This window comes from Melampsora larici-populina (assembly GCF_000204055.1).
Source record: "Melampsora larici-populina 98AG31 unplaced genomic scaffold MELLAscaffold_9, whole genome shotgun sequence".
In the NCBI taxonomy this organism is placed as follows: Eukaryota; Fungi; Basidiomycota; class Pucciniomycetes; order Pucciniales; family Melampsoraceae; genus Melampsora; species Melampsora laricis-populina.
In genome coordinates this window covers 752328-821979 of record NW_006768773.1, presented here as the reverse complement: position 1 = coordinate 821979, position 69652 = coordinate 752328, and the positions used below count along the sequence as shown (strand labels likewise).

At 41.6% G+C, this 69652-nt stretch overlaps 11 protein-coding genes across 11 annotated transcripts in view; 7 read left to right on the top strand and 4 right to left on the bottom strand.

Annotated features, from left to right (window-relative positions):
* Window positions 1–19530: 19530 nt before the first annotated feature.
* Window positions 19531–21916, top strand: MELLADRAFT_96340 (uncharacterized protein; the record flags this gene model as incomplete). The annotated part of the gene is made up of 4 exons (XM_007407578.1): window positions 19531–19822; window positions 19887–20891; window positions 20961–21376; window positions 21446–21916. The coding sequence occupies 4 exons, from the start codon at window positions 19531–19533 to the stop codon at window positions 21914–21916; spliced, it is 2184 nt and encodes a 727-aa protein (XP_007407640.1).
* Window positions 21917–25367: 3451 nt separating this feature from the next.
* Window positions 25368–28267, top strand: MELLADRAFT_104355 (uncharacterized protein; the record flags this gene model as incomplete). Its single annotated transcript, XM_007407579.1, has 6 exons — window positions 25368–25847; window positions 25908–26471; window positions 26542–27220; window positions 27241–27257; window positions 27584–27597; window positions 28030–28267. 6 exons carry the CDS (start codon window positions 25368–25370, stop codon window positions 28265–28267), a joined length of 1992 nt encoding a protein of 663 aa, XP_007407641.1.
* Window positions 28268–28578: 311 nt separating this feature from the next.
* On the bottom strand, window positions 28579–29446 carry MELLADRAFT_104354 (uncharacterized protein; the record flags this gene model as incomplete). The annotated part of the gene is made up of 3 exons (XM_007407377.1): window positions 28579–29121; window positions 29158–29234; window positions 29356–29446. The coding sequence occupies 3 exons, from the start codon at window positions 29444–29446 to the stop codon at window positions 28579–28581; spliced, it is 711 nt and encodes a 236-aa protein (XP_007407439.1).
* A 2036-nt stretch (window positions 29447–31482) lies between these two features.
* Window positions 31483–31842, top strand: MELLADRAFT_104353 (uncharacterized protein; the record flags this gene model as incomplete). Its single annotated transcript, XM_007407580.1, has 2 exons — window positions 31483–31604; window positions 31659–31842. The coding sequence occupies 2 exons, from the start codon at window positions 31483–31485 to the stop codon at window positions 31840–31842; spliced, it is 306 nt and encodes a 101-aa protein (XP_007407642.1).
* Window positions 31843–35112: 3270 nt separating this feature from the next.
* Window positions 35113–35798, top strand: MELLADRAFT_55431 (uncharacterized protein; the record flags this gene model as incomplete). Its single annotated transcript, XM_007407581.1, has 1 exon — window positions 35113–35798. A coding segment is annotated over one exon (248 nt), but the record flags the coding sequence as incomplete, so codon positions are not given.
* Window positions 35799–39838: 4040 nt separating this feature from the next.
* MELLADRAFT_71290 (uncharacterized protein) lies at window positions 39839–42007 on the bottom strand (the record flags this gene model as incomplete). The annotated part of the gene is made up of 11 exons (XM_007407376.1): window positions 39839–40057; window positions 40149–40332; window positions 40432–40526; window positions 40649–40686; window positions 40766–40799; window positions 40892–40957; window positions 41061–41315; window positions 41408–41591; window positions 41659–41729; window positions 41794–41807; window positions 41877–42007. 10 exons carry the CDS (start codon window positions 41935–41937, stop codon window positions 40173–40175), a joined length of 978 nt encoding a protein of 325 aa, XP_007407438.1.
* Window positions 42008–42494: 487 nt separating this feature from the next.
* Window positions 42495–44199, top strand: MELLADRAFT_47555 (uncharacterized protein; the record flags this gene model as incomplete). The annotated part of the gene is made up of 4 exons (XM_007407582.1): window positions 42495–42596; window positions 42666–43157; window positions 43249–43759; window positions 43866–44199. 4 exons carry the CDS (start codon window positions 42537–42539, stop codon window positions 44009–44011), a joined length of 1209 nt encoding a protein of 402 aa, XP_007407644.1.
* A 4157-nt stretch (window positions 44200–48356) lies between these two features.
* On the bottom strand, window positions 48357–48860 carry MELLADRAFT_104350 (uncharacterized protein; the record flags this gene model as incomplete). The annotated part of the gene is made up of 1 exon (XM_007407375.1): window positions 48357–48860. One exon carries the CDS (start codon window positions 48858–48860, stop codon window positions 48357–48359), a length of 504 nt encoding a protein of 167 aa, XP_007407437.1.
* Window positions 48861–56798: 7938 nt separating this feature from the next.
* Window positions 56799–59863, top strand: MELLADRAFT_47554 (uncharacterized protein; the record flags this gene model as incomplete). The annotated part of the gene is made up of 12 exons (XM_007407583.1): window positions 56799–57319; window positions 57428–57468; window positions 57573–57652; window positions 57723–57780; window positions 57864–57919; window positions 57987–58174; window positions 58264–58528; window positions 58603–59066; window positions 59172–59184; window positions 59249–59311; window positions 59400–59548; window positions 59636–59863. The coding sequence occupies 12 exons, from the start codon at window positions 57273–57275 to the stop codon at window positions 59754–59756; spliced, it is 1545 nt and encodes a 514-aa protein (XP_007407645.1).
* A 2971-nt stretch (window positions 59864–62834) lies between these two features.
* Window positions 62835–65511, top strand: MELLADRAFT_96335 (uncharacterized protein; the record flags this gene model as incomplete). Its single annotated transcript, XM_007407584.1, has 5 exons — window positions 62835–63857; window positions 63994–64174; window positions 64246–64702; window positions 64855–65110; window positions 65200–65511. 5 exons carry the CDS (start codon window positions 62835–62837, stop codon window positions 65509–65511), a joined length of 2229 nt encoding a protein of 742 aa, XP_007407646.1.
* A 3326-nt stretch (window positions 65512–68837) lies between these two features.
* MELLADRAFT_123928 (uncharacterized protein) overlaps window positions 68838–69652 on the bottom strand; it is a gene marked incomplete at both ends in the record, with an annotated part of 1336 nt that continues 521 nt past the window's right edge. Inside the window, 7 exons of the mRNA XM_007407374.1 lie at window positions 68838–68865; window positions 68946–69016; window positions 69091–69208; window positions 69283–69312; window positions 69388–69477; window positions 69550–69557; window positions 69633–69652. The exon at window positions 69633–69652 is cut by the window's right edge and continues 7 nt beyond it. Coding sequence (XP_007407436.1) covers window positions 68838–68865; window positions 68946–69016; window positions 69091–69208; window positions 69283–69312; window positions 69388–69477; window positions 69550–69557; window positions 69633–69652 — 365 coding nt within the window. The remainder of the gene's footprint in view (window positions 68866–68945; window positions 69017–69090; window positions 69209–69282; window positions 69313–69387; window positions 69478–69549; window positions 69558–69632) is intronic.

The window sequence follows — 69652 nt, the reverse complement described above, 5'->3', positions numbered from 1 at the left end:
AAGCACATCTTACTGGCTCGTATCCTTACTCTCAACCTCATCCTACTGTCACCTACTCTCAAGCTCCAAACTTGCATTCTCACACTGCTCCAAACTTGCACTCTCACGCTCAAGGCTCGTATCATCCAACCATTTGTGGAAGTGGCACAATGTGCCTACCAAACTTCCCCCCCAGCGCGTTTTCGCATTCCGGAAATCCTTTTGGAAACGACCACATTCACAATAACAATCATCACTCAGCCCAAAGTCATATCGAAAATCAGCAATCATTTACTTCTCTAAGTAATAAATCTCAATCTCGTTCGGACCTACCACCTCCTTCTTCTTCGCATTCAGAAGCAATCACTCCAAGTGCTAATCACCATCCGCCTATGAACATGAACTTCTTGGACACTCATCAAGATATATCTCCGAATGTAACTCTAGTCACTGCCGGTGCACCAGCTTCCGGTATTTCAATAACCTCCAATGAAGCCAACAACGTGAATACTCCACCTTTGGTACCAAACGAAGTTGCGGTAGATGAAGTTGTAGATGTAGATGACGTCCTGGCGCTCAATGAAAGAGACAGTGATTGGCCTCCAATTGGTATGTACTTATTGTTTCTTTGTTTTCTACCTTCTTTAATTGTTTTATTTGTTTGTTCATTTATGTTGTCTGATCCGGTTTGTGTATAATCTATCCCAACAGGTGCCTCTCCTGTTTGCTTACTAGCAGGACCCAAAACCGGCAAACAATTCATCGAGAGGGAGAACGGTGAAATGTACCTCCACGCGGTAGCTCGGCACCAAGGTTACGCTGTGGCAATCAAGAGTCATAAGAAACTTAAGGAACACACCATTCGACTGTATCTGCGATGCTCCCTCGGTCATAAAGTCCCTTCCGTAGCTCGCAAGCGAGCGTCTTCGTCAAAGAAGACTGGCTGTCTATTCGAAGTCTCTCTCAATTACCGAAGCAATGTCGACCGATGGGTTGTATGTCAAGACGAGAAGAACCCCGACAAACTTACCCACAACCATGAACCTTTTGATAATCCTCACAACATGTCCATCTACCAAAGATTCAATACCGCGGCTAATCAACAAATTGATATACTATCTTCAGCAGGAGTTCGAGCGGCAAATATCAGGGCTCTCATTGATGTCGAATCAGGCTCTCAGCCGTTGTTGCGGGACATTCACAACGTTTGCACCCGTCTGAGGGATCAATGGCTCAACGGACGCACACCAATTCAAGGCTTGTTTGATCTGATCGTGGCTAGTCATTGGGCCCATCGGACATTAACTTCGTCCAACGGTACTCTTTTAAATCTTTTCTTCGCTAGTCCCTCCGGAATCCGATGTGCTCAAAGATTTTCAACGGTTTTAAGTATGGACTGTACATACAAAACCAATAGATTCAATCTTCCACTCTTACACATCGTGGGCACGACCAACACTCATTGTTCTTTTACCGTTGCCATGTGTTTCCTGACAAATGAGAAAGAAGATCAGTATGAATGGGCTTTGAATCAACTCAAAGAAATCATTTACCAAGATGAGGACGAAAAAGCCACTGTCAAGATGCCCAAAACTTTCGTCACGGATGCTGAAACTGCGCTCATCAACGCTATCACCACGGTCTTCCCTGAATCTGTGCACATACTTTGTGTATGGCACATCAATCACAACATCGCTAAAAACTGCAAGAGCAAATTTTCAGAAGCGGAATGGACCGAATTTATGAACTTATGGAATTTATTTGTGTCTTCAACTTCAATTGCTGATTACGACGCTAACCTCAAGGCGGTCACCAAAGTGGCAAGAGCTCACGATGTGTTTGCCTACTTAGAATCGACTTGGCTTGGTAGGACTGAGAAATTTGTTACCTTATACACCTCGAAAACGCCCCATTTCGGAAATTCATCCACCTCGCGTACCAAAGGCAGTCATTATCGAGCAAAACGCTTCCTCGATGGGCGTCACAATGATTTCATTACATGCTTCAATGCATTCAAACGCTTCGAAGACCATCAAACAAGTGGGATCATGATTTTGGTGGGTATTGAACAAACTAAGACGCTTCAAGGCCTACCTCTGTTCTTCAAAGAACTACACGGTGTTCTCTCTCATTTTGCCCTCAAGAAACTCAAGGTTCAGTTTGAATTATTACCCGATTCCCTTCAAAGACCTTGCACTCAAACCTTTCGAGGTGCCTGGGGACTTCCCTGTTCTCACGAAATTGCCTCACAAAGAGACAATGTGGACTATCTCTCTCCTGACCTGATTCATCCTCAATGGCGACTTACTATGGACGTTGCCCCAGATAATCATGAAGGCCTAATTGCTGCAGCACATGTCAAGTTCAATCAACTACTGGAGCTACCCGAACATACCCTTCGCAAGGTTTTTGGCAAAATCGGACTGATTCAAACTGGCCAATATTCTCTAATCCCGATTATGAACGCCGAAGTGAAAATCAATACTCGAGGCCGACCTCGAGCTGTAACTGCCAAATCGAAACGGCCAATCTCCCAAGATGGGCGATGGAAATCTGATATGGAGTTAGCCGATGCCGCCAAGCGTCCTCGAGTTAGCAGATGCAGCCTGTGCTCAACAGCTGGTCACAAGATCACGACCTGTCCACTTCGTCGCACTCAAAACTCAGGCGCTTCGACTTCGACCAGCACCAGCTCAACCTCAATCCCCGTCCCCACTGCGTTGAATGTTTTACTTGTCATTGCCGAAGAACAAGATCTTCTGGATGATTATTATGACATGATTGAACACAATGACGCAAGTGAAACCAAGTCAGCAGCAAGTGAAACCAAGTCAGCAGAGTCTTTCGAATTTTTGGAAGATTCAGATTTCGAAGACGAAGAGGAAGACCTACCAGACGAAGACCAATGTCCTTTCTGTGATGAACCTCTCCCTGCGATTCCTTCAAAAAAGCTCACCGATCTCAAAGGTCTTCTCTTGGGAATGCCAAACAGCCACCAATTGTTGGTAAGTAATTTATATTTTATATTTGTTCAGATACCATTCTGACCTTTATTTTGCACAGTGGACGCAAACGGCCGAGTTTTGTTATTTACATCAAGCTGAATGTGAGACTATTCCTCTGGGGGTGAGCAAAGGATGGCCCACCGTGATAGATTTCAAAGGTTTACCAGAGTAAGACGCATTCCACGCATACCAACCATATGTACTTGACTGACTTTGATGGTTTTTGGTTGGAACACAAAGACATATCAAGAAATATACAGGATTTTTGAGCGATATCATCAACAAAACTGTAACATCGCCTTACCTCGTTTACGCCGAATCCAAATCACAAAACGGTGCTCGTAATGACTGCATGACGCTAGGGGGAAACTTTGAGGTCGAGCAGCCCGGATAGTGAGTACTATCCAGTCTGTTTAATGACTCTTTGCTTAAGCTCTAACTTTTATGTTTTCAACAGTTACGGTTATGAAGGTTATGAGGTGTTTGTAAGAACACTCGAGGCCATCTTCATTAACGTTAAAACATCGCCACATCACCTAGATGCACATAAAGCCGCGCCTCTCTCCCCAGATTCATTTCTTCGAAAAGTCCTCATCCCCGAACTTGCTACTTGTTTAATAGCTGAAGATTTGAACTTAGATCGAAGGGACCCACAAGTGAAGGTGACATTGGAATCTAGCCGAGATTTTGGGGTGGCTGTATTTCCAATGCCTCAAGATATTACAACATTCGCTGATCCGCGCAACGTCAAGAAGAAAGTCAAACATCCTACCATCACCTCGGTAGTCGCCAGTAATCCATCTTCTGCTCTTGTTCGCGCTTTGGAAAAAAGCTCCCTGGTGAAACCGGCGGAACAACGAATCTTGAAGCAATTGCCTTGTATTGTCATTCCTCACATCAAATCTGTATACAACCCACCACCCTTTGGAAACTGCGGATTCTACGCCATTGCAAATGCCCTGCGCTGTCACAAAGAAGACTCTTATGTATTAGTGCGTCGCCATTTACGTGAAGAACTTATCGCCCATCGCGACATTCATGAACAGCTTATATCGACTGGGCCCGGAATGCAATCTTGGCGTATGGTAACTCGGCGTACGGCACCAGCGGCAACCGAGATAGTGGATGATCTTATTCATCGGCTTGAACCTCAGGAAGTCAAATGTGGACAAGAGTACTGGATGTGTATGCCCTACTTGGGCTACGTCATTGCCAGTGTTTACGAGTGCCCGGTCATTCTCTTCAACCCGATCAAATCGAATTGTTACACCTTTTTCCCTTATTGCACGGCACCCAACAGGAATAATCCTATCATTTTGGCCTTTGTAAACGGTGATCACTTCGCCAATTTGAGTGGTGTGGCGGGGGCACTTCCATTTCCTGAAATCTACGGTGACTCCCTCTCACCTACAATCACAGCGACCAATGTACCTGCTTGGATTGGCAAGTATCAAGCGCAATTGGATCATTGGGCTCAGAGTCAATGATTTAGTACCTGTTATTGATGCTTTGAACCAATTTGTCCAGTTGGTTTTCTTCCTCCTTTCTTGTTTTCTCTACGTTCTTCCTTGTTTGTGACCTATGCCCCTACCTTGTGTTTTATGACTGTTATTGTATGCTCTCCTCTTATGACGAGCCACTGGCGCTGCCTGGTGTTTCTATGAGTCAACCAGGATGCACAAGCACGTCTAAGTTAGCTTGTGTATCAGATGATGAAGCTTCGAACAGATAATGTATTTCTTTAACACACAAAAGACAACAAACAGAAAAGAAATCATGACTAGAGAAGAACACAAAAATAGAAACTAACCTATGAGTCAACCAGGATGCACAAGCACGTCTAAGTTAGCTTGTGTATCAGATGATGAAGCTTCAAACAGATAATGTACGAAGCATCTGGTGACTCAGGGAGGCTTATATAGTCTAGAGAAACATAACCGTGAGAGTTAACAAACGCACAAAGACAAAGAAATCAAATAAGAAACAAACAAGACATCTCGCAGGATGATCACATAGAAATCAAATGAAACAGAGAACAGACAAGAGATGAAATAACACTAATTTGATTTAGATCATATTTGAGCAACATTCCCCCCTAACTCGAGCACTCCACATTAGCAACTTGCTTGCAACAGCGTTCAAAAGCATCAATAGACAAAGGTTTAGTAAGAATATCCGCTGGCATTTCGGTGGTAGGCACGTGATTAGTAACAATACTTTTAAGCTTCACATGATCCCTAATGAAATGATATCTAACGTCTATATGCTTAGACCTATCATTAATAACAGGTTCCTTTGATAATAAAACAGTGCCTCTATTGTTGTTAAAAAGTTGAATCGCATCCCCAACAGACAAAATAGGAACAGCAGAAACAGGTAAGTTTAATTCTCTAACTAACGTCTTAAACCAAATAGCATGCCTGGCACAATCTGATAAAGCCATATACTCTGCCTCGGTTGTTGAGAGAGCAGTGGACTTTTGACGACGACTTCTCCAAGAAATAACAGCACCCCCAAAAGTAAATAAATAACCTGTCACCAAACGTCTATCCAGCAAATCATTTGCATAGTCTGCATCACCAAACCCCTTCAAATCAGCCGGAAAAGAACCTTTAAACAAAATACCCTTATTTAAAGTACCCCTGATGTAACGCACAACGTGTTTCGCCGCATTCCAATGTTCAAATGTATAACATGAATTAAAACGCGAAAGTTGGCTAACTGCATATGCGATGTCGGGTCTAGTGCTGACTGCTGCCCAATTTAAAGAACCGATCAAAGATTGAAAAGGGAGGTATGATGCAGAGGCAACTTCTTCTGCCGAACCTAATTTGAGCTTGAGACCAATAGGAAATGGGATTTTGACGGGATTCAAATTATCCATACCGAATTTGTCGATCATTTCTTGTAAGTAATGAGATTGATCTAATGACATAGCACCATCATCGAGGTATTGAATTCGCATTCCAAGGTGAAGAGTTGGTTTGGGCTTCCATTTTAATTCATAAGATTTTAAAAGATGAGTACGAAATTCTTCAACTAGGTGATCAGAGTTTGAAATGATAAATCCATCATCAACGTGCATGTGTAAATGAATAAAATGCTTGCCGCGTCGAAAAATGAAAAGACAACTATCTGCTTTGGATGTTTTGAAACCGAAAGATAAGAGTTTGCCGCGTAAGTCATCGCTGAAATCTCGAGCTCCTTGAAACGTTCCATAGAGAGATTTTCCAAGTTGCCAAACCATTCCTTCACAACCAGGCTCCACAAACCCTTTAACTTGTTGGATGTAAACTTGTTCTTTCATTATCCCATGTAAGAAAGCAGTCATAATGTCAAATTGAACAACTGATAAGCGCATATAGGCAGCAAGAGCAACCATCAGACGTAAAGTATCAGTCTTACCGACGGCCGAGTAAGTATCATGATAATCAACTCCTTCGATTTGACGATTTCCAAAGCAAACCCAACAAGCTTTGTACTTTAAGACCACACCTTTTTCATCTCTTTTCTTCTTTAATACCCACATACCACCAATCACCCTAGCGCCTTCAGGACGAGCAACTAATTTGCCAACACGATGTCGAGTAAGAGAGTCGAATTCCACTTTCATGGCTTTCTTCCATTCATCAGCGTCAGGAGCTTCCATGGCCTGTTTGTAAGTAGGTTCATCGTTGGCATCTATTCCCACATGACCAATGAAATTCCCTAATCTTTGAGGCTTACTTGTGTTTCTGACAGGACGATCGTTTCGATTAATGGACTCCGATGTTGTACTGGTAGTTGATCTTCGAGTAGGAGATTGATGCGATGTAGAAGAATGAATTGAAGGTAAGACAAGTGTTTTAAGAACTGCAGGACTAATAGGACTATTTGATAAATCATCTTGAACATTTTTAAACAAAGATACTCTATCAGGTGTAGATAAAATAGGAGGATTGGAAACAGAAGCAGATAAAGGAATAGAAGAGGGTGAAGAAGATGATTGAGAATTCGAGGGAGGAATGGAAGCTGAAGTTAAGGGAATATCCATACCCGTGTCTTGAATGATGATGAATGATGGCGATTCAGATTGGGAAGGCAAAGACGCGAACGGAAACGAATCTTCATTAAAGATAACCGATCTGGTGATGATGATTTTTCTATCCGTCAAATCCAACACTCTGTAGGCCTTAGCTCCACTCTCATATCCGATCAATACACCATCTCTACCTTTTAACCCGAGCTTTCCGGAAGTTCGCGGAGCTAGATAAATTGCCAAGCACCCCAACGTTCTTAAAAATGCTGGGTCAGGCCCATGTGAGCCTTGACCTGGGATAAACGAATTCCATTTTCGTAATGGAGTATCATAATTTAGAAAAGAATGGGGTGAGTGGTTGAGGGTGTAAGTCGTTGCCAAAGCTATTTCAGCCCATAAGTTGGTTGGTAATTTAGCGTGATGGAGATTGCATCAAACACGTTCAATAAGACTTCTATTGTATCTTTCCGAAACTGAATTTTGTTCCGGAGTTTCAGCTGGACCTTGTTCTAAAGCAATTCCATTTGCTGAGAGATAGTTGAGAAACGTGTTTGACTGATATTCACCTCCTCTATCGCTGTGTAGAATTTTGATCTTGCACCCAAACAACACTTCTACATATGTTTTATACTTCACAAAACAGTTGAAAACATCAGATTTGGCTTTAATGGGAAAAATAGTAGCAAATCTAGAACAATCATCTATGAAACTAAGTAAATATTTTGCTCCTCCTAAGGATGTAGGAAAGGGACCCATAACGTCGGAGTGAATTCTATTCAAAACAATAGTTGAGACGGGAAAATGAGATTTGAATGGAAGACGGGATATTTTGGCCCGCTGACAAGTAAAACAAGGAGATTTGGAAGAAATAGTAATATCTCCTTTTGCAGCTAAACGTTGAATGGCGTCGTAATGAAGGTGACCTAGACGATGATGCCAACGCTCAGTTGAAGCAGAGTAGGCATAAACTGTTGGTGAAATACGAACCTTACTCTCCCATAACTTATCATCATTGGTTTTCATACAAACAAAATAAGCTCCACCAGATAAACCAGTCACAGTCAGACTATCCTCAGAACCAGTAAAAGATGCTCCATTCGCACATAATTGGCTTAAAGATAGCAGATTCACAGTCATAGTAGGTACATAAAGAACCTCAGGAATCAAAATGTCCAACTCTCGATGATTCACTTCCGAGAATCCAGGGATGACGATAGTACCAAGGTGGGTCGCATATTGAGGAGTGTTTGAAATGCCGGTGACCTTGACTGGAGCAATTGGTTTCAACTGACTGAATAATCGTCGATCTGAGACTATGTTTCGAGATGCAGCAGTGTCGGCAAGGATCGTTCCAAAGGACGAAATCGTGTCAGCCGCCATGTAAGCATGAGCTGCAAAACCTTCATCCGGGAAATCATCAGCGAGCTCAAGAGCGCTGAACTGATTGCTAGTGGTGACGTTGAAAGCGGCAGCCGCAGAAGCGTTCTTCTTTGCTGAATGAGCAGCCTCAATGGCCAAGTATCTCTTTGCCATCTCAGAATCAGATAAGCCAGACGATACTCCTGATTTAGCACGTTTTTGTCCATTTTGAGCATGACAATTCCGGTTCGTGTGAGGCAGACCTCGATGGTTTTCGAGGTTACACAAATCATTCGGTCCAGGACCAATTTTTCGACCACCACGGGTGTTGGCGCTGGCAGATGATGGAGTAGCAACTTTGACATTGAAAGCAGATACCGATGAAGAAATGGTTCCCAAAGAAGACTGTTTCGCGGTTTCCAACACGAGTCGATCCATTACTGACTGAACCGTAAGTTTGGAGAGATCCGCGAAGAAAGGGGCAGTGATAAAGTCGAAATCCTTTCCTAAGCCATTGAGAAGAAAAATAGCCAAGAGTTTCGAAGAAAGAGCTATGTCCTTATCCTCAGCAGCGTACTGAGCTAACTGATTGTGCAACTTTCTGATTCTAGTAATGAAATCAGCAAGAGATTGACCCGGCTCGAGGCGTGCAGTAGCTATTTCGCATATAGCAGCAGCTGCCAAAACTCCGCCACTACTACCGTGTGCTTTAGACAAAGTTTCATAAGCCTTCTTAGGAGTGTCGGTGATTTGAACAAGCGCATCGTTAGCGGCGTCCAGAGAGTTGACAATGAGTTCCATAACACGTCCTTGTTGACGTCGGTAAAGTAACAATTCAGCTGGTTCAGTCGGAGGAGTATCATTGGTGAGAAAGCTCAATAAACCCCGTGTCTGAAGCGCAAAGTGCAAGCGCTTGTTCCAATGAGGAAATTGGCCATCGGTGAGTTGAGGGATTTTGATTTTGTCATCAGCGAAATTAGTCTAGGTTGCCATGATTGGAGATGACTCGTCGATAATGGAGTCTTGAGTAGAAGCAGAAGGTGGATGAACAGTCCTAGAACTGGAATTAGACGATAGAGATGAGGCCGGGGATGAAACGTTTGAAACGTTGTTCGAGTCGTTGGTTAATGACGAGTCGGAAGGAGATCCAGCGTCGATAGGAGAAGAAGACATCTGATAATTCGTAAGATACGAGATACAAGCTTTTGATGAAGATAGTTTTCACAAAAAAGAGAGGAAAGGTAAGGTAGTTCCCAGAGGATATACCCGTGACGCGTTTGTAGAATCCTGTGTGTTACTCGGTAACAAGGCTCATAACCTATGAGTCAACCAGGATGCACAAGCACGTCTAAGTTAGCTTGTGTATCAGATGATGAAGCTTCGAACAGATAATGTATTTCTTTAACACACAAAAGACAACAAACAGAAAAGAAATCATGACTAGAGAAGAACACAAAAATAGAAACTAACCTATGAGTCAACCAGGATGCACAAGCACGTCTAAGTTAGCTTGTGTATCAGATGATGAAGCTTCGAACAGATAATGTACGAAGCATCTGGTGACTCAGGGAGGTTTATATAGTCTAGAGAAACATAACCGTGAGAGTTAACAAACGCACAAAGACAAAGAAATCAAATAAGAAACAAACAAGACATCTCGCAGGATGATCACATAGAAATCAAATGAAACAGAGAACAGACAAGAGATGAAATAACACTAATTTGATTTAGATCATATTTGAGCAATGTTCCCCCCTAACTCAAGCACTCCACATTAGCAACTTGCTTGCAACAGCGTTCAAAAGCATCAATAGACAAAGGTTTAGTAAGAATATCTGCTGGCATTTCGGTGGTAGGCACGTGATTAGTAACAATACTTTTAAGCTTCACATGATCCCTAATGAAATGATATCTAACGTCTATATGCTTAGACCTATCATTAATAACAGGTTCCTTTGATAATAAAACAGTGCCTCTATTGTCGTTAAAAAGTTGAATCGCATCCCCAACAGACAAAATAGGAACAGCAGAAACAGGTAAGTTTAATTCTCTAAATAACGTCTTAAACCAAATAGCATGCCTGGCACAATCTGATAAAGCCATATACTCTGCCTCGGTTGTTGAGAGAGCAGTGGACTTTTGACGACGACTTCTCCAAGAAATAACAGCACCCCCAAAAGTAAATAAATAACCTGTCACCGAACGTCTATCCAGCAAATCATTTGCATAGTCTGCATCACCAAACCCCTTCAAATCAGCCGGAAAAGAACCTTTAAACAAAATACCCTTATTTAAAGTACCCCTGATGTAACGCACAACGTGTTTCGCCGCATTCCAATGTTCAAACGTATAACATGAATTAAAACGCAAAAGTTGGCTAACTGCATATGCGATGTCGGGTCTAGTGCTGACTGCTGCCCAATTTAAAGAACCGATCAAAGATTGAAAAGGGAGGTATGATGCAGAGGCAACTTCTTCTGCCGAACCTAATTTGAGCTTGAGACCAATAGGAAATGGGATTTTGACGGGATTCAAATTATCCATACCGAATTTGTCGATCATTTCTTGTAAGTAATGAGATTGATCTAATGACATAGCACCATCATCGAGGTATTGAATTCGCATTCCAAGGTGAAGAGTTGGTTTGGGCTTCCATTTTAATTCATAAGATTTTAAAAGATGAGTACGAAATTCTTCAACTAGGTGATCAGAGTTTGAAATGATAAATCCATCATCAACGTGCATGTGTAAATAAATAAAATGCTTGCCGCGTCGAAAAATGAAAAGACAACTATCTGCTTTGGATGTTTTGAAACCAAAAGATAAGAGTTTGCCGCGTAAGTCATTGCTGAAATCTCGAGCTCCTTGACACGTTCCATAGAGAGATTTTCCAAGTTGCCAAACCATTCCTTCACAACCAGGCTCCACAAACCCTTTAACTTGTTGGATGTAAACTTGTTCTTTCATTATCCCATGTAAGAAAGCAGTCATAATGTCAAATTGAACAACTGATAAGCGCATATAGGCAGCAAGAGCAACCATCAGACGTAAAGTATCAGTCTTACCGACGGCCAAGTAAGTATCATGATAATCAACTCCTTCGATTTGACAATTTCCAAAGCAAACCCAACGAGCTTTGTACTTTAAGACCACACCTTTTTCATCTCTTTTCTTCTTTAATACCCACATACCACCAATCACCCTAGCGCCTTCAGGACGAGCAACTAATTTGCCAACACGATGTCGAGTAAGAGAGTCGAATTCCACTTTCATGGCTTTCTTCCATTCATCAGCGTCAGGAGCTTCCATGGCCTGTTTGTAAGTAGGTTCATCGTTGGCATCTATTCCCACATGACCAATGAAATTCCCTAATCTTTGAGGCTTACTTGTGTTTCTGACAGGACGATCGTTTCGATTAATGGACTCCGATGTTGTACTGGTAGTTAATCTTTGAGTAGGAGATTGATGCGATGTAGAAGAATGAATTGAAGGTAAGACAAGTGTTTTAAGAACTGCAGGACTAATAGGACTATTTGATAAATCATCTTGAACATTTTTAAACGAAGATACTCTATCAGGTGTAGATAAAATAGGAGGATTGGAAACAGAAGCAGATAAAGGAATAGAAGAGGGTGAAGAAGATGATTGAGAATTCGAGGGAGGAATGGAAGCTGAAGTTAAGGGAATATCCATACCCGTGTCTTGAACGATGACGAATGATGGCGATTCAGATTGGGAAGGCAAAGACGCGAACGGAAACGAATCTTCATTAAAGATAACCGATCTGGTGATGATGATTTTTCTATCCGTCAAATCCAACACTCTGTAGGCCTTAGCTCCACTCTCATATCCGATCAATACACCATCTCTACCTTTTAACCCGAGCTTTCCGGAAGTTCGCGGAGCTAGATAAATTGCCAAGCACCCCAACGTTCTTAAAAATGCTGGGTCAGGCCCATGTGAGCCTTGACCTGGGATAAACGAATTCCATTTTCGTAATGGAGTATCATAATTTAGAAAAGAATGGGGTGAGTGGTTGAGGGTGTAAGTCGTTGCCAAAGCTATTTCAGCCCATAAGTTGGTTGGTAATTTAGCGTGATGGAGATTGCATCGAACACGTTCAATAAGACTTCTATTGTATCTTTCCAAAACTGAATTTTGTTCCGGAGTTTCAGCTGGACCTTGTTCTAAAGCAATTCCATTTGCTGAGAGATAGTTGAGAAACGTGTTTGACTGATATTCACCTCCTCTATCGCTGTGTAGAATTTTGATCTTGCACCCAAACAACACTTCTACATATGTTTTATACTTCACAAAACAGTTGAAAACATCAGATTTGGCTTTAATGGGAAAAATAGTAGCAAATCTAGAACAATCATCTATGAAACTAAGTAAATATTTTGCTCCTCCTAAGGATGTAGGAAAGGGACCCATAACGTCGGAGTGAATTCTATTCAAAACAATAGTTGAGACGGGAAAATGAGATTTGAATGGAAGACGGGATATTTTGGCCCGCTGACAAGTAAAACAAGGAGATTTGGAAGAAATAGTAATATCTCCTTTTGCAGCTAAACGTTGAATGGCGTCGTAATGAAGGTGACCTAGACGATGATGCCAACGCTCAGTTGAAGCAGAGTAGGCATAAACTGTTGGTGAAATACGAACCTTACTCTCCCATAACTTATCATCATTGGTTTTCATACAAACAAAATAAGCTCCACCAGATAAACCAGTCACAGTCAGACTATCCTCAGAACCAGTAAAAGATGCTCCATTCGCACATAATTGGCTTAAAGATAGCAGATTCACAGTCATAGTAGGTACATAAAGAACCTCAGGAATCAAAATGTCCAACTCTCGATGATTCACTTCCGAGAATCCAGGGATGACGATAGTACCAAGGTGGGTCGCATATTGAGGAGTGTTTGAAATGCCGGTGACCTTGACTGGAGCAATTGGTTTCAACTGACTGAATAATCGTCGATCTGAGACTATGTTTCGAGATGCAGCAGTGTCGGCAAGGATCGTTCCAAAGGACGAAATCGTGTCAGCCGCCATGTAAGCATGAGCTGCAAAACCTTCATCCGGGAAATCATCAGCGAGCTCAAGAGCGCTGAACTGATTGCTAGTGGTGACGTTGAAAGCGGCAGCCGCAGAAGCGTTCTTCTTTGCTGAATGAGCAGCCTCAATGGCCAAGTATCTCTTTGCCATCTCAGAATCAGATAAGCCAGACGATACTCCTGATTTAGCACGTTTTTGTCCATTTTGAGCATGACAATTCCGGTTCGTGTGAGGCAGACCTCGATGGTTTTCGAGGTTACACAAATCATTCGGTCCAGGACCAATTTTTCAACCACCACGGGTGTTGGCGCTGGCAGATGATGGAGTAGCAACTTTGACATTGAAAGCAGATACCGATGAAGAAATGGTTCCCGAAGAAGACTGTTTCGCGGTTTCCAACACGAGTCGATCCATTACTGACTGAACCGTAAGTTTGGAGAGATCCGCGAAGAAAGGGGCAGTGATAAAGTCGAAATCCTTTCCTAAGCCGTTGAGAAGAAAAATAGCCAAGAGTTTCGAAGAAAGAGCTATGTCCTTATCCTCAGCAGCGTACTGAGCTAACTGATTGTGCAACTTTCTGATTCTAGTAATGAAATCAGCAAGAGATTGACCCGGCTCGAGGCGTGCAGTAGCTATTTTGCATATAGCAGCAGCTGCCAAAACTCCGCCACTACTACCGTGTGCTTTAGACAAAGTTTCATAAGCCTTCTTAGGAGTGTCGGTGATTTGAACAAGCGCATTGTTAGCGGCGTCCAGAGAGTTGACAATGAGTTCCATAACACGTCCTTGTTGACGTCGGTAAAGTAACAATTCAGCTGGTTCAGTCGGAGGAGTATCATTGGTGAGAAAGCTCAATAAACCCCGTGTCTGAAGCGCAAAGTGCAAGCGCTTGTTCCAATGAGGAAATTGGCCATCGGTGAGTTGAGGGATTTTGATTTTGTCATCAGCGAAATTAGTTGAGGTTGCCATGATTGGAGATGACTCGTCGATAATGGAGTCTTGAGTAGAAGCAGAAGGTGGATGAACAGTCCTAGAACTGGAATTAGACGATAGAGATGAGGCCGGGGATGAAACGTTTGAAACATTGTTCGAGTCGTTGGTTAATGACGAGTCAGAAGGAGATCCAGCGTCGATAGGAGAAGAAGACATCTGATAATTCGTAAGATACGAGATACAAGCTTTTGATGAAGATAGTTTTCACAAATTCGAACAGATAATGTATTTCTTTAACACACAAAAGACAACAAACAGAAAAGAAATCATGACTAGAGAAGAACACAAAAATAGAAACTAACCTATGAGTCAACCAGGATGCACAAGCACGTCTAAGTTAGCTTGTGTATCAGATGATGAAGCTTCGAACAGATAATGTACGAAGCATCTGGTGACTCAGGGAGGTTTATATAGTCTAGAGAAACATAACCGTGAGAGTTAACAAACGCACAAAGACAAAGAAATCAAATAAGAAACAAACAAGACATCTCGCAGGATGATCACATAGAAATCAAATGAAACAGAGAACAGACAAGAGATGAAATAACACTAATTTGATTTAGATCATATTTGAGCAACAGTAGTATCAATCCCGGATGCTGGGACTGACAATGTTGCACCGTTTGTAGCTGGTGAGTTGGATGAAGTTCCATTACCGGCTCCGGGAACTGTTAAGGTGACAACTGGGGTGACACCCCGAGCTGGAGATGCTCTTCCTCTGGACAACGCTTGTCCATTCCCTCGACCATGACCACAACCTCTTCCGCCAATGCTAGCAACTTGCATAGTAGGTACAATGCTCTCTGAATCTGGTGGAGGTACTGATCCGCCTCTCAATCTATCACTAGATCTCCTCAACATTGTGTGGAAATTCTCCGTGTTCATAGCTTTCTCGCCATTGGTAGGCATTTTCTTTATTTTGGGATTTAAGGATGAGAAATAAAGAGGAATAGTTGTGTGTGGATGAAATTTGATTGTTGGTGAATATCAAGATCTAACTTCAAAAAGAGAGAGTAGTAAAGCTGAGAGGCTTATACTACAAGAGAGAGACCGTGAGAGAAATTTCCAGATGAGAGCGTGGGAAATTCGGGAATGGGAAATTGATGTGTGAAAAGATTTTCAAGGTGAAAGATATTTTCAACCTTGTATCTTTTACTAGTGTCAATGAAAATATCCTCAATATAAGGATATCTTCTAACTACCCATTACCCGACCACAGTCTGTGTCGTGGAAATAGACGGTACCGTTGTGCCTTTGGGTACCGTCTGTCATTAAAGCATGTCATGGGTTGTATTTCACCAAAAGGAGGTTCTTCAATCTTTCCAGAAATGGATATCCAAAGAATCAGTTGATCATCACCTCTCTCCATATCCCTAAGGGTAGTGCTCTTTTTTTATTGTGTCCAACTTTGATCTGATATCACTCAGCAGCACAGAAACAATCAAGCACCTCCAGATATTGAAATCACAAGTGCAGTATGGCAGTCAGTGGAGCAGACAAATCCTGAAGAGCAAAAATAAGAACAGGATGATCAGATTTGATTGGAAACATTGCTGGGTAGGGGGTAAGTGAGTGCCTTTGCCAGAGACTGTCACACAGCTAAACAAAACAGAATTCCATGCTTTCAATTATCCAGACAGTACACCTCTGTTAGAGGATAGGATTCCATCTACCACTTGATGTTGTTTATCCACTCATTAGTGCTTCCTTGTCCATGATTTGAAGCTAACACATATTGAGTAGAATTCAGGGTCTCCTGGCATTTATGTGATCTACGTTGCAATCTTTGTTTTTGGTGATTGTTCTATTGGAATCCTAGGTTGATCCCTGCTGGAACAAAATTCACAACACATACAATAATATATATTAAAAGATGGAAGGGGAGATATTTTGGGTAACACACACACATGGCCATATTAATAAACAACATGGAGATTGTTGGGCCCAGGGGATTGGAGAAGGAAAGAACAAGCAATTGATGTGCATTTTTGTCAATGTGATCCCCACTTACACAATCTGTTCAGAAAAATCCTCAGATATCTCACAATACATTTTCGAATTGTCATGACTCAATGTGAAACGGCACAACTAAACAAAACCTGAGTCTTCTTGATTCTTGCTTCCGAACATTAGACATGGTCTCCATAGCTCAGTGGTTTAGAGCGGCCGCCTGCAGTACAATGACTCATAGCGGCAGGTCACGTGTTCAAATCACGTTGGGGACTGGGTCTTTGTTCACTCTTCTGCAATGAGCCTGGCCAAGAGGCAACATTTTTGTGGATGCCAAAGTCTCATTCGCGGTACTCAAAGCTAAATATGTACGCGTACATAGTTGCCGTATATAGATTTTTTTGGCGGGGAAAAAAACAAAAGAAGTATATTCAAAGTATTTTGCCTGCCAAAAAAACCTATATACAACAACTATGTACATAAACGTAGTTGCTTTGAGTACCGTAATTGTTGATGCAGTTGTCTGTTTATATCTGACATGCACATTTGGGTTCCAAATGTGCTTGTTTTTGGCTTCAATTGTGGTGGCCTCCACAAACTCCAACACATACATATGTCAAAGTTATGTATGATATGTGAATTGCTGAGCAGACAGACCTGCACTCTGATCCATAGATGGGTTTCCTGGTTTCTTTTGGCCCAACCAATTTGTACCATAGTTGAGTACACCACCTCCCACAATGCCAAGAAGAGCTTTGCCTTTAACATTGGGTATCTTCTTTGACAGGTCACAATGTCCTGCAGCAAAGTTTTTGGAGCCTTTGACCAGGCTATTTGGAAGTGTGAAATATTTAGAATAGCAATCAGAACATTGGTTTAGTGTGCCAAGATCCAAGTTTATGTGAAAGGATATGCGTGGAGTAAATGATGAATGGAGGGCCTGGGAGCTTACCAGGTGCTACCTATTTCCAACAACTGCAAGTTTTGGTAGGATTGAGAAAATTCTTAAAATGGATGAGACAGATGAGAGAGAGAGCTAGGTTCAGAATGGCAGATGTTTGACTGTGAATTTGTGAGAGCGTAAGAGCATTGCCACTGGTGGTAGGTAAAACCGCCTCAATTGGGAGGCTATCTCAGCCTGTCAGTGGCTGCCTGTGGGAGACCAAGCCTACGGCCGCCACCAGTGGCATGCATATTGGTTTCTCATGCACACAATTGGTTTAGACCCTGCATATCATGTCCCAATGCAGTTCTGGACTTATGACAGCACTGCACTTCAAAACTTTGTTAATGCTGGATTGGTCAAAAAATGTCAAATGTGGTCTTTCATATTGGATTTTTGGTTGGCTAAATGTAGCCAACCAAAAGTCCAATATGCATCCTGTGTGTGGGAATCATCTGTTTACAAGTCCCGGCGGCTTGTGTCAACACTGGACCAATTACGCTAAAAAAGCGTTAAGGAAGCTGTTAGTGTAACGTTTTCACGCAGCTACACCAACACTTTCCGTTAGATGTGGAGATCTACACTACCAGATTCTGCCATGTGTGATAACTTTCCCCCGCTACGTTTGTAGCGTTAGCTGGCTTTTTCAATCTACGTTAACAGAGAACAAGATTTGGTCATTAGCTGTTAGCTTGTTAGCATACCCCTCCACTGATTTAAGGACTTCACCTCCTGAAGGTGAAGATCGCTGATGTAATACACAAGGATCAAGCTCACAATCCTCATAGCATTCTTACTTGATGGAAAGTAAGTAACTATTTCAACAACTTAATCTGTCTTTCTCCTCCGCTGTACTTATGTGAATACATGATTTCAAACAGAACAAGGCATCAAGATATCCTGTTCTAGCCTCACTTGCTTGCGGCTATCTTGCTTGCTGCGGATCCTTGGCTCCCGCAGAGCGTGCCTTTTTGGCTGCAGCAGATGTCTGTGCAAGCAATCAAGGGTCGCTTTCAGCGTGGAATATCGAACACCTTGTAGGGAGTTGAATGTGGCTGTGCAGCGGGGTCAAATTGAGCGGACAGGAATGGGCTGAACTTCAAGCCCTTGCCGGGAAACATGATTGACAGTTATGTTAGTTGTTAGCGAGTTTTTGTAATGCACAACAACTGCGTTATTGCAATTCAAAAAAAATTGTTAGCTTGTTCAAGGCACGCTAATGCAGAAGCGGGTGATTACATTTCTAATACCAATCAACCTTTGGTTGACCCGTGATTATTTGTGGATGTACTTGATGATGTTGGAGTTGACATGTTTTTGTAAGATGAGGAGTTGAATGGACCCAAAATAATGCCCCGAGTTGACCCGGGGTTTCCGGATATTCAAGGTTGAATCTGAGTTGGGTTGATCGAGTGCAAGGCCACTCCAGCTGCAGAATTGCAGGTGTAACTGAAGCTGTGAAATGTACAGAGAGATGTCGCTTCCTCGACATTCTGAGCTCCAGCTCCGCATTTCCCGAAATCAGAATCCTCTGACAGCCTCTGACCCTGTTCACTTGCTCAACCTTTAGACATTTCGATTCCCAGTTTTGATTTCCTTTCCGACTTCATATTCAATCAAGGGTAGGTGTTTTCTTGTTTTCTTTCTTCCCTTTTCGTTTTTTTTTTTGAGCTAAACTACGAACCTTCCTACCGAACCTTCCTACTGAACTCCTACCGAACTCCTACGAACCTACGAACCTACGAACTCCTACGAACTCCTACGAACTCCTACCAAACTCCTACCGAACTCCTACGAACCTACAAACCTACGAACCTACGAACCTACCTACGAACTCCTACCGAACTCCTACGAACCTACCTACGAACTCCTACCGAACTCCTACCTACCTACCTACCTACCTACCTACCTACCTACCTACCTACCTACCTACGAACTCCTACCGAACCTACCTACGAACTCCTACCTACCTACCTACCGAACTCCTACCTACCTACCTACCTACCAAACTCCTACCTACCTACCGAACTCCTACCTACCTACCTACCTACCTACGAACCTACCAAACTCCTACGAACTCCTACCGAACTCCTACGAACCTACCTACCTACCTACCTACAAACTCCTACGAACTCCTACGAACTCCTACGAACCTACCGAACCTACCGAACTCCTACCTACCTGCTCCTCAATGACTATCTTATATCATAGATAGTCTGAAAATGAATCTAAATACTCAATCTGACTCAGTGAAATCGACTCACAAGCAAGTCTCCTCTCCGGGCATTTTCCCTGACACCCGGAATGTGAAATTCCAAGGTAACTGCAATGAAGGCCCAACCCTTGGACAGGAGTCTGGAATTGAAAAAAAACTAGTGACTGCTTCAGTCGCCTTGGGGGTTTACTCCAAACTCATTGCTGCCTTAGAAGAGGCTAGAGTTTCAGGATGTCTGACTGCTCCAATGGAAGCTGAGCTAAGAAGCTTGACATTGAGATGCATAAAAACCGGATTAGGTATGTCTTCTTTCAATTCTTTCAACCGCACATTGGATTGCAGCTGATTTTCTTTTTCTAATAGCAATTTTGCAACATAAATTGTTACCAGCTGAAGATCATGTGATCATCACACCTGATGACAAGGACAAAGATTTGAGTGCTACATACGGCCATTCTTTTCTTGTCTTTGATTCGGACAACCAAGATCCCACGGCCGATGATCGTCAATCTCCGTCTCCTTCACCTCCTGAACTCGAATCTATGTTGCCTTTACGTCCTGAACTCAAACATTTACCTGATGATCAAATTTCTGTTCAAATGAATCAATCTATGTCTTCTTTACGTCCTGAACTCGAACATTTACCTGATGATCATCAAATTTCTGTTCAAATGAATCAATCTATGTCTTCTTTACGTCCTGAACTCGAACGTTTACCAGATGATCAAATTTCTGTTCAAATGAATCAATCTATGTTGCCTTTACGTCCTGAACTCAAATCTATGTCTTCTTTACGTCCTGAACTCGAACGTTTACCTGATGATCAAATTTCTGTTCAAATGAATCAATCTATGTCTTCTTTACGTCCTGAACTCGAACGTTTACCAGATGATCAATGCAGCATTCATTCTACTTCGACCACTCATTCTGTTTCTGTGTTGTCTAATCTCCCTCAAGAACAGATTGAAGATCCCATTACTGAAGAGTGTAATCAACAGTCAAACAAGAAAAGATTTACTGCTGTTTTGATTCCGCATGTCCGGTATTCCAATATAACGTCTGAAGTTTGCCAGGCTTCCAACTCAAATAATTCCAACGGCGAACCTCTCAAATCAGTTCACTTTTTCCTAGGATCCAAGGAAATGGAGATGGAGCTTCACACAATGTTATCACCTTACAGCGGTACACAAACCAGTCATATAGCCAAACTAGCTGCTTGGGATGCGTTAAGGTCTTTATTACAACGTCAAAAGTTAGGAGAACCGTTGGATCAAGTCTTCTTGGATTCAATTGAGGGTGGACCAACTAAAGTGGTGATCAAGACTAAATACAACATACAACACTGGATTAACACTGTCAAGGCAATGAGTAGGTTTCTTTCTCTTTGTTTTTGGAGCGCACTTCATTCTCCACCATGATTTTGATTGATTTACTTAGTGCCAAATCTCTTCAACTCACACGAAGGGGAGCCATCTTATGCCGGAGGTTTCTTCAACACTGTCCATCTGAGAGACGTAGCAATGGGCAACAAACCTCCGACATCCCTGCCACCTCTTTGGCATCAAACTTGGCTTTCCATGCGTCTTTCTGTTTGGCCATCGTCAACACGGGTAACTTGTTTCCTCAAGATTCTACTCGACTCAGTTGTTCTCACTGGAAAAAAATTCCTCCAAGAACCTCCTCAATCCGAAGAAGAGAAGGCTCAAACTGGTGTCGCCGCAGTTTGTCAGGCACTTGAATGGTTAGATTCTCAGAAAGATACCAATAACAATATGCATCTTCTCAATTCAAAAGAATCTGTCTCCTCAGTTGAATTCGGCTTAATCCATGAATGGCGACATGTCTTTATCAAGGTTCTTGATTCATACGTAACTCAATATTTTGAGGCTAATTATATTCTGAACAAAAGCACTACTGACGAGGAAAAAGCAGCGGCCATCAAGTTCAAGGAAAAATCAAAGAAAAAATCAAAGGGTGGCTCTGTCAGAGCTCCAACTCTCAGTTACCTTACAATGTTTGCATGCTGTGGTATTCGGGGGCTTATCTGCTGCTCAGACAATGTCAACTTGACTCCAGCTGGGCAAATGCTCAGTTTTATGGTACTGTCAGAGTGGCTTAGTCAACAAAGGCCCAATTTTGAAGTCAAGGAACCGGTTTTCAAACAAAGTAATCAGATGATTATGAGACTCATTGACGGTCTGTTTGATGCGGAGGGGCATTTTATTAAACCGCAAATCATGTGGTATGATATTCCCCAAAACCTGTGTTATGATTATCTCTCGTATTGGTTTGTAGAAGCTGAGGCATTCCATGAAGAGGGAGACTTGGTTTTTCCAGAGTCTAAAGTTTTTATAGAGAAGTCACAGACCGTCACATTATCTGAAGATTATTGATACTTTATGTTCTCTTGGATAACATTTTTTTCAATACTCTTTCTCTTTGTCTTTTCAAAAATATGAAATCTAATCCTATTGTAATTTTGCAGTGCTTTTTCTTGCCCTGAATTGGGTTTGTTTGGATTGAGAGAAAAAAGCTTTCAAATTTGGATTGCACCCATTATAACTTTACTGGATCAGTCTTTGACGGATTACCAATCTTTGATAGGGTAAGGCTTTTCTTGAGCTTCCATACTCTTGAGAGGGTCTTTCTGCAATCTAATCAGAATGCAAGTTAGGAGATGTTTGAAATGAATTGAGAGCGCATGAACATGAAAACTTATAGAAGCTCATCACAATCTGTAACTTGAGTCTGTACATCAGTTTGACTTTTGCCCCTATGGATTTCACCAAAACTTCATTTATGGAGCTAAAAGTCTCAAGAGTAAAAATGTAAGTGCATACTTGAAAATGGTATTAATACAGTAAATTTCAAAAGTCTTGAAATTTGGGATTTTGAAGAATCACCCAGGTGGTCCGTGCGAGGCGCAGCACCGGCCAAAAGCAAACTGGCCGGCCTGTCTTGTAGGCACTCGCACGCAATACGATCTGCAGAAGATCTTCCATCTTCTGTGTTTCTTTTTTTTTCTTTGTACTTTTTTTTCTCATCTTATTGTTTTGTTTGTCCGATCCTTTGGGGTTGGGGGAACCCTATGTTCACTTTCTCCCATCCCCCCTGGTCTTGCCAATTCTGCTTTATTCTTCATCCATATCCCTTATCCTGATACGTCGACCCTATTTGACATTTCCTTTGTACGGACCTCCAGGATGGGTTACGTCGTTTACTCCGAAGCTATCAAGCTCCTAGCTACCCAGTTGGAAGTGAAGAATGTCTCTCTTGACGATATCAACATCCACTTGCAAACGTCCATTTTGGCGGTTTCAATTTACCAATGGAAACAGTGTTTTCTGCTCACCAACCAAGTCATCAAGGACCCGGCCAAATACAAGAACATGGGCCGACCACATACTTTGTCTGACAAAAACCTCGCAATCCTCTACGACCTGCTCACGGATCGCCCTTCTATCTATCTGGACGAGTTGCAATCCGAGCTCCGAGAATTGACCGGGTTAGATGTATCATGTGCCACCATAACACGCGAAATCCACGAACATTTAGGAATGTCTCTATTGGTCACTCGGGGTGTTCACCCAAATCAGTCCCTCGAGGAAAGTACGGACTTCATGCTTCAGGTAGCTGGACTTACAGCTCATGTTCAACTGCTTGATGCGGGAATCATCCACGCTTTCAAGTGTCATTATTGCAAGTGTTTTCTCAACCACGCCTTCCGACTTCTGAATTCCAACGATAAAGCCACCCACGTCTACAATATTGATGTTCTTAATTACTGCTATGCGCGTTGCCAAATTGGCTTGGGAGAGTGTCAGTTCCGAATCAATCAAGAACTGTTGGAGACATGCTGGTATAATTGATTTTAAAGATGGTGTTGTGTAAGTTTGGCTGCTTTCATATTTACAATCAAGACTGAGACTGACCTTTCTTATCACTTGCAGGCTGCCTGAACTTGATCAAGCTAACCTTCCAATTCCAGATGGTTTGGACCTCGAGGGAAGGTTGCAACGCCTTCCAGATGCTGGCGTTCTGACTTCCAGAAATCAAATGTCGATCTCTGAACTCTTGAATCCAGACGATGAAACACCCTCTCATTTAGCTCAGCAGCCATCTGCTGAAGAAATACTTGAACATTTTAATGAACCTGATGAACCTGATATCGACAAACCCCAACCCGACCCAGTTCCAACTGCCGCTGAGACCTATGCAGCTATCTCAGTAGTCATAGCTCATTATGAGGGTACTGGAGCACCTACCGGTATCAAGTTGGACTCTGCCTTACAGAAATATAGTGACATGCTTGAGTCGGAAATTTATTTTGGTAACAAAAAGCAATCATCGATTACTGATTTCTTCACTAGTTTCTTCAAGTAACTCCCCAATTCTTAAATAAACAAACAATGTTTCCTTTTTTTACTCTCTCAAATGAAGTACTTATCTACACATGAAATATGAAATACAAGCTGTGAGTTTTTTTCAAGCGTGAGCATTGCCTGCTCATAATGCATAACTTCATTCATTATGAAGTTTTTTAACAAGCGTTGTTATCTTGTGCTCAAAATGCATAATTCTATGCATTATGCCCATAATGCATACACTTATGCATTTTGACAAAACCCTTCAAAATGAATAATAGGTCAAAATGCATAGAAAAAAGTGTCGTCCCCACTTATGCATTTGCGCGGGTTTGACTGTAGGCCTTTCTTCTCTTTGATACACAGAATCAGTTCACCTGTTACTCTTCCTTCGACACCTTGACTGAATTCCAACAATATCTCATGGTCACTCATGGCCATCACGTGAGTTATTCTTGTTCTGCCTCTTTTCTATCTATGAGTCCTTCATAAGTCAAGTTTTACAGAATTTTCATTTGATTTGAATTAACAAGATCAATCACAACAGACCTAAGCAAAAACATAAAAACACTAGTCTCATGATCTGGAAAATATTTCTTTGGGAAATCTTCCAAAGAAACATTTTTTTTAGCAAACATCTCCAAAATCCTTTGATCAAAGTACACATTAAAGTAAAGACCAGCCTTTTATAAGGCAAGAGTTCATGATGTATTGTTGTGGATCAATTAAGCTATCACATATAGACTTTTGGATCTGTTGGAGGCTATAGAGAACCTCAACCAAGATCATATCACCCGATGATGCTCCAGGATTCACGATTGGTACTGCGCAAATAGAAAATTGTCATCGGTCGATTACACCGTGGGCAAAGAGCTGTCGCTGCCAAAGTTGCGACAGTATGACGTTTCACACGGTGTGAAACGTCACCTGTACAGTACAAAACGAAATTTGGCGTGCGACAGGTCTGCTCCGGCTGCGACATCTGGCCTGCGGCGTGCGACAGCTGCCTTTTGCGCTGTGACCTCTTTTTCGGCAGCGACAGCTGAGCTGGGCATGCGACACTTACCTTCGACACCCGAATCAGACTTTCGGATTCATTTGGATCACAGAGGCTCACGGCTATTTCCAATGCACATGGACTCTCGAGCTTGGTAGGTAATGATCATTACCTAACAGTTGACCTGAACATAGATTTGGCAATCACTCAACTCCTCTGGGCTAACCAACTGTTGTTGAATCATAGAGGCTCGATATGCACATGGACTCCCAATTTTTGTAGGTAATAGTCCTGGACCATGTCGTAATATTGGCAATCACTGATCCCTAACCGACTGTTGTAGGGAGGGGACCAATTGTATTTTTTTCCCTGGGCGTGTATAAAAAGGCTCCGGTTTGGCGCAAGAAACGTGAGCGCCATCACATCATCGCTTCTTCATCTCAACTCCATCCCATATTCAAAGTCTAACTTAGCTTCTCCGTTATGCAATCCCAAGCAAATCTCACCAACACCCAGGCCGATGACCTAATGGACGGCTTAGACCAGCCTCCTAACCCCCAGTTTTCCAACCACCAGGCTTCCGCCCCAGCCCTTGACACCAACGCGATCAATGCGATCATTGCTGACAGCTTGAAGCAACAAGCTGCGCAGTTTGAAACCATCATCAACGGCTTGAAGGAACAAGTTGAAGGCTTCAAAGACCTCGGTGGCTCGTCTAAGAGTAAGAAGAATTCGACTTCCAAGTCGACTCCCAACCCGACTCCAAACACATCATCAACTCGAGATCGCTTGAGGTCTCAAGCATCAGCAGATGCCTATTCAACTCCTACCCCAGCCAGCAAAGTCCCACGCAAATCTAAACGTTCTAGTCAGCCCCCACCACCAAAGCCCTCTACTCCACGCCGACGTCACCCATTACAAGTATTCTCAGACGAGCTCCCGGCAAATTTCAAAACTACCAAGGTCAGTCCCTCATCTTTCTTCCGTTCGGATATCTCAACTGACTCATTCGTCTTTCTACAGGACGCTCTGTTTGTCCACATCAAGACGTTGTGGGGTTTATTCAAAGCCAACGATATCCCCTCCCTCCCTGATCCAAGCTTATTAAAGGAGTTCGTTTCTAAGTTTAACACCGTAGACCAAGTTCAAGCGGCGGTCGATGACCCTTCCAGTGGCGATCTTGTGGCCAAAAACGATATTCAAACCTTGAAGGCTCTCCGTAGCGGTGGAAAGATAGGCCGTGGTATGAATAATCTGGATCACATTTATATCTTGTATATCCATGGTATTTTAGCTAAAGTTGGTATCAGAGTGTGGGCTCCGGATTTGACCGACTCGGCCGACTCGCTTTACAACTCAGCCTGCCGCATCACTGCCCTCAACACGTTTCACCAATTGATGGGTTCTGGCGCTTACAATCATATGAATGTCAACCCCTTACACGCGGAATCATTGTCTCTTTGGATTAAGGCTTATAATCACTATGTTCACTACTGGATGGCTGACAAGTATAAGGTAGAGGCTAGGCAAGCTGGTAAGACTGCAGCTTTAAGCGCAAGGAAGGTCATTCAAAAAAACAGGGAAAGGGTACGTTGTTTTCCTTGTTTCATCTGCTCCTTCACACCAGGTGACTGATGTGATATCGGCTTTCATGCAGACCATGCAAGTTCGTCTTGCTTACCTGGATGCGAACAAGAACAAGAAAGGATTTCCGATGCGCTATTTGCTTCTCTGCGCCAACGTCCTAGCTCACAGTGATGACGAGGACGTTCCTGGCAAACCCTATCGTGTCATCAAAACGCTCTTGTATCGATCCAAGAACGCGAGCAAGTTCTTTCGACGCGTGGATATCGAAATCAAGAAGGCTGCGTTGATTGCAGGTGAGACTGTTCGCAGAAAAGAGCGACGTTTGCCCGTGGTTCCAAGCCCTTCAGTCTTTCATAAAGCTCCAGTCAACCTACCAATCGACTTTTACAACCCAACTTGGTTTAAACGTCTGAATCCTGGTCAACGTAGGATCATTCCCAACGCAACCAAGGTCGCGTTTCTACCCGATGCGGCCCAATCTTTGCTTCCAGAACGCCATCCGGACGAACTCATCAGTGATAAAGCCTTCAATGCTAAGTACCTTGACATCCTATCCGAGCCCTACAAAGTCCCGGAAGACGAGGAAGATGCGGATGATGAGAGCGACTCAAGCAAGGACAGTCAGGACTCGGAGACCGCTGACATTGTGACTGACGATGACGAGTCGGATTTCTACTCTGATGGTGATTACGGTGATTTGTATGATGATGAGGCGGAGGTGGATGAGGATGATAATGACATTGATGATGGTGATTCTATGGAAATCTAGTTAGCTTCGTGTTATGTGTATGTTTTGTTATCAACTTGCTTTTTTGTCTTTCATTCATTTGCTTTGCTTTTTGTCTCGCATCCAAAAAAACCAAAAAAAAAGTTTTTCATATTATGTGTATATGTTTTGTTATCTGTCCTCAACTTATGCTCCATGAAAATCGTGATCGTATTGTTTGTATGTTCCTATCATTTGTATGTCTTGTCATCTGTCCTTCAACTTATGCCCTATACGTCAAAATATGATGTTCAACTTATGCCCTAGCAATACGTCAAAATATGATGAAAGGCGTTGGAATTTGCCTCAGCCCCTTGACCAACTTTTGTGTTCCCGGGCTCGGTAGGTTTCTCCGGCTCGGTGGGTGAGATGTTCTATTGCTTTGAACATGTTTTCGAAGGATAGGAGGTCTACGTCAAATGTGCTGGGCAGAGCAAACTCACCTTTGCCTTCATGTTCGGAGTATAAATTGAAGCCTTTGTTTTCATTCACCCTTCATCAAAATAAATAAAATCACCTCTGAATAAACCTCACTCTACATTATAATCAATAAAAAAACTCTTCATCATTAAATTTACAAAATGCAACTCTCTCGTCACCTCTCATGGGCTACCCTTCCCTATGAAATCTTGTCAAAAATATTCGAATTTCTTCCTAATTGGTACAAAGGAATCAATCGTGTGTGTCTCACAAGGGTCTGTAGGCACTGGTATGACGTCGGAATCTATGTGTGAGTTATCATTGTCCCCATTATTGAAACATCGTTATTTAAACTTACCATTCAAACATTAGGTGCTGGAAAAACATTGAGATCTCTGTACTGAAGGTTATTAAGCTTCAAAATGTCGCGTCCGCTCGCCCAGTACTGGCTGCAATGACCAGGGAGCTTAAGATATACAATAGGCGATGGTTGGACTATCCTGAAGGTGTTTGGATGACAATGACTCCTGAGGAAAAAGGTTCTGCTGCTGATTTTGAAGTGTTCCCGAATCGCTGGCTGCCCAATGCGGAGATTTCCTACATTGAGTAGTTTGCTACGTTGGATCGGTTCATTGTTCCTTTACGTTGAATAGTCACATGTACTTTTCGATCTTGAGCTCTACCATGTCTTTCTTGTTCTGCTTGTAACGCTCCTCACATGTCCAGAGTCAATTAAAGTCAAATATTCATTACATATTCTCATTCCGTGACTTGTGTTCTCGCGGAAGCAATGTGGTCCAACTTCGGCATCAGAACGCAAATGAACAAGATCAAAAAAGACAATGAAAAAAGAACCGAAGTTAAAAAGCAACAAGTTTATGAACAAAGAAAACAATTTTGAAAAAGCAAGAAGAAAGAAGTTTACATATCCTCATTCTGTGATTTGTAATCATACGGAAGCAACATAATTCCGCCTTCGGCAACAGAAAGAGTGTTATCGGGTAAGAGTCGGTATGCAGCCACCGCCACAACTTTCGCAGGGGAAACAAAAATACAGTGGTCTTCGACTTTGCCTAGGACACATTTCATCAAGTGTAGAAGGTAACGAAAGTTTTTCGATGGCGAATCAAGATCCTTAGAAAAAAGGTTCTCGATTGGATTGACCCAAAGTTCGGTCCGTACGGACCCTACAGGGTCAGTGAACTGATAAATTTGCCGAACCATCGCATAACGGGATTTTCCAGCCTCTTTGTACTTGATGCAATTGTTTGGTTTCAGAACTGAAACCGAGATAAACTTTGAAACCTTATAGGAAGGTTTTGGGACAGCATCCGTATGTAGTACCTTTGATTTTGCCGGATGAGGAATGTGTCGATGATCTCGTGTGTCTGGTATGGTCTTTCTAACATGGACAAGCAAGGCTTCATACTGTTCATCTCGTAGTTGAATCCTGTTCTTCTCCCTCTTTTTTTTCCCAAAGTGTATTCCTTCCAAACTGACATGGTCGTCAATCGCATGATCTCCGAGAAGCCTTTGTAGTTGACAAAACCGACGCAACATTGTCCTGTCCATTTCAGCTGAAAACATTCGACATGTACATGAGACTTGATGCATGCAAAGTGATGAGATACATGAAGAATAACTTACCTAGGTGTGTGTTTGTCTGTATACTCTGCAAGACCCCAATTAGCCGCTCACCAGCAAATTCAGCGACCTGACTGAGTGGCCCCCAGCGCCTCATCTGATCTGGGATGTGAAGCGCATAATGGTGGTTCGGTCTGATTGTCATCTTTCGAAAGATACGATTTGAATTCTTGTGATATCGTTGATAGAAGAAAGAAAACTTCTGCGCATCCGTTTCGGTCACTGACTTTGCACCAACAATATTAGTGCACTGTACCAAATCTGCAATGTTATACAATATTCGGCCTCTATTGGAATCCACCTCTATTTCATCCACCTCCACCACAAAAATTTCCATAATGATCAAAGGTATAATATAACTGAATAAGCTATGCCACTGCGCTGCTTTCAGCTTCCCGTGTTTTGATTCCCCAAGGTTCATTGGAAGTCGAGTAATGCCAGTTGGTAACACAACGTCTCGCATTCGTTTTCGGAATAGTTTGATGTTGTCCTCAGAAAACAAGCCACCATCCCAACCCGCTTCAAGCTCTTCATCTTCATCATCTTCAGATTCTTCACTCATCAACTCGTCATCAAAACCATCATCGACTGCGTTACCACCGCCTTCTTCGTAAAGAGTTCGTTTTAAAGCTCGCTGAGAAGCGCCCGCGCCCGATCTTCTACGTTTTCCTTTTGCTTTGTCATCTTTTGAGGGAGTTACGAATCCCCATCGCCATCGAAAATGAACGTGTAGGACACCCTCATACCAATTGTGCATGATACCAATTGGAAGGTCCAGCACAGGGTCCCAATAGTTGAGGCGGTTAAGCTCAGACCAACGAATTCCGGTTTCCGTAAGTAGCTTGTCTTTAGCTGCCAGAGTTTTCGCGGCTTTGGAAGTTGCAGATAATTTCATGACTTCGCCTTTTGTCCTCAATCTTGCAATCATCATGTCGCTTATATCGTGAGATTCGGTCCAGCACCATGAACAATAGAAATTTGCAGAATGGGAAGCATAACCAGCGACCTTATGCATTCCGACTATATCACCAAGGAGCGAAAGTAATTTTATGCGAACAAGCCGACCATTGGGATAAAGGAATGTTGGAATATTGATTCCCTTTTCTAGTAGAAGGAGTTCGTCGACAGTACTTTCAAGGATGTTTGAGATGTTGAACATGTCAGGAGAGCTCGGACCGGGGGTGATTCCAGCAACACATGTATTACTCGTTAAATTACGCAGACTGGGACTGAGGTTCAGACAGTTGTAGGCAAGGACACCGAGCGACTGCTGTTTGCCCGACTGACGGTTTCCACGCGGGTTGAACCAATCGATGAAGAGTGAGAATACTAAATTCAGGGGAGGTGCATCTACTGTACTTCCATCGTGGGTTCCAACATCGGCCCAGTGAACACCCTTGAAAGCAGCAGACTGCTGTATATCAAGCGTCTCAGTTGATTCGGCGAGTTCCTCCTTCCAGGTGTTGATGTCATTTTCGATGTAATCTTTGCTAAGTAACCATTGAAGCCATGAAGATAATGATTGGGTGGCGTATACACTTCGCGGGACTCCAACTTGACAAGGGGTGAATTGCAGTGAATCCGAAGGTCTGTATCGAGCTTTGCCTTTGTCACTGATACCTTTAAATGTTGTCTTTGAGGTGAATAATTCTTCGCCGCAGATTCGAGCCTTAGCAGTTTTTTTGAAGGTGCAAGTCCATGGAGCCTCAGATATGTGATACAAGCTGAAGCAGACTGGACAACAGACTCGTTCTTTGATATCCGGTGAGATCATCAAGTGCTTCATGATTGTTCGGACATCTTTAGGTATGTAGTCGCGAGTATCCTCCGCGGTAGAACCGAAAATGTCGCGCCCACACCTTTCCTCTTCGCGAGTAAGTGCGAGGATTCTCATAGTTAAATTTCGAGCCTTGTGACAATTTATACGGCTGAGTCCACAGGCGATATGGAGCCATCCAATAAAGATCGCTACAAGAGCAAGTACTGATGAAAGGCCAATCAATCAATTCTTCTGTTGATTTGGACTAGGCAATGGTTGGTCTTACCAGAAGTGGAAGCTGATGGAGTCCATTCATCAGCTGGATCGACATCGTCCTTGTCCAATTCATCTGATATTGAAACATTCTTCAGGTCATTTGACAAGATTTCATTGATCGTTGATGATTGAAGATCAGCTTTGTGATGGCTGAGCTGGGTTTGACGGGATTTCCACTGGCCACGATGACGCTGACCCTTCTGGTCGGTACACGTTTCGGTTATGCATCGAGAGCAGGTGCAGATGATCATGATCAGAATGAGGGCTTGTGCGTGATAAGAAAAGGCGAAGTGAAGTGATGCGATATGCTTATTTGGGAAAGGCTGGAAAGTGAAATCCGAAAGTCTGATTCGGGTGTCGAAGGTAAGTGTCGCATGCCCAGCTCAGCTGTCGCTGCCGAAAAAGAGGTCACAGCGCAAAAGGCAGCTGTCGCACGCCGCAGGCCAGATGTCGCAGCCGGAGCAGACCTGTCGCACGCCAAATTTCGTTTTGTACTGTACAGGTGACGTTTCACACCGTGTGAAACGTCATACTGTCGCAACTTTGGCAGCGACAGCTCTTTGCCCACGGTGTTAGCTTAGTTGGTAGAGCGTGGTACTAATACTCGTTATACATGCCAAGGTCATGGGTTCGAGCCCCATATGGACCAACCTTTTTGTGACTCAATGTGAAGATTTGTTTCCTACAGGAGTTTTTCTGTTGTTTGAAAGTACTCTTGATCTCACATACCACATTACCTATCTATATGTGTCAACTGTAACCAAAGTACATTAACATATGATGCCTTCTACCAATGCCCCACATCAATCTTGTAGACAATTCTCCCTGAAGTTGTTAGTGCTACTGACATATATAAACTAAAGACGTACTTGATGAGACATGCAAAGGCTTGATTTCTCGGATCTTGTGAAGAATTTCTTTCAGTAAGCCAGGGAAGCCTTAGCTACATGGCATTGAGTGATCAACATAATGGAAAGTTATGCCAACCAAGAGCAGAATTTGCTACAGTCAATGTCATTTTGATTGGATCAAATTCTGAAACTTTTCAAACATTGGTGGTCCAGTAAACTAGTCAACATCTACATGATTGACTTGATTAATATGCCAGAGGGTGTTTGGCATCTGCCAATTCAACACCAGATGAAGGACAAGGCTTGTAGGTGGGAAGGAGTGAGTTACAAGTTTAGACCTGTCTTTCTTGATGGGGTCCATGTGGTCTGGAGGCCTCAATCTACATGATATTGCCGGGAAAGTCACAAGTAATGAGTGTGGGGTCAAGGGCCGGAATGCAGAGACTGAGTGTTTTATCAGGCACTGCTACGTTTTGCATTTGTGGTCTCTTGAAATGAAAAGCCTTATCGAATTTTAGAAAAAAAAGGCAAAAAAATAGAGGTTTTGATGAACCCTTGTCAAGGCTCTGTTTACTTAGGGCCCGTTCGGACACCGCGAGCAGATACGATGTGGCCGAAATTTACACCAAAAAAATTACATGTGGCCACATCGTATCTCGGTCCAATCTTGACCAGATAGCCGAAATCCAATCGGCGTTCGGTTCAACAATCTGACGTCAGTATGTGATGGTCCATATTGAGATACAGCCTTTTTGCTGTATCTCGACCCAATATCTCGATGTGCCCCATCCCCAAATCCCAACCTCCCATTTGTTCATCCATCGTATCCTCCTCTTCTCGTTACCCACACACCACCACTCAGCTATTATACGTATGGTAGTCGTTCCACCGAGGCTTCCTTTTGTCTCTTTCCACTCTCTCCAAGTTCTATTTGATTTCAATACATCCCATTACTCAATTTCACTGTTCCATCTATCATCTCTTTGTATTGAAACTATCTGTTTCAGCTCTTTATTGCTCCTCTTATTTCCTCAAGTCTGTGAGTTTTTTACTCGGTCAAGTCTCAAGTAATTTTACTCGTTCAAGTCTGCTATCTTTCTATTTTCACTCGGTCTGCTAGTTTTTTCTCAAGTCTCAAGCTATTTTACTCCTTCAAGTCTGCTATTTTACTCGGTCTGCTAGTTTTTTTACTCGTTCAAGCCATTTTACTCCTTCAAGTCTGCTATTTTACTTGGTCTGCTATTTATTTTAATTGATCAGGTCTCAATTTCTTTTACTTGGTCAATCATCAAGTTCCTTTTATATGTGTCTTATTTTTATCTGCCCAAGACTCTGCTAGTGATTTTACTCAGTCAATTCTCAAGTAGCTTTACATCGGTCAATCATCAAGTTCTTTTTATAATTGCTTTATTTTTATTTGCTCAAGACTCAAAATTTATAGTGGGTTTTATTTTCTTTTTCTTGTCATCATAACCACTAGCACTCCAGCTGGGGAGCTCAGAGGCGGCACTGACAGGTTCAGGCTGCTACCTCCCCAGCTCACGGTTAATATGGATGGGGATTGACAGGTTCAAGTCCATTCCACCGTGTCTATCTCACTCAATTCATTGATTGATCTATCTATCTATCCATTTACCCATGAACTAAAACTTCTTTCTAGTTCTTTCAATTCTTTTTTATTAGATCAAGCCTTGAGTTCGTTTTACATAGTATTTGACTATTGTCTGCGGTCAGTGTTTTTTTTCTTTCAATGTAATCATGGTTGTCATCACAAGCTGATTATCATCAATGATTTCAGTTCAGGTTTTTTCTCGATGGCTACCAACAAAAAGCCAGCTAGACCTCGGGCAAAACAAGCCATCAGAACAGTTCCCTCTATGACTGATCCTACCACCAATCCTACCACCCAACCTGCCATCAATCCTACCACCCAACCTGCCATCGATCCTACCACCCAACCTGCCATCGATCCGGACAAGAAGTGGGATTCTGCTAAATGGGATGACAAAGACAGTCAAACTCTGATTGATGTCCTACTTGCTGAACGACGGCCTGGCAACGGCAAACCCATTGGACCCGAGAATGCTACCAGCGCCCATGGATTCAAAATTCCAGTTTGGAATGCTGCTGTTGAAAAGCTCAAAGGTAGTGAAGAGAAGATCATCAATGGTAAAACTAGCTTACCCAAAACAGCTGATAACTGCAAGTCAAGATGGTACACTGTAAGTACTACTTGCTTCAACTTTTTTTGCTTGATGTTTCCTTTATTGATGCTGATTGATCCATCCAACTTGTAGTTACGATATCGTTACAACGACTACAAACACCTTTCACAACTTAGTGGGGCTGGGTGGTCTGATGGGTACATTGATCTCCCAGATGAAGTCTGGGATCCAATCCTAAATGGAAAGGTATGTCTTGGTTGATTTTTCATTTTTTACTTCATCTGATTGTTTCGCTTTTCACCTCAGGATAAGGACAGCAAGAAGTCCAAAGACTACGCTCGATGTAAGGGCCGACCTTTTCCCCTTTTCGACGATTTGGCCTCACTGGTGGAGGGCCACCAAGCAACTGCAAAGTATGTGAAGACTGCAATTGTTACCAAGAAGGAACCCTTTCAAGATCGACCCCCAACACCTTCCACCTCAGCCACCAAGTCGAGTTCAGCTCATCCTCCAACACCTTCCACCTCAGCCACCAAATTGAGTTCAACTCATCCTCCAACACCTTCCACCTCAGCCACCAAATCGAGTTCAACTCATCACCACACTCTTTCACCTAGCTCATCTGAATCTGACTTACCTGATACCCGGCAACCACTCCAGCCAATCTCAGGTCATAATTCCTCTAGCTCCGATCACAAATCAGCCGCCAATAGACATGGTAAGTCTAAGTTGGCCCTCAAGCAACACACTCCAGCTCCAGCTCGCAAGAAAAAACGAACTGGCGTTGACATTGTCGATGGATTATCAAGCGACCTACACGATATGACTTCCTTTTTCAAATCGTCTATCTCTTCAACTGAGAGCGCTGTTGAATCAACTGCTCAAGCCATCACTGCTGCTAAGCCCTCAGTTCATGCTCAAGCAGTTAGCATGATATACAAATCTGAATTGACTCGCCCTCAATGTTTTTCCGCCATCAAGTTATTCACTAACCAGCCTGTGATGGCTGAGACCTATCTCAGCACTCCAGCTGAGGTTCGTGATGAATGGGTTTTATCTGTCATCACTGATTAGGTGATTAACTTTTTGATTTTATATTTCTTTAATTCCACTGACTGATGTGTTTGATTTACTTTATTTATCCTTCCTTTGTTCCTTTTTTGTCTCATGTTTGTTTTTCTTTCTTGTTATCTTCTCCATTCAAATATATATATCTAGCCTCATTTGTGTGTCTTTACAAAAACAAACACGAGATTAAATTAGATTGATATCTTATTGTCGGGTGCTTTTATTACAATAACTATGTTCTTATCTACTTGATATTATATTATATCATTATATTATATTACCTGGTTTCTTCCATTTAAATGGCTATATATATATGTTGCTATCTACTTGTGGTATGATGCTCAGCAAACATTGTAACAAATACAAATTTTCTTTACTATCAGATTAAATTGAGGACATGGTGAGATAAGGACTTTGATGATGACATCAGTCAAACTGAAAGATGAGAACAATTAATATTGAAATAAAGGCTAATAACTGGGTCAAACCTTTGACTGATACATGTAAGATAAAGACAATAAAGATTAATGATGTAAATAAGTATGTACTATATATAATTGATGTACAAATCTAGATACCTGGATACATGGGAGGTAGTCCATGTCTTTGTTTAGTTCTATTTACTTTTTTTCTTCTTTCTGTCTCTTTCTGATAATCTGCCCACATAGCAGCTGCAATTGAATCTTGAAGTCTTTTAGCATTGTTATTACGTTCAGCTGTACTACCATAATGTTCTAAGTTATCATCTTGATCTTGAGTGACAGGTTCAGTTGAATCTTGAGGATCTGGAATGAAATCATCTCTAAATTGCGGGAATTCTTCATCTAAACCATTTGGATCTTTTGCGCAGATGAAGTTGTGAATAAAACACATAACTGTGACCATAGATATTTGAATCTCAATAGTATATTGGCATCCGTGTGCCATTATCTTGAAGCGCTTCTTGCAGACTCCAAAAATGCGCTCAATGACGTTACGGGCACTAGCGTGCCGAAGATTGAAAAGTTCTTCTGCATTTTGAGGTCTAAGATGGAAGGATGGAAAAGGTGGGAAAGAATAAAAAAGAGAAAAGGATGATAAAAAAAGAATGCTGACCTGAAGGCTCTTTTTTCCCACTCTTGTAAATGATAACGGACTTTTCGAAATGGAACAAGACAAGTTTCGGTGAGAGCAAAACCTGCGTCACCAAGATAGTACTTTCCTGCTGGAATTGCAAGGTCACGATCTCGAGCCATAGTCCAAAGAGCCCCATCAGCCATACTACCTTCAGCTCCAACCAATAAATAAATAAACTCCATGTTGAAGTTACATGCAGCAAGGACGTTTTGAGATGTATAGCCTTTACGATTAGAGAAAGGAATATATTCAGAAGCTGGTGGAGTGACTGGAATGTGTGTACCATCAATTGCACCAATGCAGTCTTTGAAATAAGGCATGAATTTGGGATTTGTCGAGAAGTCTTCAGGGAGTGGTGTTTGAGCATCAGGAAGAGAAATATATTTTTCAAGTTACTCTCCATTCCCGGAAATCCCTTTAACCAGTTGATTAATTATTCTAGTCAAAAGGAAACATATTAGAAGAAATTAATAAAAAAAATTGGAAAGAAAAACAAACTTAGAAACACTATCAGCAGATCATTGAAAGCGGTTCTGAAGTTTGCGATTTGAGAGACCAGTTGAAATAGTATAGAGTAGAAGAGCTAATTTCTCAGTTGCAGTTATAAAACGTGAGTCATACAGAATTCCAGCTTCTTCAAGCACAGAGCGTAGTTCGAAGAAGACATGTTTGCGCATGCTGAGATTCTCATGAAAAACTGAATTGTTTGGATTATTGATGAGTTCATCAATCCAAGCTTGACCACTGAGAATAGAGGTGAGGCGTGGTGTTTTGTAGAGCTGTGGAAGAAGTTGTCTGATACAGATTTGAGTACCAATGCTCAAACAGGTGAACATGGCAAAATGTTGCTTTTGAATAGAAAGAACTTGTTTGATAAATTTTAATTTTAATAATCTCTCATTTTGATTGTGATCATGAGTGTCGAGTGATCTCGAAAATGGGCGAGAACGACGCTGTATTTCGTTGGAGCGGGTGTTGTGTGATGACATTACAAGGTAGTCGGTTTTATTCTGTACAGGTGGTTTGGTTTTGTAGGGAAAAGTATGAGAACGATGATGATGAACAATGATGATGAAAGAAGATTGAAGTTGATGATCGAAGACGATGAACGAAGAAAACAAAGGTCTGGATGACCGTTTCAAAAGGGAGAGTCGAATGAAAACACAAGATACAATCACACCTGGTCGTCACCGAACAGCGAACTGATCATGACGAGGTCAACTATGGAGGACGAGAGTTGCGAGCGAGGACCATCTCGAATTATGCACTATGCATTGTGTGCTATGCACTGTGCACCTTGCTCGTGATGCTGGGGGGCAGACAAACTGTACAGATCTGCTCTGTACAGGTCTATCCACCCATACCTTTCCTTTTTGAACTCCCTCTTTGACTCTCCTTAACTTCATGATATGTAGCTCAATTGTTCCACTTAATTTGTTCTTTGGCCACCATGGGTTGTACTCAAAAACATATCTCTTCGTGTAAATTGGGATGGCTACTTTCAAGTTTTGTCTTATCGGTCATTGCGAACCAATAAAAGACAGGCAGACCAGATCGCCATAGAACAACCATGTGTAACTTGAAGTCTTGATATGTATGGTATGACACAAAATATGTTTGATGATCGGAGAAATTGACAAAAGACCACTTCACCTTTACTGTGATATATTACAAGATATATAATGATCGATCAGCTGACCCATTGATGATGACTTCATAGACATATCAAGACGGTGGTTTGGTGGCCCTTGAGTGATAAGCCAGCTTGGCTACAGACGCTGTAAGTGAGCGGTTGAATGACCGGAAAGGTTAACTTAACGAAGTCCCTCTCGCGGCGTCCCCTTTGTTAAGTTAACCGGAAAGGTGTGACTGGTTACTCGTACGATCAATCCTTCATCTAAAAACCAAGTTCGTGATCCTGGTTGTTAAGCAGTCGACCGACCTTATATTAATATGACTTTGGATGGTGGCCCAACCCTGAAGGCTTGTCTTTCAAGTGATGACTTCAAAGAGAAAGGCATGACTAAAGAAATTATTCAGAGAAATTTCTAGGAGGTTCGTCGGTTGATGCTTCATCAAAGATCCGTAGTTGCTGGTTCCAGATGCGTCTGGACTCTGAGAGCACAGTGCATATGTAGTCATCTGTTACACAGTGCATAGCACACAATGCATAGTGCATAATTCGAGGTGGTCCTCGCTCGCGACTCTCGTCCTCCATAGTCAACAGACGTCTGTTGACCTCTTTTGGTTGGCTGTTCGGTAATCTCAGTTTTCGAATTACGACAATCTCGATGTGCCCCTTGAGATAGGGGCAAATCGAAATTCGGTTTTCAGGTCAGATAAAAACTGAAAACGATCCGAACGGGCCCTTATATAGCTGACAAGTGGACACCTTTTTTTTGGCAAGTTTTATATGAATTGTTCTCATTGAAGAGAGCCCCACAATTAAAAGGACTCCATCAATATTAAGATTAGGTACCTGATGTTTATTTGCCACAAGGTAAGTTTTGACTTATCAATATTTCGTAATATACAACGTACCGGGATGATACGCTGAACAACATGCCCTGCAGGGACACGCGAGTAAAAACAAGCCGTCAGCAAAAATGACCAGCAGTCTTTTTGCACTTACTTTGCCTACAAAGGTATTTCAGTTGATCTTCATATGATTTCAAAGCATTGTTACACACAAAATGAGAGAGAGAGAGAGTAACTTGAGAAAAAATTGATAAAAAGGCATAGAGGATCAGAGGATCATTCTACGAGAGTATATAGAAAAGAAATTCACGGAAAGTCTTAATCGAACAATTCTACATGTTTTAAATTTCACCAGTCTGTAAATGATTCTGCAGACCTGAGCAAAACTTGTTTGGTACTAGAATTAGATCAGGTTCGGTTTGGTAAGGATTGCGCTGCTCCGGGGCAATGGACTTCCAATTCAGCGTTGACTGCATACGATCGGTTCGGCAACCTGACGAAGTTTGAACAAACTTTGTGCAAGACATCAGTTCGGTTGATGATGAAGAACACATGTTCCCGTGGGGTCCGATCCTGTAAGTTGCTGATGAGCTTTTCTCTTCCAACAGTTTTCGAGAGGAATGATGTAATCGCTTTGCAGTCAAACGACACGAGAGAATTAGCAGACAGCCTAGTTTGAACATATGGATTAGATAAAAGAGAAATGACAATGACATTGCTATATGTGTTATGATCGCTTCAACTTTTCTCGATTTGCGTTTGTATCTTACAGCTGAATTGCATATTTTCTCAAGTCACAGATCCGCCAGTACGATATGGGGTTTGAAAGGGCAAAAGATATTCAAAAACTTGCATTGTTGTCATGGTACAAATGTGAATGCAGTCATTTCCAACATACAACAAGATCCAATTATTGAAAAATGCAATCCATCACTAGTGTTCACTGATGTACAACGGGATCAACAAAGAGAGAAAGATGTATAAGAAAAATCGCTACCAGAAGCTGAAAATGATGCATGAATGTTGCAAGTGGCCTAGGGAGACTGAAAGTGGCATTAGGTTAGCAAGTCTTTCCAAGAAGTAAACCTCGGGAATGGAGCAAAGGGAACTTGGGGTTTGAATGGCAGGACTTACAAGTAAGAAAATGACTATCCAAATTCACGTGGTGGTACCATTTGGAGTTCCATCTCCCCGGGCACCAGCTTCAGCCATCAATTTCTCGCACAGGCTCCAAAACTCTCGGCCTAACTTTCCTTCCTTATCCTCAGCGAGCTTGTTCTTTGTTCCAATTTTCCCAAAAGGAATCAGGTATTCCGCTCTGTTAATCGATCATGAGGAAAACGCGAATGATGAATTTCACGTGGTTTGGATTCAAGAGAGGTTCACGTGATTTGAGATAGTTTCAAACAGACTGAACTTCATTTGCTTTGACCTCACTTCGGGAGAGGTAGCCGCGTATAGTGAAGTGATCGCGCCGTCTTTAGCATGCATAAGTACATAGTTTTGAATAAACTATTGATGGATAATGATTAGGTACGGTTTAGTTCAATTCAAGGGGTGGGATGTCAGCTTCTAGATTGCACAAGATTCAGATTTTTATTGCTATACAAATACCCCAAAGAAATCGGACAAACCAAGAACGGAGCTAAGAACGGATAAGCTTTCAGGCCACCTGGAACCAAAAGACGCCAAAAGGTCAACTTGCCGGAATCGATGTGGTGGGAAAAAGTTGAGTTTGATGGTAGACATACTTCGAGGTATTTCGGTCGCCACACCACCTGGATGCTAAAGGTTTCAAGAACCAACCAGTAAACCTTCGGTTTGTCAGCTTGAGGACCCTCTTGAAAGATGCAAACACAAAAGCCAAGACAGCTCACCACCGAGATACAGATGATCCCAGTGTCGTCCAAGCGCTTTTGGAGCTCTTGCGTAAAGACCATATTCTACAGTGGATGAGGTTCCATAAATTGATCCCAGGATGAGTATCGTGTTGAGTTATCTACTGACTGTTCATGATAAAATGGATGTAGAAGAAAACACATCTACCGAAAGTTTACTATTTCCATACCTGACCGCGGAATTTAAACAGGGTTTGTTCAAACCATCAAGAGTTGAAAAGTCTGGAGACGTAGTGAATTTATGTGCCTCACTTGCGACCGTCACAATTCTAACATCTGATCCTTCCAATTCAGAAGTCTTACGTAAAAGAGGGAGTAAGTTGGTGGTTAAAGCAAAGTGACCTGTTCCATTACAAGCTTGTACTTCAATCCCATCTGGACTCAATTCATAGGGGGCCATAGCCTAGATTTCCACGACCGAGTCAGCTATGTATTTTTGATAGTGAGGTTTGAAACTATCTAGAGTAGATGATGGAATGAATCCAGACCACCCACAATTCCTGCGTTGTTGACGAGAATGTCGAGTCGGCCTTCCTTTTGAGCAAAAGTCTCCGCAGCCGTAATCGCAGATGCAAGTCGAGTGAGGTCAAATTGAAGGAAGTCAAGTTCTGCGTTTGGAACTTCTTCCTTGATTCTAGAAATGGCCTCTTGAGTGCGTGGCTCACTACGGCAAGCCATACTATCGACGAGGCGCGATGAGTGACTTTGATAGTCTTACTTTGGATCGAGATTGAGATGAAACACACTAGACTTTTGCTCCATGACGAGATAATTGAAGGCAGGTGTGATATCCGATTCCAGTGTTGGCACCTGTGACAGAAAGTCAGAGTGTTAGACTTCAATCAACTGAGTAGGAGTTTATTGAAGAACCGACCGGTGACGATAGCCACTCGACCTTTTGATGGCAAAGAGAGAAACGAGTCAGTTTAGTGATCGAGGAGATCAGGATAGCTTGTTTGCTTACCAGTAAGGTCAGGGATCTGTTCGGGAGTCCAACTAGGTGATTCAAAAAAACCAAAGACCATCGCGGAAGAGATTTAATTTGAGTCTAGTATAAAGTCGGTGGTAGTGGGTTATCGTGGATTTTCGTGGGCGAGACTCTTCATTGTTATCATGAGTTGACCTTCACGGTTATCACGATGCTGAACCCTGAAAAAAGTCGATCGATGACGTCATCCTCGATCGCCGACCCATGCACCCAGCATCCCTCCGGCACGTCAGATGCTCAGACGTCCAGAGACCATCATCGGCTGCCTGGCCCAATGGTTAAGGCGCTTGCCTACGATGCGGAATAGCAAGAGATTCCAGGTTCGAGTCCTGGGGTGGTCGAACTTTTCTTTTCGTGCCTACGAACACCTGTTAGCTGTATTGCTTCTGGATCAGTTTTTGCTACCAGAACGAATCATTGACGGATGTGCAGAAAGTGGATGGATAAGAAGTGAATGATAGGAATTCTGATGAGAGGACTGAGGATGAGGATGAGAGTATGGATTGGTTGTGTAATTCCTGGAATGGCTGTTGAACTTGTAGACTGAAATTGAATTTGATGGTTGATCGAAATGACGAGAACCCAACGATCAAACAGACATCATCCACCATATCTTATACAAACAATCTACATAAAATGACTTCATCCATTCAACTTCAAAAGACTGCATTCATCTTATCATCAAAGCGAACTCCAGTTGAGTCAACCTACTTAATCATTCAAACTTCATCAGCGAAATTGATCTTCTTAAATATATCTTAACAGTTTGGCGCTTTTGGTGGTTCACTCAAATCTCACAACGCTGCTCAACTCGGTGGAATATCTGCAAAAGCTGTCTTAGAATCTGCCAACTTACCTAAAGGCATCTCACCTGACTCGGTCATCTTTGGAAACGTACTTTACTCAGATCCATCGGGTCCTTATCTCGCTCGACATGTTTCTCATCATGCCAATCTTCCGGTTACCATACCTGCTCTTACGGTCAATCGATTATGTGGTAGTGGTTTTGAAAGCTTAGTTAGAGCTACTCAAGAGATTGCTTTGGGTGAATCCTCTCTCGTTCTTACTGGTGGGACCGATAATATGTCATTATCTCCTTACACTCTTTCTGGATCGAGTCGATTTGGAAATAAATATGGAATTGATCTTAGTCTACAAGATAGCTTGTCTCATTCTCTGATCGATCGATTTCCTAAACCAACACCAATGGGCATCACAGCTGAAAACTTGGCCGAAAAATACGGTATCACACGACAAGTTTGTCTTGATACACTTTTTCTACATCTATTGTACTATATAACTCTTTTGTTTCAAAACTGATGCCCAGTGAATCCCCCCCACTTGATAGGATTGTGATAATTATGCTATTCAAAGTCAAGAAAGATGGGCAGCTGGAAAATCATCTGGAGCGTTTGATAAAGAAATCACTCCGATTGAATTGACCTCTCGTAAAGGTAAAATCATCTTTGATACTGATGAACATCCTAGAACACCCACCATCGAATCTTTATCACGACTCTCGCCCGTTTTTAAACCCGATGGGGTAGTCACAGCTGCTAATGCTAGTGGGATTTGTGATGGAGCTTCTGCAAATTTGGTGGCTTCAGAAGACTTTATAAATCAGCATTCTCTTACTCCACTTGCGCGTATCGTATCTTATCATATTGTTGGGGTCGAACCTAGTCTGATGGGCATCGGGCCTGTAGATGCTGTTAAAGGTGCATTGAAGAAGGCTGGACTTGGTATTGGTCAAATTGATATGTTTGATGTCAATGAAGCTTTTGCTGCCCAGTGGCTTGCCGTTGCCAAAGAACTGGATTTACCGAATGATCGAAGTAACATGTTTGGTGGTGCTATTGGTTTGTTGCCTTTTTTTCTGTTATCTCAAACAAATGAATAGACAGCTGACTTTTGTTCCCTCCATGCGCGCTCATTCCTGACAATTCCTACCACTCGGATCATCAGCTCTTGGACATCCACTGGCTGCTTCAGGTGCTAGGATCTTGAACAACCTAAGTCACAATTTACAAAGATTGAACAAACGATATGGACTTGGAGCAGCTTGTATTGGAGGTGGACAAGGTATTGCGGTGATCATTGAACGATGTTAAGATCGATATGCCTGATTTTCGTTTGGTCATGAGCTTGTATTTTTTTGTTCGCAAGTTGTGTTTTTATGAAGCATTATCTATTATTTTATTTTAACATTTAATCAATTGTGATTCTAGTGTAGTAAAGTCATTGTAAGATTGCATAATCATTTGAAATCTAGACTTTAACTCTAAGATGCTTTTGAGATATTTTCAGTGTCTCGGTTGTCCTCTAAACGAGACTGTGTGTGTTTGATGTCATCTTATAAATGGGGTCCACTTCCGTAATGCGGTGTCGGAATTCCAAAAGTGGGTTTCATGTCAACGGTTTGGTGGTCTAGTAGTATGATTCACCCTTAGGGTTCCCTAGCAAAGGGATTCAATTGGGTGAGGTCCCGGGTTCAATTCCCGGCCAGACCCTTGTTTTTTGTGATCTGTTGTGTGATTGTATACTCAGAACCAGAATACCAATTGATGCTGAAAGAAGTCGTTCATATAGCTATGGAAGATGAAAGATTTCATCATTGTATGGATGCTTTTCAGATGTCACACTTGTTTCTGGGAGTGCCACTTCAGCCAGAGGGCGTAACCAACAAAACACACTTAGTGACAATCTGCACTCCAAACTGAAGTTCAGAATGCCCCCTGAGGCCTAGCTGCATGCCTACCGGTATACTCCCTGAAAGGCTTAGACTGTCCTGTCACTTGTGACCCCCTTACTCTTGGAGCCCTGAGGGTCTCCCACTGTGTTTATGGGGACCCCTTGTCAAACTTGATCTCAATTTGTGACTACCGGTCTTGATGCTGATGTCAAAGGAGGAGCACACAATGAGAAGGCACAACAATACCAGATACAATGTTGGCACCAATTGTCTTGCGTGTAGTTTGCAAAGTGTTGGATATACCCTTCACCACTCCTTTTTGGAACTTTGGATTGCCCACCGTCAGAGATTTTGTTGCAATGCCTAGTTGGGCATTGGATTCACGGGTGATTTGACTTACAAAAATTGACCCCCTATCCAAACCAATGCTCTTTGGAGTACCATGTAACTTCCAGACATTGTCGATCATGAGTGGTGCCAATGAAGCTGAATCCATTGATTTGTTGGATCAACAGTGGCTCAGCTAAGCTAAGTTAGTGCTTAGGGGTGCATTAGCTTAGCAATTTTTGGGCGCTAAGCTAGTGCTAAATCCTTAGTGCATCCTAGCTAAGGTAAAGGATTTTAGGATCTCCCTTAGCAAGTCTGTGCTAAGCTAGTTAGCTTAGTGCACTATCTACTGCTAAGCTGGGGCCCTTTAGCTGTCTGGATACAACTTAGCGGGATTAGCAGGGTTGATAGCAATGGCCGGGTATGTGCTCTATTTTTCTCATACCGGGCCATTGGACTTTGATTTTGGTCCAATTTTGGCTCAGACTCTATGCCACGTGGGCGGACTAATTTTTCCTCCTTCCACCACACCCCACCTCCTTTTTTTATCCCCCCACCGCACAAGCTTTCAACATCACACAAACAACCACAAAGCCAAAGATTTAGTTAGAACTCATGCCCACCATATAAACCCTTTCTTTTCTTACTTTCTCATCAAGACTCTTAGCCTTCTTATCTTACATTCTCAAATATGCCATCATCACCATCATCATCATCAAGAAAATCAAGAATCTATCAAGAGAATCAGACCCTTGATCGTGAGCCAATCAAAATCAAGAAACTCAAATCAACTCTGAGCCAGTTACCCAACAGTGCTTGACAAGTGTATTTTATCTAACGTTTCTCTGTCACAATCAACAGAGGACCATCAAAAAAGAAACGTAAAGCGGGCCACCACCACAGGAATTTGCACTTTGCGGTAGCTCAGCTCCCATCCACAGAGCAGCAGCAGCGCAACAGGAGCTACAGCATTATGTGTAGCTCCCACTATCTCCAGTTAACGTGCAGTAACACAGCATATTCACAGCGCCAAAAAACACAGCAGACCCAAATATAGTTTTCATAAATATAGTAAGGTCAATCAAGGAAATCAAACAAGTGTATCAAAATTAATAAGACATATCAAAGAAGAGACAAATAACCAGATGTAATCAAAAAGTAAATAAAAAAACATATGCGGGAGAAAAAGAGTGTATATAAAGAAAAAAACTAAAAAAGATCAGATTAATTGACAGCTACACCTAAAGATTTCAAAATCCCACCAAGCTCTGTGGATTCCACCTTCAAGCTCACACCCTTGGCTCAAGACCAGAGCTTCTATAGTACATGCCAGAAGACTTCCTTGATTGCTGGCCCAGACATCAGCACACAAGAATATTTGTTCCATGGCACATGATGATCCTGTGGTGGCCAAGTAGTCGCGCGCCATGATGGCAATAACTCAGTAGTCCTTCTCATGACACTACATATTCATGCCAGGAAGTAAGCATGTGCACACGATAAAACAGTGGAGACTTCATTGCTATAATTACTTACCAACCACCATAAAAGTGGTGCTTTTGGGTCTTCCAAATTATAGTCAGTATTGCGCATCTTGTCAAGTTGCAAGATTTAATGCTTGGAAGAAAGTTTGATTCATACATTGTTCAGCTCGATTTTGTCCTATTTGTTCTGCTCAATGTCTTTCTTGGTTATTTCCTAGTTGTTCTCCTCTATGTCTGGTCTCAAGTGTTCTTGATTCATGTCAATTTTGTTATCAGAATGTCTATAGTCAATTGCCTATTGTTCTCCTTTTCATCCTTTTGTTTGAATTTTCTATTTTTCTATTTTTTTTGATTGATTGTCCATTTTTCTCTTTTTTGGCCTATTTTTTTGAATTAAGAAAAATGGAATTTAAGTGTCTCTTTGTTTATCATTCTCCGTTTATCATTGGTTGTACCAATTGAGTATACACGTTATGAAGACAACATGAAGGTGATGTTTAAGTGACTACATGTTGCAAAGATTATTATCATATGGGCATGGAACAATTATTGTTCATGCAAAACATGCTGAGTCGAAGGCATTGGTTTCAGAAGAAGGAATGTGGGATACTTGAATGATCAAATGTAGCGCTGGTTGAACATTTGAGCTATTCAAATACATTGGCCTATTTGTGATATTATTCAAATACTGGTGATGTTATTGGTCATATTCAAAATTCTTTTGTGTATAAAACCTTGTTGAGATTGGTGTAGAGGGATATCAATCCACCCTCATTGAACTCATCTATTCAAGCTATTCACATCACTCGTGTCTATTCAGAAGATATTCACAACAAATCAATTTTTGCTATCATCAAAAGACCCAATGATTCATGGACTGCATTGGGGAAATCTGCTCAAACTCATCCTGGGCCAAATCTTTTTGTTCATTCTGTATCTCCCCAAAAAGAAGATTTGTGTGCATCTGACTTGTGTGTGCAAGAACTGGCACAGCACTGGGAAGCAAGAGTTAGTACATTTGAAAGTATCATTTACCTTAGTCCACCAAAGTGACTGACCATTGTGTGTATAACACCTATATAGGTGTTGGAAAATTATTTGAGTCAATGTTGTGGTGGTGTGGGTTAAACTCTACACTGTAGATCTGAAACACCCTGATCATGCGAACATGGTGAGACTGCTATCAGTCCATGATACCAACTCCTTGACTAGAATGAGGCAAGAGTATTGGAATAAAATTCCAATAGACAGGAAAGGCTCTGTCAAAGACTTTGTTTGGTAAACTTTGTATCCCCTACTTTTAGGGGATACAAAGTTTAATCTGGCCATGCAGCCGGAGTTTTGCGCAAGTCTCATTTGGCTGCAAATTCAAATCTTGCGCCCAGATTTTTGCACAGCCAGCATATTTGGCTTGGAGCCAAAAATCCGAGGATTCCTTGGATTCTGACTCCAAGTTAACCTCCATCCGAGGATCCAATCCGAGGCAACAGCCAGGGCCAACATTTGCCTCGGAATTAGCCCTCGGGTGCCACTTTCCTTGGGGGCGCCGTCCAAGGACTCCTCAGACGTTTGTCTCCGAGCCAAATATGCCGGCAGTGTTGGCCAGAAAATCCAAATTTACAGCCAAATGAAATCTGGCCAAAGATCCGGCTGCGTGGCCAGATTCAACTTTGTATCCCCTGATTGAACAATTGGACTGATTTTTGTGTTTTTTTCTGAATCACATGACAAATGTTTGGAATGGGATGTAAGGAACAAGGATACATATCAGATAAAAGTCAAAAAAATTGAGACCCAAGGGTCTACATATCAATCAAGGTCCATGGCATCTTTGACGCTTTGTACAGTGATTTATTCCAACTTGTTTGTTCCCACATAGTCATGATCACCAGGGTTAACCCCCATTAGAAGCAAACTTGGGATATTTAATCCAAGCGTCCCTGCAGGTAGCTCTCAATCAGCCAGAGTACTGACAACCAAGGAGGCTGGGATGAACTCTGCTTTCAAGTTCTGAACCACACACACCCTACTAAACCTTTCTAACATCTGATCAAAAACTAGATCCCTCACATCATCCAGCCATCTTACCAACACAGCCATTTCTTTTGATACCTTCAATGACAAGATATGCAGTATCTTTGCCCACAAATAATTGCCTTTGATTTTGACATTCACAATATTGGGTGAACATTTCTTACTAAATTTTAAAGTGTCACACCCAATTAAAGTTCCCACTTCATGTGCATAGGCTGAAAGAAGTTTTGCTCCATTTGGGTATGGGAGCAGACGGTAGTTGACCCTGGAGTTGTTGAGAGCTTGATGATATTTCCAAAGTTTTTCAAAAACCTTGTTGTTCATTTTGAAAGCACCCCCAATGTTTTGCTGAATGGCTTTGGCCTTATCATCTTCTGGAGGTCCTTTACACAGAAGGCGCTGTTGGCAACAGAATTGTTGCATGATTGTCTGTGCCATCTCCTCTAGTTATTGGGAAGTTGAGAGGTTCTGTAAGAATCATTCCTCCTAATATTGATTATAAATCAAATCACTTACCGACTTTTCCTTTGTCTTGATCTTCTGCAAAAATCCGTAGAGACACTTGCCCGAAAATTCAGAAACACCCAACAATGGCCCTCACCACACCATTTGACTTCCTGAATGAATAGTGTAATGGTGATTCAGTTTGATCTTGCATCCTTCATCAATCTTGTATGATTTCAATGTATATTCAAAGTAAGCTTGCTTGAATCTTTCTGGACCGTCTTTCTTGAACTTCCTTGCAGCTACAATGTGAGTACTCTCAACAAGTACAACAAAGTTGTGCAACAACTTGTTTAGCTTTGATCATTTTTTGACAAAGGCGGGGTAATCTCCAATTAGAACATCAAGTGCCACAAGTGGTAGGTGTGTTGCAAATAACACATGCCATTCACTGGCCTTGAGCTTTCCGTTTGCTGCAGTACCAAGTCCTGACAGAATCCTGGTTACACCCCTTGGGACCTTGACTTAATTCAAATTTTGACAAATGACACTGATAATATCATCTGAAAGCCAACCTTCACCATCCTCGAGCGCTTTGACATCTACCTCAAAAGTCTTGTTGTCCAATGTAAGTGTATCATGTTTCACCAGGGACCTTCCATAAAAAGCAGAAGTGAGTTGCGAGAACTCCCTCAAATCAGTTGTGCATGATGCCAAGTACAAAAAGTATTTCATCAACTATAGGTTGGGGGATATGACTAATAGTGTTCATGTTGGGTTGATCAGGAGCCTGGACCATACCTTCCAGGAAGGTGTGCTTCATCTGTTTCCAAGCCTGAGGTGGTAGATTTAAGAACTGCAATGATAATACCCCAATCAAGACTTGTCTTCCTGGTGTCTTCTTTCCCAAGGGGTTGAACCACTCTGTGAATAACAAAAAACCAATTGTAAGGGACATGCCAGGAAGATGTTGTATTGTTGGTGAAGAGTTTTTTGGCTGCTACACTTTGATTGTAATCATAAACTTCATCACCATTATCCAAGCTACATATTTCACTCCAACTATCAATAGAGTCCTCAATGTATGTAATTGATAATAACCAGGTCAACCATTCCTGAAATTCTTGAATAATGAAAGTGGAGAGGGGCTTTCTGGACAGTTGTTTGACAGGAGGATGGATTTGTTTTTCAGAAAGCCAAGTGATGGTCAGAAGTTTGGGTATGTTGTGACTAGTAAAGAGGTTGGTGCCAGAGCAATCTTTATCTGATGGGAATTCTTGATATGTAGCCACATTCAGCTGGGGCAACCTCGGGCTTGTAGAGAGTGTAGCACTTGATACAGCATATAAATTGTTCAAGAGTTGCTTTGATATTCAGCTGATTTATCATTGTTCTTACGTCTTTTGGAACCAGGCTTGCCAATTCTTTGTTGAGGTTGATGTGTGTACAAAGTTGAGCAATTCACATAACATAATCTTGAGCTTTTTGGCAGTTATTGCGACTCATTCTGCATTCCAGGAAAACCCAGCAAAATACATTATAAAATCTAGACAACAAAAAGTATTTTGTTTATTAGATTTGAACAATAGATTTCATTGAAAGTTGTAACTTACAGACTAGTTTGAACACAGTTGGGTCATCTGGGCCAACAATATAATTGGAACTTGAATTGGAATCAGAAGAAGCTTTCTCTGGTCCAGCATCTTTGATGCTTGCCTTTGAGAGAAAATCCTTGACTAATGCCTTAAGAATTGGTGTGTTTTCTGAACTGGTGGCCATCCTTCTTTGATGATTCCTTTCTGTTCCTGAATGAATCCATAATCCCACCACTTCTTTACCAGATGAGTTGGTATGCTTTCTTTTAATACACTGAGGGCAAGTGCAAAGCACTAGTTCCGCCATGCTTGAACAGACAGAGGTTTTGTCGATCGATTGAGGCAGATGATTGATCAATTTATGGATCCAAGTTGAGTATTGATCAGAGTTGATTGTTGATTGAAGTTGATCAGAAACTGGAGTGAATGATTCCTCAGTTTGATTATTGGTTTGAGTTGAGTATTGATCTGTCTTGAAATGTGATGAAGGAAAACATTGAGGTGAGAAAAAGATGGAAAAGTTGTATAGTCGCTAGTGCCGAGAAGCGTAAAATGTTGGACCGGGTATTTACGCAGAACCCCACTTCAACCCAAGTTTTTCTTATGTTGCGGAAACCAAGTAAAACAAGAAGTTGGAATCTTCACTTTTCAGCAAGATATCTGGATTGCCACTGATGCCAGGATTCCAATGGTACCCTTGGCTCCCAGATTTGATGAGGTTTGTGGCTTGGCATCAATTTTTCAGACAAAAATTTGCTGGTCCGACATTTCACGCTTCTCAACACTAGCGACTATAGGTGTTGCAAAGATATGGTGGATCAAAGAGCTTGACAGGCAGGGTGACACTACAGGTTATGCTTCAGACAGTGGTGTACTGCACCCGGTGACACTTCACGTGAAGCTCAGTGACAGGACCCTGGAAAGTGCCGAGTGATCATACCAACAAAACAATGGTTTTGGATACCATCACCTTGTGAAACCATCTAGCAGGGTATCAGACCAGTGACATGTGCAAAAGATGCGCACAGATACGGGCTATCAGATGACACACATCTGAGACTCCCAACATGTCTGATGGCTGTGCAAATGTGCATTTTCTAACTTTTTTCCCTGAGGCTCATGTAGTATTCATACAATGTTGGGCCAGCCACCTACATGTGTATATCTTGGGTATTACACATGGTACATAATAAGAAGTATATGTAATCAATGGCCCTGGGTCAGGGGCATCCTTTGGAACTCAAGACATTTAGGGGATACAAAGTTGAATCCCGGGCACGTGCCCGGGCATGTGCCCAGAAGTCCAGATCCCGTTTTTGGCGGTAAATTTGGATTTTGGACTTCCGGGCACATGTCCGGGCACGTCTCCAACTTTGAACGCTCTGGAAGCCAGATATCCAGCCTCATCCAGCAGGTTACTCACCTGTTCCATCTTCAACCGCTTATTTCTATCGGATGCCTCGATTTACTCGAAAACTTGACCTGAGAAGGTCCATTCAAGTAGCCCGACATTCAAGAAAACCCGTTATTCACAACAAATTGCCCTTGCTTGCAACCTTTGAACTCGATATTGCCGGATTCCAGTTTTTTTTTTCGAATGATTCACGCTTTAAAAAGCTTTCGCGAAGCTGTTACGGACGACGATCAAAAGAAGGCGGTTCTCATGAATCTTATCGGCCTTCTCGAGTTGCTACCAGCCTTTGATCGAAGCTACAACCTCCTTCGATTGGGTTATCAACTGCGCCGACGTGCCACTTCAGATCTGGCGATTCTTGACGAAGCTCTCACAGTCTTAAATCAAAAACGGTTCTTCTTGAAAAGGATCTCCCGTGGGCGGAAGGAATTGCGAAATGCTTGGTTTTCCCAAGTCCTGATAGAAGGTGGTGACAGTTTCATCAAGCTAGTGAGTCCAGGGTTATAAAAACGTCTTTTCATTTTCACGTACTTAGCCTGGACTGTTGGTAGGCCCAAATGTCAAAGACAGCTTTCAACAATCTGATCGATTTGATTGAAGACAATCCTGTCTTCCACAACAGCTCACACATGAAGCAAGCGCCTGTTTGGTGGCAGGCGTTAGTCGGGCTGGCAAATTTAGGAACGGCTGGTAACGGTGGAGAACATTTCCATTTGGCGAGAATGTTCAATTGTTCAGGTTCGTTTCTATTTTCAAAAGATGATTTAAAGTTAATGATTTTGATTTGAACACGTTTCAAAGAAGGGAGCATTCAAAACTGGACAACTCGAATCATCCTTGCCATACTCGACTTGAAAGACAAATACATGTGCTGGCCTTCTCGTCAAGAACGTTTGGCTTTGAAAGAACAAACTAGCTCCATGTCATTCTTCAAAGACTGTATAGGCTTTGTCGACGGCACTTTAATTCCCTTGGCGACTGCACCTCGTGAAACTCCAGAAGACTACTGGACACGAAAGATGTTCTATGCATTCAACATCATGCTTGTATGCGACATTCATCGCCGCGTCACTTATTACGAATTGGGCTGGTGTGGTAGTGTACATGACCAAAGGGTTTTCCGGTCTTCAGAGGTGAGTACTATCTGATCAATAATGTAACTTAAATAAATAAGTTAATAGTTTTTTTGGGGGGTTACATTAAGCTTTTTGAAAACCCAGACGCATATTTTGATGAAGGAGAATATCTCCTGGCGGACTCCGGTTACACGGTCTCAGATGTCGTTATACCTTGCCTCAAGCGGTGTAGAGGTCACAGCCTGCGGCCCATTGAAGATGCTTTCAACAAAGCAATCAGTGCTTTACGAGTGATTATTGAACATTGTAATGGAATGTTGAAGGGACGATTTCAATCTCTGAAGGAGCTGCGATTGGTAATCACTGATGCTTTATCTGCCTCACGAGCTAACCAATGGATTGAAGCTTGTTTAATCTTACACAATTTTCTCATTTCAATCAAAGAATCGTGGTCTGGGGTGTTTGGAAGTATAAGTTCAGGTCTTGAGGGAGGAGCAAGGGCTCAACAAGCCCCTCCAAATGCTCCCAATTTTGAAGATGATGATCGCTTTTTAAGAACTGATCGCAATCCATCTAGAAGGGATCAACTTTTTGCTGATTTTGTAGCTACATGGAATATTGATTAATTACAAAGAATGATGAGTTTACAATGCAATCTAGTTAATATGTTCTGGAATTTTTGGAAATTCATTTTCCCTTTGGTGATATATGTTATCGAAATGAGAGTTTGTCACCAATCAATCGATTGGTGACAAGGTGACGTTTGATTGATTGGAGATCTCTCTTTGGATATCATCGAGTGGTTTAAAAAAGAGCAAAACTGTGTATCATTTTCATTTGGAAACTTTGTAAACTAAATACGAAAAGTTTAGAAATTTTCAATACAATATCATATCACTAATCAAGAAGTTTAACAAATTGATTGGTAAAACTATTCAAAAAGAATCAGGATTATATTTTTTTTAATCTGTTTTATTTGTCTTTTTTTTTAAAATATTTTTTTTAAATTGTAAAACTCTTCAAAACCATTCAGGAATATAATTTGTTTTTAATTTTTTGATCTGATCTGTGGAATATTTTTAAATGTATATTTCATAATCTTCACTTTGTAACTTTTGGAAAACAGCCTTGGTTTGGGTACGATAAGCTGAATTGATCTAATGGTTAACATATCAGAAAAAGAACTCGGACACATGATCAGAATGTGTTATACTCCTACGCAACAAATATAATACACTAACCTTCACCTCATTGAGTTGAACTCGTACTTGAATGCATCATGGCCTGCGCTTGTTGAGCCGCCATCATAGCATCGTGGATACTGAGATTATGGTCTTTCATTAACACACTGATTAGTTGAGCGTTCCTAGCCACTTGTTGATGTTCCAACTCAGCTTTCAAATGCATCATTTCAAGTTCGTGCTTCTCCTTTCGTGAATTTAAATCAAACTTTTCACTACTTAATTTGACATCAGCCAATTCGATTTCGATTGTTGATTTTTTTTGGATTTGATCTTGAGTTAAGCCGGGTTGTGTCGATTGTTGACCAAAGATAGATGTATTCATATTAACAGCAAGTTGAGCCAAGCGATCCATAGTTTTCCCATGCGAGATAAGAGCCTCACGCTCAATCACATTGCTGGTTGAATCAGCTTGAGCTGAGGTTGATCCAAAAGTACGTCCTTCCATAACACCCTGAAATGAAGAGGCCGAACCAGAAAGATGTCTTCGCTTGCTCATAGTAGATTGGGTTGATGAATCAATCGAATTTTTGGACGAAGTCCGTTTGAGTGATCTGGAAGACATGGGAAGTCAATTTTGGATTTGAGAAGATTGGGAAGGTCTAATCGGTGTGTAAATATCATTATCATTTTGAGAGTAATCAATATCATCATTCATAACTCTCCTGAGGTCGTCCATGGTAATATCTTCTGATTGAGAGTTGATTTCATCATTGATAACGTTAGAATCATTATGTAAGTTTGAGTTGATTGAGTCATCCACTAGATTGTGGGTCGAGCGGTTCTGTTCCAATTCATAAGCTACATTTGAATTGATGGAGTGCTCCCTCGCATCACGGCCGTCTTCATCTTCACTTTGAATATCTTGAGTCGTGGCAGGTAAACTACGGGCCACAGCCAGTCTGACATTACCGTGTCGTGTCGCAAATACAGGCTCGAGTTCAAAAAAATATTTACATCGCTTCAAGACAGGTGCTAATCATTTCCGAGGGGAGTAATCAGAGAGAGAACTGAAGCAAATGTAAACTTAAAGCCAGTTTGCTTACCAACTGCTGCCCTCTCCAATTTAAGCCACTTGGGATGATCATCACCCCAACCTTTGGCATTCTTAACTTCCTGTGCAGTCTTCCAACTCCCCGAACCAGTCCGGTTACGTTCCCCGTTAGCTTTTCGCCAAGCCTCCTCTAATCGGCCAATCTTTAAACAAAAGCAACGTAAGGCAAGTTATACTTAAAATTAGAAATGATGAAAGTCAAAATCCTTGAATATCACATGAACACATACCTTTTTTCGGATGGTGTTTGCATCACGCCACGTAATTCCATTTTCAATCATGTATTTTTCGATCTCTTCGGCCACAGCTCGTTTTTCGGACTTGTATCTTTGAATCGACCAAAATTATGTTCATCGGTAAGCCAGTTGAGCAATAAGTACATCAAAGTTTTCCCCTCCCCATTATCATCACGTTCCCATTGAATAGTTGTCTTGTTACCTTTGGCATCTTCGTCTTGAGAAGTCTCGGTGTCGCTTTTTGATTTTTTCGATTTCTTTGATTTTGATCGTGAGTTACGTTTTCCCTTGGACTTTCCAGGCGAGCAAGGTTTGGCTGGTGCTGATTTTGATTTACGAGGCATCTTAGTTTTGGTGGATTTATTACTTAGTGAGGTACCCGAACCAGTTGTTTGAGCAAGTTGGATTGCTCCCGTAAGTACTTGACTGAGAGCCGATGGATGGATTTGTAGATGATTAGAGGTCGGATCCGGTTCAGAAGAGGGTTCAGTCGAATTGAACGGATCCGACTGTAATTCTTGTGAAGATGACATGAATTGAACCTTGTGTGAGGATGTAGTCTGCGTGGTTTGAGGGGATGGAAGGAGTATGAAGATGAAGATTTGAATGGGGGTGGGGATTCTGGGAATTCTGGCCAGCAAACTGGGTCTCGAAGTTGGGAAAAGAACATTTGCCCAGATTTCAGCTTGGGTCCGGGCTTCTGGACTTCTGGGCACATGCCCGGGCACGTGCCCGGGATTCAACTTTGTATCCCCTAATTGTCTCAACCTACCTGTACACAAGAAAAACCCCAATCAAAGTGCGGTCGGGCCGGTATGACAACTTGTCAGTATGATCACTCAGCGCTTTCCGGGGTCAGTCAGTGACGCTTCATGTGAGGCTCCCCCCCCCCGGAGCGTGCGCATGACGCTACATGCGGAGCGTCGCTGCCTCGCCCGGGGTGTAGCCTGATTCGATATCGGGCCTGTCAAAAAGTTGCCCCGTAGTGTAGAGCCTACAAGCCCCGGTTCAGTGTTCGAACCCTGGGTAAGCCGCTCTTTTTGGCCCAGGCGTCGAGGTTCCGGAACCCGCTCGGGGGTCGGATGGCCAGTTTTAATTGAGAAAACTCCATTGGGGACCCCCGATCGGGGTCGGGAATGCTTTCCAAGCGCCTGTCCGAGGTCCGGGTAGGTCACTACTCGACGGATAATGGCGGTGGCTCGGGCTGATACGTCATGGCACATCCTGGCACATCCTGAGATCAGTCCAGTGGATGATATTTGAAACTTGTACATTTCAATTTATGTATTGGCTTCGTCGTGCGATCAAATATCCTCCAAACTCTTCTTCCAGAGCTTATTGACAGTTGAAGGATGAAATTAACTGGAGATGCGCTGATGCAGCTCCGCTGATGAGCTACCCTCCGGGGACTACATTCGATCATCAACTGAATTTGATCACAACTTTTTGGAGATCATCTACTATCAGCTGTCGAATGCTCCTTCTGTGTAGACAGAATGGAAGTTGTGTTCTTTCTTTTCTGGTAGCCAAATCGTCCATCATCAGGTCGTGTTCCATACTGGACATTGAAGAAAGTTGTACATCACTGTGATAGTCGACCTTTCATCACCACTCGCCCAATCCGAGTATATTTCCTTCCTCTCAACACACCATCGGGCTCGCTCAAGCCAAGCTAAGCATCCGGAATTCGAACAGCTTTTCTCTCTCTAGCTAGTCAGTTCGCCTCCGGTATCAACCAACCTTGACAGCTTTGCAACAGTGATTGGAACGAGACGATGAACATGAGCGCGTCGAACTTGGATACGCTGACGAAAGAAGAAATGTAGGATTGGTCTCTACGTCTTCAAACCTTTTCAAGTTGAGGCCATTTTGGGGATCCGCAGCTGACGGATGCTCATTCAAAACCTTGTGAATCAATCAAACATCACAGTGACGGAGATGACTTAGCCAAACTGGGGTATAAATCAGATTGTAAGCACTCGCCCATCCTCGGCCACCTTATAAAGAAGTGATGCATTGTTGAACAGCTTGTGAGCTAACAATCCTATATTCCTGATCAACTCCGGTTCTCAAAGTTGTCCGCGAGTTCGGCTATTTTGAGACTACTTCCTTTGCATTTTCGATTGTCGGGTTAAGCTCATGTATCGCCAGTACTGTAAGCCTTGATGTTTGGTATCCTATTTGGCTGACTTCTTGCTGATATCCTTTATTTGGATTAATCGCAGTTCAATACCCCTTTACTTGCGGGAGGTCCCGCTGCGGTTGTTTGGTGTTGGCTGATTGGTGAATAAAAAAATTCAAGCATAGACATTTCCCTCCAATTACTCGATCATCTGATCTTTTGACTTTACCGCAATGATCCACAGCATCGATTATGTGCTTCACATTAGCTATTTCGGTTGCTGAGCTAGTTTCAGCTTTTGTGAGTGATAAAATGTGGTGACTCTTGAGTTGATGGTCAAATAACTTATATCAACGTTCGATGTTAGCCTACTTCCGGCGGAATGTACACCGCTTCGGCTCTACTTGCACCACAAAAATATCGCGCGCCTGTCGGCTTCTTAGTCGGTTGGCTCAACCTCATTGGTCAGGTCGCAGCCGTGGCTAGTCCCGAGTTTGCGCTGAGCCAGATGATTTGGTCAGCCTATACGATCTCGACAGGCGATGACTTCACACCGTGAGTGGTTTGAGCATAAGCCTTAAGGTCACGCTGGATCACGATCAAGATTGGCAGGCTGATAATTTATCTCATCACTGATAACTCAGATCAAAGGTCCAAACTGTGGGACTGTTTGCCGGTCTTTTGATCTTGCACGGTGCTATCAACTCACTTAATACTCGATTACTAGCCAGAATCACAAGAAGTTTTGTATTTATCAACTTCTTCACCACCTTTGTGGTGATTCTGGCCTTTTTGACTTCTGGACAACCTCGTCATGATTTAGAATACATCTTTACAAACGTGGTGAACAACACTGGATGGGGTAATACTGGATTAGCTTTTATGTTCGGTTTACTCAGTGCTGAATGGGTACATTTTTTTTTCATCATTTAACATGTTCATTTCATCTAAGAGAGGGTACTGATGAAGCATATTCCATGAAGACTTTAACAGATTACGATGCGACAGCTCATATCTCAGAGGAAGTCAAAAGACCAGCTGTAGTTGTTCCATTTGCAATCATCACGGCCATCGGGACGACTGCAGTTCTTGGATTTGTCTTAAATATAATACTGGTCATGTACTCTGGGGATCTTTCCAAACTACCAGGAAAATCTGGATTAGCTGTAGCAACGATCATGAGCGACAACCTCGATGCATCAGTGTTTTATTTCCTTTGGGTATTAGTTTGTCTGAACGCATTCTTTCAAGTGAATGTGGCGTTGCAATCTTGCTCTAGGACTTTATATGCTTTTAGTCGTGATGGTGGTATACCAGATCGGGGATGGTTTGGAAGGCTTACTTCATATAAAACTCCTGTCAATGCTGTTTGGATTATTGTACTTGTTGCAATCGGATTCGGTAGTTTAGAATTTGCTTCTACTGTGGCTGTCAATGCGATATTCAGGTAAGCTGAGCTGCATTTTCTTCTACGCTCGTGGCCGCTGCGAGTCGAGGCATTAACTGTTTGTTCTATCCCCTTTGATTCTCTTGTCGAATACTTTCGGAAAAGTCTGACGGCAACTGTGAGTAACGCAACGTATCAATTGATTAATATTATGATTGATATCTCACTCTTTGCGATCACAGGCTCTCGATTCATCTTATGCTGTCCCGATTGTAATGAAGCTGTTATTCATGAATCACCCTGAAGTAAATCTTCTTTGTATCTACAAAGCCGGGTTAAATCTGGTTCCAAGAACATCTAACTGATCCCAAATCATCTGGATGTCAACTATAGGTAAAATTCAAGCCCGGACCTTTCAGCCTCGGTAAAGGATTCTTGATGTGGTTCATCAATATAGCGGCAATCTCATGGGTAGCATTCATCTGCATGATCTTATCATTTCCAACTGTTCAACCCGTCACCTTTGGAAATATGAATTACTCGTGCGTAACTATGTTTTCTTTCTAAACACAAAGAAAATCATCTGACATGAAATCTAATCTTGGTTCTGATTTCTGGACCAAAAATAGCTGGGTGATTGGAATCTCTATTGTCCTAGTGTCTATGCTTTGGTACTTCTTACAGGCTCGTAAATGGTATCAAGGTCCAATTGGAAACTTGGAAGGACATGATGTTTATCAAAAAAAATAAAAAGGGGACGCCCAAGAAATGAAGATGATGTGTTTGTATATGTATGTCTTGGATGTGTAAAAATCAGAATTTTTTGTAAAGAAAAACTTATCAAGTCTTTGGGAGCTAATCACACACCCTTGAGATATGTACAGCGTATACAAAAATCAGTACTGAAACTGGGTCAACTTCTAATAAATTCAGATTGCCAGGATTTAGGCAATCTGGAAGACTCTGAGGCAAGTGTCTTGGGTGGAGTCTGTTTAGTCAGATGACCAAAGTGTAAACATATTGTTACATAATTTATAAGAAACATCGGTTGACCATTGCATACATGCCAATAAATTGGTAGCAGGAAAGCAAGGAAACATCTGGAAAAATGGTAACAGATGTAAAAACAACACAGGGAGGTATGAAAGTGTCTCAAAGAATCTCTGATCATCTCCAAAAGCTGAAAGCCGTTCAACAAAAGGAGTGGATAATCAGACTTAAGAGTAGAAATTTTACAGCTAGAAGATCAGGCATGTTGATGTTCAATTGACAAAGGGAAGAGAGAAGAATTAGCTGTACATTAATAAATTCATTAGCAAGAATCAAAATGGCCATGGGAAATTATGCAAGAGGAGACAAGAGTCACATGTTTGTTGATAGAAAGGATCAACAGTAGATAGCCCCAACCAGCTGATATCCAAATTAGTTATATACATAGACCTGTTTGATTTGTACAACCTCTCTTTACCCTTGTCGTTGGAAAGAGGATGCACACACCACTTTATTTTTCATCAGTTCCCTATTTTACATTTTTAATTTGAAGTACTCTGATGTGTGTTAATTGTAGTCCTTGATAACTTGCATTTGTCCTAAGACCAATAAAGCTAATTGCTTGATCTATCACATATATCTTCATCATACCTTGACAAACCTTGTAGCAGGTATAAAAAACATTTCGTAATATTCTCTTACAACTTAAACTTAAATAAGTTGTGGTGTTATTTCAATTGGTGTGTGTTTTAGATCAGCAATCATTCTTCCTAGCACTAGGATGCATGTAGCTTGACTTACCAGCTGAGAGTTTCCCAAAAGCACTGCAGATTCTCTGTTCTTCAGCTTCTTGTAAGGCTCTGCTAAGAGAGAACCTTCACTGAGATCACAAAGTGGCTCAAAGCCAAAGAATTCCTATATGACATCTCTATGAATTCCCAAACCTGGCTCCAAGTAGGAGAGTCTCCTTGACAGCTACCATAACTAAACACACCCACACAACAACTCTAAAGAGAATAGTGAAACTAAGATCAAGGTGCTCACCTGGCTCCAAGTAGGAGAGTCTCCTAAGGAGAAAAGAAGACTTGGGAGCCAGGGCAAAGAAACTACTACAATAACTGTCACCACAGGAATCAACTAGTCCAAACCCGCGATTGAAGAGAGTTGCAGTGACCGGGTTTGCAACTTTCTTCAATTGTGGGTTTTATTTGCCTTAGGTTTGCCATAGGTTTGCGTGACTCCCCTCGAGTCAGCGTATCCTACAGTCAATAATCAAGAACCAAGATCCCCTCATCACAAGATCTAACTTCATATGTATGGAGGTATTACTTAACAGAATTCCGATTATCACGGATTCCTGCTCCATGGAAAAGGATCACCACAATCCCCTTTCAAGACCTTTCATTTGTAAGTACAACTCCCTACATCTACTGTTCTTGTACTTGTGGACACTGTTCCTGGGCATTGTAAGGCAAAGTGAGATGCCAAGAGGCACGGCAGGTACAAATTCAAGGTGTATTTGTTTTGCTATAGTTTGAGATTGTGGGTTCAACAAGGATCAATTGTGACCATCAACGTCTGGAATAACTGACTCAAAGGGAGTTTGTGAACCTATGGCAAACAAAACCCGCAATTGAAGAAAGTTGCAAACCCGGTCACCGCAACTCTCTCCAATTGGGGTTGGGGCAAGTTGAGCCCCGCGGTGTGTCTAACCCCATGATGACTTGAACTATTTGTTTACTAGTAAGAGCACACTTCTTGGGTGATAGCTTGCCCATTTGGTTCTTGGTTGGGAGAGAGAAGATTTAGATTTACTGCACAGGAAAAAGGTTCAAAAGAAAGGCTTGGGTTGCACAGCATGTCAGTGTTTTCATGCTTTGTAATCAATAATAAAGTAGCTTGATCTAGAGGTTTGAGGCATCAGGCCAATTGTTTCACTTTGATGCATTTTGTTCAGATCCATGATTGTGAAGCATTTCCTGTGTAATTCTCACCATGGTTTGGTCAGTCAAAGGCATGCCAGATGAAGGAAGTTGACATTTTATGGCCACGATTTGTGCTCCAGTTCTTTGTTGGTATGTATCCCTTGTTGCGCATGCAAGTGGTCAACAATTGAGATCACATTGTTCCATGATGGCAGTTTAAAGTTCCGGGTTATCGACGCTTGATCACACCGACGGTTCCCACGGCAATGATGACTTCAAGACAAAGCGCGTAGCGACGCGTCTTTCGCGCGTTCGCGTGTATGATGTACTCCTTCTGTGATTGGTGGGGTAGATTAGGTATCACACAAGTGAGTTTCAGGGTGATGAGGGGTTCTCGGGCTCGTTCTTGTGATCACGAATAAGATGATAGCGTTCTAATGAGGTGAATCAGAATTCTTCTACTTCCTTGCTGAGGACAACGATTGAATGATAAGAATATGAAAGGGGAAATGTAAAAAGGAACAAGATTGTAATCTGAAAAGCGATTCAGTCAGATATCGAAAAACTGAACTAAAATTCAACATCCACTGTTGGATCAAGTGTTAAATTAAGTGTTTTAGCCAAGTATGTTTGGTCTGAAACTATTAAAATCAAAGTAAATGATAGTTTTGTGCTTGAGACGCATATATCCTAACGTACGGAAGTTGAACTAGAAAACCAAATCAGAAGAGTTACTGTTCATGACCATTGATAGGATTTGATTGAGTTTAGTTGCTGGCGTTCGATGACGAGATTCTAAAGGAATCCCTTTCGAACCAATCAAACCAACTTCAACAGAAACGATTCAACAACAGCTTCATCAACCAAGCAGAACTGATTCAAACTCAACTTATAACCCAATCTTAACTCACAGATGCCTTCTCGGACTACAACTATTACCACTCATCATCATTCAACTCAACTTAACATGCCATCAACTTCATCTTCTTCAAACACAAGAAAACCCATCAGAGATCGTCTTCTCAATAACACCCATCAAAATCAGACCTTACAGCCTTTAACTCGAAGAAGAAGCGCACGAACAAGTAATGAAACTTCCACTACTGAAAACACAAGCTTTGGTTCAATTGTCATTCAACCTACTCAAAATGGTTATCATCATCATCAGGAAACAACATTACCACCTACAAAGAAACGGAAAACAAATCGTACACCAGTAGATTCAGATTCAGATGATCATCCAACCACTTCGATTCTTCAAAACCAACAAAATCGTATATCACACTCTCATCATTCTACTCCAAAGCATCATAGACTTGGATCAAGTCAACCTACTGGAGAAGAAACAAATCACACCCCTCATCATCATTCAAGGAACCGTAATAAACCTCATACGAGTACTCTTGCCAATACTACTACCACTTCACGACCTGCTCCTATACCCACTCGACAAACTTCGGGTGTTTTTACCTTCACAACCAAACGTTTTCAGACTCCTGCAAAACCTGATTCCTCATTCAGTGCAGACGAACATCGGCTTGAACCCGAAAATGATAGTCCGATCGAACCTAGATCAATCAATGGATACCGAAGCACCAGAGATAATATCTTAACCAATGATCTTCGCATACCTGATCACAGCTCATCGCTTCTTACCACTTCTCATGATACTCGGCATTCTCAGAATTCAAATCAGAGAGATCGAAAAGGAAAAGGAAAAGCAAATGGACTACCAAATGATCGACCTAACAATCGACCGCGCTCTAATCGGAATCAACAATCTCCCGTATCACCTGATAGGATCAGTAATGGTCGATTCACACCAGATTCACCTCCTACTCGAACCAGAACTCCTAAAACTTCCAAAAAGCATCCTAATATATATGGCAAGAAGGACAAAACGGTAGATGGAGAGATGCCGGTAGTCATGGCTGAAGTGCGTCGAAACATTCAAGCAACATTCAATCTTTATCACTTTCTCATGTCGTGAATCCACAAGGACAAACAAGCTGACTGACATATCGGTGTTCTCGTCGATTCCAATGTGATGAATGTTCTTCTTTTTATCATAGACACCGATGCAAATCAAAAACAAACATTTCAGACAAACCGGCCGGAGAGATGATCCAAGTGAGAATGGCTCAGCCGGGGATTTAGTCGAATCAGGCTCATCATCTAGCTCCCGCAGAGCAAGTGGAACGAGTATAGATCGAAGAGGAGGTCGAGCCAGTAGCATAGGGAATGGTCATGAAGGTATGTATACCTTGAACCATCAATGCAAACCTTGCCTCGAGTAATGTGCTAATACCATTGTTTGCCTTTAGCACTGCCTCATCCACGCGTTCCATCCGACTGCCTTCATCGACATATTCAATTGGATCTACCTCCAATTGTACGATGTCGAACGTTGTTATCATGGACAAGTCAAAAAGCCGATGATATAACAAAACTATCACTATCTGAAACCTTTGAACCAAGTCGAATCTCATTCGAAGCTTTACCATCACCCGTCACCGCATCAGTTAGAGGTTTGATTGGTCGACATTCGAATTTATCAAAGCTTAGGATTAAAGTCATTGAAGAAGTCGTCAGTAAAGTCGTAAAAGGTGTCTGTACAAATCAACTTGATTTGTCTTGGTTCGATGCTCCAGATCAACCTCTTGATACTCCCGCGATTCATAGTCGTAATCAATTTACAGAGAGTACTGAAGATCTTCCACCTAATCCTCAAGATTTGTTGAATCAATCTAAGGCACGCGACCTTGAAAACTGGCGACAGAGGTTCGTTTCCTTTTACAAACCTTTCATCATTCCTCTTCTACATTGATTACGTATCTATGAGATTAGGTACCACCGAATCATGCTCCTAGCTTCGATTGCGCATGCAAAACATGATGACTGATGAAAAAAATGTGTTTTTTGAATCACAATAGGTTGTCTTACGAAGATGGAGCGAGGCAATATGAATTAAATAGATACTCTACTCTAATCAATAGGCTATCTTCACCATCAACAAAATTAGATGATCAGGAACAAGAAGAAATCAAATTGGATAAAAAGACATTAGAGGATATAGAAGTTGCGATCAAAATTGGAAGAAGATTGAGGAGAGATGATACAGATCATCAAGGAGATGTGATTGATGTATCTAAAGAAGTTCAAGGAGATTGGTTGAATGTTCATAGTCAAGTAAGTCTATTTTTCTTATAAAATCTTATAAAGTTTTAAAACACTAATGATCATTTTTTTGATCTTTGTTTTTTTCTTTCTAAATAAAGTTATCAATCTTAACCGAAAAAGTTGAAATTTTAAAAGATAAATCCATGAGAATCGAAAATCAAATCGAATCAAGATTAAAAGAATGTACCGAAAGATTAAAATTGATTGAAATCTCAGAAGAAAAACGAAAAGTGGAAAGAAAATTAAATTTGATTGGTAGAGGAGAAGAAGGAGAAGAAGGAAATGAAGATGAAGATGAAGAAGGTAAAGAAGAAAGATTAGGTTGGTGTTTGGATCAATGGGATGGGTTTTTTGAAAGGAATGGAAAACGAGATTTGTTGAGGTCTATTAGTAGGACTTTAGATGATTGAAAGAAGAAAAAATCAAATCGAATCAAATCATCGAATTACCACATTCAATCCTCAGGAATAGGTTTGACCAGATTTTCGTGGTCGTTGGTTTTTCTGTTTCTTTTTTTTACTTAAATTTCTTGAGATATAGGATTTTTCTCTTTTTGTGAAAAAAATTGATTTTTTTTAAAAAAAACATATCATAACATAACCTGGAACCTTTTTTTTTTCTTTTTCTAGAAAATCTGTCTTTCTCTCTCTCTCTTTGTCTTTCTCTCTCTCTCTGTTATCATCATTCTTAAACTACAAAATATGTTGTGTTCTTTAGAAATTGATTTGTGTTTTTTTTCCCATAATTTTCATACTCTTTTAACATCTGTTTTACCTTTTCTTTTTCTCTCTTCGGTTTCTTTCTTTTTCTTTTTCTTTTTTCTTTGATACCCTTTCTTTTGTGTTTTTTTTTCCTTTTATTGATGGGTTTTTGTGATGGGATAATAATAAAAAAACACAGAAAAAAAAATCATTGATTGTGAGTTTGTATCAAGATCAAAAATATATGCATTGCAGATTCTGTTTTGGCTACCTAGGTAAGCTACCTTAGCACCTTAGGTACTCAGCCTAAGGCTTCGGGTACCTGGTCTATGGTGTTATCTATCCATCTGGCAGTTGTTTTTTGGTTGAAAAAATGCTTGACATTTGGGGGCAGTCCCACAGCTGGTGGTGAAAGGTAGCACAGAGTAGCCTGTAGGTACTGGTACTGTTGGACTTAGATAAGTTTGGACTGTCTAAAAGTTTGCCATGCATGTTGTGTGTATGGGAATGGGATGGGTAAGATTCTGGCTGCTATAGTGCTATGCAATGAATTCACCCTCAGAGGAAGCCATACATGATCCGTGGTGCACTGTGATCAAGAAGCCACATATTGAGATTCAAGTGTGAGCTTTTGGAGTACTCTTCTAAAACCATGGTTGTGTTATAAAACTTTTTTCCTCATTTACACTTTCCTTGGTCCACAAACAAAGATATGCCCTATCAGTCCCTCTATGTACAACTGTCAACATACTGAGTCTCTCTGTCTTACAGTCTGCCAGACAAAATCTTTGTGACTGCTGCAGCTGAGCTGAGGTATGACTTGTATTCTCACCCAATGCCTTGTGTTGTGTTGACTCTCCCTTTGTTGATGGTGAGATTGTCTTTAAAAATGTCATGAGTTTAGGCAAGATTGGAGAATCTGTCTACTTGGCGCTGAAAAACAGAGTTTCAAGTTTGGAAAATAAGCAAAGAAGCACAAGCCATCCATGGGCAAGATGGATTTTTCATTGAGTCCTTGCAACATGATAACTCATTCTTTTTGTAATTGTTTTGGTTTCTTCTTGAAGTTGAAGTAGCTATTTTGTCAAATCTTCTACTGCAAAGAAATCCCACCTATCAGCATTTTGTGGAGCATCAGATCTTATTCCCCGCAGCCCAATATCACAGTGTAACACCATCATGGACACACCAACTCTAACATTAAATAAGCCACTCTTTCAAGACAGCCACATCCATTCTCAAAGAGGGCCTTAGGCCTGATCTCCCAACTTTGGCCTGAGATCAGCAGGATTTTCAAGTAATTTTTCTTGCAATCTTTTTTGAGGGCTATAAACATTGTTCATCCTCACAAAGAATTGCAAAGAGCTTTTTTTAAGACTTGTACACACACTTTTGCCGCTTTTAGTACCACTTTACTTGAGTAAAGTGACAAATTTGAACTGTTGAGGTCTGGTTAATCCGGGTCATACTCAGCGCATGGGCCAACACATGTGCTGAACCTGTCAAAATCACTTGAGATTGGAATCAAATTTCATCATGATCTAGAGTAGGAGTGATGACAGGCTAAAGATAGTACAAGGGGAAGAAAAAGAGTTTGAAGAAGCTCTTCCAAATCTATCACAAGGTTTTATGACATTTAGAGCCCTCAAAAAGGTATTTCAAGCAAAATTGTTTAAAGGCCTGCTGGTCTCAGGCAAAATTTGGGGTATTGGCCCTAAGCCTCTCTTCAAGAGTGGATGGGGCTGTGTTGGAAGAGAGGCTTAGGTAAGCTTGCACCAAATGGCTCTACTCACATCCCGCAGGTGCCAAGTCAAATTCCAAACACATAACAAAACAGCCACCAGATTCCTTGTTCTCGCCAAAATGACCCATCTTGTGATGAGAGGGTTGGTTTATGGAGGTGTAATTTTATGGCAACAAACCTATTGAAAGTATCTAAAAAATGGTGAGAGGATCTAACCACTTACCAGAAAAAGAGTGGCCAGCTATGGGTTGTGTTAGAATGCAAATATCAAACAAATGAATCAATGAATGAAATCAAAGATGCCAGTTAAACTGAGAAGCCGGTGGCCAGCATGATTGTTTTTTATTTAACAAACACATCTTTCTTGCAAGAGGTCTTTTTCAAATCTTTTTGAAGTTGATCACATGTTATGTATACAATTAAAAAACAAAAATTGCAACCTGGGGATAGTATATGTTGATTTAACACTTTTTTGCACAAAGTTTGAATACATGAAAAATCTGCTCCAAATGGTTCAATTCAGGATTTCACAGTTATCCTGAACTAGTTTTTTTGCCTCATTTTTTTCTGTTTAGAAGAAGCATGAAATCTCTGTTCTTGTGAGGGATTCTTTCTGCTGTCAGATTACATTGATATCTTATTGGACCAGCAATCAAAATATAACCAAGGTCAAACTTTGCAAAGCACAAAGTGTTCTTAGTAAAGTGAGAAAGAACACAAGTGGACAGTAAAGTGAAGTACCTAGTGGTGCAAGAAACAAATGATAACAATGAATTCAACCATACTACACAAGTAATGACAAACCTTTGTAAAGCACAAAGTGTTCTTAATAAAGTGAGAAAGAACACAAGTGGACAGCAAAGTGAGGTACCTGGTGGTATGAGAAACGAATGATAAGAATGAATCAGAAAAGACAAACACAATAGTGAGAAACATTTGTTATGATACAAAAGTGTGCTCATATAAACTTGATACAAAGAAATAGATTGCAGAAGGAAGCAAACATGTAACCAGGTCATATGAATCAGCATAATCAAACCTGATGCCATAACTGTAAAAAGAATTTAATTATCTCAATGAATATTACAATGATTTTCTTTCTTTCTGACAATAATATAAGCAATGAAGTCACAAGAGACAAATTAAAATCAATGAAGGAAGATATATGGTGACCCAAAAGTGACCTAATCCAAATCAATACCCAAAGATATATTCACATTTTTTAGAAACAGGAAAACATTGTGGGTTGTATAAGCTCAGTTGAAATTGGGAGGCTACAATCTTTAGATACCTAGACCACCATGTTTGCCTTGGTGTTACTAGATTTGATCAACAAGTTTTTTGAGATGTTAATCAGTTTACATATCCCTGCTTTGAAAATACGTTGAAGTTTGCTTACAAGTCCCATACCAAGTTGGTAATTGCACCTTGCTGTAATTCTTCTGGAGTTGGTTTCATCGCATCAAAGGCCTAAGATAACATGTACAATGAGACTTTGTTATAAGAAGAAAGTTGTCTTTAGGATTGAGAGAGATATGCCTCACCTTTTTAGTCAAAAAGATCTGAGCACAACCAGTGTGATGATCCGCGATATTAAAACTACATCCATCGACCACTTTTGCAAAGATCAAAGTGTCTGGATTGTTTGCTCTTTGAACAAACCTGATGAAACATCATACAAGTTAAAAATCCAAACTTTCACACTAAAGTCAATCGTGATTGAATCATTATCTTACACTGTCTTTCCACAATTACCTCGTTGATCACTGTTTTTTTAAAAGCGCATGTTGGGTTCAGTTTGCGTGGCTGAGATTGATCTAAATGAAGTGATCATCACGTACAGACTAATCCATCCACTCTTGGCAGGATCTTTACTTTTTGCATCTCCACTCCATAGGCATATTCCTAACTGCTTTTCGGTATCATATGCCCTGGAGAACAATTGCATAGAGGTGAGAAACTCGTGGATGAATGGGACAGTCCATAGCTTCATAACTACTCACCCGCATGCCTATTGTTTTGATGGCGATACAAAATGATCAGCAAATGTGCAAAAGTATCATTTGAGATTAAGCAAGCTACTGACCCCATTCCCGGAGGCAAGGA